This window comes from Cucumis melo, chromosome 5 (genome assembly GCF_025177605.1).
Source record: "Cucumis melo cultivar AY chromosome 5, USDA_Cmelo_AY_1.0, whole genome shotgun sequence".
Lineage (NCBI taxonomy): Eukaryota > Viridiplantae > Streptophyta > Magnoliopsida > Cucurbitales > Cucurbitaceae > Cucumis > Cucumis melo.
The window spans coordinates 18,463,423-18,535,511 of NC_066861.1; the positions used below are offsets into that span (position 1 = coordinate 18,463,423).

General features: G+C 34.4%; 4 protein-coding genes across 7 annotated transcripts; all 4 read right to left on the reverse strand.

Annotated features, from left to right (window-relative positions):
- Positions 1–915: 915 nt before the first annotated feature.
- On the reverse strand, positions 916–10,223 carry LOC103485870 (uncharacterized). Its single transcript, XM_008443596.3, has 19 exons — positions 9,766–10,223; positions 9,339–9,616; positions 8,334–8,453; positions 8,084–8,206; positions 7,921–7,983; positions 7,676–7,783; positions 7,151–7,228; positions 6,901–6,993; positions 6,688–6,774; positions 6,405–6,506; positions 6,182–6,301; positions 6,038–6,100; positions 5,414–5,550; positions 2,260–2,341; positions 2,096–2,154; positions 1,951–1,996; positions 1,751–1,842; positions 1,593–1,662; positions 916–1,451 (listed from the first exon to the last, which is right to left on the reverse strand). The coding sequence occupies exons 2-19, from the start codon at positions 9,564–9,566 to the stop codon at positions 1,380–1,382; spliced, it is 1,743 nt and encodes a 580-aa protein (XP_008441818.1). The 5' UTR covers positions 9,567–9,616; positions 9,766–10,223; the 3' UTR covers positions 916–1,379.
- Positions 10,224–19,221: 8,998 nt separating this feature from the next.
- Positions 19,222–35,495, reverse strand: LOC103485871 (probable disease resistance protein At4g27220). 4 transcript variants are annotated; one of them, XM_051084403.1, is made up of 5 exons: positions 35,165–35,495; positions 29,807–32,660; positions 28,473–28,757; positions 27,060–27,776; positions 19,222–19,302 (listed from the first exon to the last, which is right to left on the reverse strand). In XM_051084403.1, the coding sequence occupies exons 2-5, from the start codon at positions 32,636–32,638 to the stop codon at positions 19,252–19,254; spliced, it is 3,885 nt and encodes a 1,294-aa protein (XP_050940360.1). In that variant the 5' UTR covers positions 32,639–32,660; positions 35,165–35,495; the 3' UTR covers positions 19,222–19,251. The 4 variants fall into 4 exon arrangements, with proteins under 4 accessions (XP_050940360.1, XP_050940358.1, XP_050940359.1 ...); XM_051084401.1 differs by lacking the exon at positions 19,222–19,302 and adding an exon at positions 22,359–22,927; XM_051084402.1 differs by lacking the exon at positions 19,222–19,302 and adding an exon at positions 25,141–25,767.
- Positions 35,496–42,259: 6,764 nt separating this feature from the next.
- On the reverse strand, positions 42,260–56,396 carry LOC103485872 (peroxisome biogenesis protein 12). Its single transcript, XM_008443600.3, has 10 exons — positions 56,120–56,396; positions 55,281–55,386; positions 54,982–55,130; positions 54,253–54,502; positions 52,627–52,736; positions 52,158–52,232; positions 44,586–44,672; positions 43,928–44,014; positions 43,621–43,758; positions 42,260–42,673 (listed from the first exon to the last, which is right to left on the reverse strand). Exons 1-10 carry the CDS (start codon positions 56,225–56,227, stop codon positions 42,602–42,604), a joined length of 1,182 nt encoding a protein of 393 aa, XP_008441822.2. The 5' UTR covers positions 56,228–56,396; the 3' UTR covers positions 42,260–42,601.
- A 10,677-nt stretch (positions 56,397–67,073) lies between these two features.
- Positions 67,074–69,587, reverse strand: LOC103485873 (uncharacterized). The gene is made up of 4 exons (XM_008443601.3): positions 69,275–69,587; positions 69,086–69,177; positions 67,419–68,451; positions 67,074–67,343 (listed from the first exon to the last, which is right to left on the reverse strand). The coding sequence occupies exons 1-4, from the start codon at positions 69,362–69,364 to the stop codon at positions 67,263–67,265; spliced, it is 1,296 nt and encodes a 431-aa protein (XP_008441823.2). The 5' UTR covers positions 69,365–69,587; the 3' UTR covers positions 67,074–67,262.
- Positions 69,588–72,089: the final 2,502 nt, after the last annotated feature.

Consider the following 72,089-nt stretch of genomic DNA (forward strand, 5'->3'; position numbering starts at 1 on the left):
AACACAAAAAATGTCTCATCAACCATGCTGTCAACAACGCTCGTAATATGTTTGGTACACAATCGTTTAGATTTGGCTATGCAAATTAAACGATTTATTTTTTCAATTCTATCGTTTAATTTGGTTACACGACCATTTAATTTGGTTACATGATCGTTTAGATTTGGGTAGTCAAATCTAAACAATTTTATTTTCAAAATTTGGTACATGATTGTTTAAATTTGGCTGAACGAATTTTTTCAAGATTCTTTTGATACACGTTCGTTTAGATTTGACTAATTGATTTTTTTTAATTCTTTTGGTACACGATTGTTTATATTTATCTACATGATCATTTATTTTTTTTACACGATAACTTATATTTGTTTACACGATCGTTTATTTTTTTTACAGAAACGTTTTTTTTACACGATCGTTTACTTTTTTTACACAATCGTTTATATTTTGCTACTTCAATCTAAACGACTTTTTTTAAGATTCTTTTTGCACGATCTTTTATATTTTACTATTATTTATATACGATCGTTTAAACAACGTAAAAAAAAAAGAGGAAAAGAAGAAAGACGATGGGAAAAAATCACAGAGGAAAAAAAAAAGAAGAGGAAAAGAAGAAAGATTAAAAGACGTAAAGAAAAGAAAAAGAAGAAAGACGATGGAAAGAAATCGTAGCAGAAAAAAAAAAAGAAGAAAAAGAAAAATATGAAAAGAAATCACAGGGTAAAAAAAAAGAAGAAGAAGAATGACGATAAAAAGACATAAATACAACTGCTACCAAACACATTTCTAAAAACATAAATACAACTCAATTTTTACTTAATCTTTTGTTTTCCAATTTGACTCCCTTGTAAACCAACTTATATTTGAATGGCATTTCAAAAGAATTCAAGAAACTATATATGCAAGTGTAGCCATAAGTCAGCACCAACACCATTTTATGCTTTTTCATGTAGTTGATTGGTGTTTAAAGTACAACAGGCAGAGTGGCCATGACAAAACAGCATAAACTCATTGTGGAAGACCCATCTCTTCTTCCACCGCACCTACTGTTCAAATAAGTCGGTCACACCACAGCAGCCAATTCTAAGCTCGGGAATTGAAAAGAGTGAATACAGTACCTACTAAATATGGCAAACTACATCACGTAGTAAAGTCGTAGGCAAACTAACTACAATGTAGATTATCCTACAAAGAGGATCTGGTTTTAGAAAGAACTACACAATCCTGAAGTTTATATAGGATTGCACATACTTTGATACTACACAAGATTAGAACATCTCCACCAAAAGCAAAAGCAGCTTCTTCAAGTAAAATCACGATGGGCATGGCAGTCAGAATTCGATAGAGAAGAGTGGTTTTTGATTATCATAACAAAAGATTGTCTAGAACTTGAAATCCTTCTTCTTAGACTTCCCTTCCTTCTCTTGCATCTTACGTTTTCTTTTCTTCTCATTCTGCAAGAAGGTTTTCCAGATCAAAATATGTTCGACAAAAGAATTTCTAATTTACCACAAAAAAACAAAGAATAAAGAACTGATAGGTTAATTCGTTAGCTTAAAAAAGAAAAAGGAAAAAGGAAAAAGGAAAAATTGAACCTCGGCAACCATGTCGCTGAAGTCCTCCCTCTGACTCCGTAACTTCTCCTCTTCCCTAGCTTCCTCATACCTGTTAAAAAAGAACATAGAGAATTAGGAGCTGGCACCTGCAGCATGACATGAATGCTAAAACTATACATCTAGGTGAAATTACATACTTCGCAGGTAGAACGTTTTCCATAGCTTCCAATTCTTCAGGTCGTAAAGTAACATCCACCTTATCAGACTTTTGACCTCTAAGCAAATCAACCTACAAGATAAATAACCACAAAAAGATGGATTAACTTATCATCGAATAATCAGTGACACCCTTTCCATGTCCAACATGCAAAATCAAAAAGTTCCAAAAGTTCCTTACCCTTTTAGCTCCTGTCTTATCTTGAGTACCACCACTAATAACATAGCTGAAGAGTGGAAAACATATCAAAGTGTCAATTTAAGCACAAAAAGAAAGAAAAGTTAGATGGCTACCATAAAAAGATAAAAGCAAATAAATTTCATACGTATGAGTAGTTCCAAGCAAAGTCCCAGGAGCAACTCTTTCTTCCTTTTCTTCAAGGACCTTCAAAAACCAAACAGATATAAGAGTAAATTATATTTCAGTTTGAAAAAGAAAAATAGAAAGAAGGCAAGTGGATAAAGTAACATTCACAGGATGTTTGCTTACTTGGTAAAGGGGCCTGTCTGGTTCCTTCCTCTGTTGTTTCCGAAGGTCAATAACATCGGGTGTCTCCACACCAGTGGGAGTGCTGCGTGAAACAGAAATTTCAGTTACTGAACAGCTTTAAATAATAAGCACAAAGGTTAAGAATTTGGATAGGCAATAATCAATCTGGAGAATAGAATGAACAGAGAAGCATAAAGAAACTCCGAAGTTCGTGTTTTAATATCCAAAACATCTGGGATGCAGTCATGAAGGCATGCAAACGAAAATGCATATTAGACAAGGCTAAGTAAGCATTCCATCTATTAGTTATTCATTTTAAACATGCAGTTGGATTGGACTTGGACATGACTGGGACAGAAAATAACAGTTTTGGGTAGTATACTGATTTTAATTATGTAATTCAGTCTATTCTAGCTAAAGATAAGGCTTTTACGGAAAAAGAAAGAACCTCAAACCGTGCTACCAACTCTTTTGGCAGGATTACCCCAGTAAATAAACCCATTCAAATATATTCAAAGTATTCATATTAACTTTAAGTGTCTTAATCAAACTATGTCGATGATGTTGAAATAGGCTAATAGCATGACGTATCCTTAACTTTTCTTCGTTCTGTTATGTTTCGAAGTTTTAACATTCTTTTATTTATCTTTAATTTTTTTTCAGATAAGAACGTTCAAGATGGTTAAACCAAGAAAAAGATTTCAAAACTAGAGCTTGACATAAGTTGGCAACAATTTTCTCTCTTTGAATAAACAACCGAGAATAAATGAAAGAATACACACACAAAAATAATAATAATATTGTAAAAAGAGCCCCCAGGAAAGCCGAACAGCAACTTGTTAGGATACTTCCCAAGAAGAACAAGATCTGAATATAATGAAATATAACCAGAAAGAAACCCAAGTATAAGCCACTTGGAACTTCCCTCTTGAGTACTCTCACCCAAGCCCTTCATCCCTCCACAAAATAATTTTACTCTCACTTACCCTTCCTCTATTTATAACAAGTAGTAACCCCAGTAACCACCCTTACACAATAACTACTAGTAGCTTCCTATCTAATTACCCTTATATGTAACGCCCCAAGATTTGGAATTTAATTTATTATCTTAAGTGTAGTCATTTTAATTTTGGATGTTTTGAATTAAGTGATTTATGAACATTTGATTTTATTAGACATCAAGAAAATATCTAATGGTGATATTTATTTGGTTAAAGATAATGGTGATGTTTTATTTGGAAAGGAAAATAATAATAAAGGGATTGTTGTGATTGGTTGATTTTGAAATTTAAAAGGAGATTTGGTGGGATTTAGTGAAGAGAGAGAAAATTGGTTTTGGTTAGGTTAAAATAAGGAAAAGGAAAGGGAAAAATAATTTTGGCCAATTAATGGTGTTTAAAAGTCCATTGGGACCCGTGCACCATAAAACTCATCTTCTTCTTTGGAAAAAAAAACGGGAAAAAGCAAACCTAACCCTAGTAGAAGAACCCTAGCCGCCGCCGCCGCCACCGCCACTCCACCGCCGTCGTCGGTCGCCGCAAACCCGCAACAAGCCGCGTCAGCCACTCTCTCCGAAAAAGTCTTCCCCGCACCATCGAGGTTTCCGTCAGCCGCAGGCCTTTCCGTCACCGCCGCCCGTTTTTCTCTTCCTCCGTCCGATCTCCTCCGCCTGGCAGTTGTCGTCGGCCGTCTGCTCTCCGTCACAGTCCGCCGCTCGTCGTTGCAGGTCAAGCGGTTGGTAGCGCCGGTCGCCGTCGAAGCCAACCGCGTCAGGTCGTCGCCCCTATCCAAACCCGGAGACCCGAGCCACGTTGCCCCAGCTGTTGTTCCGCGCCTCCTGCGTGAAGCCGAGCCGCCAACTGCCAGCCGCGACGAGGAAGCCAAGCCCCCCCAGTCGAGCGCCGCGCGCGAGTCGTGCGCGATCCCCCGAGCCGTGCGCGTCTGCCTGAGCCGAATTCTCTACTCCCAGCCGAGCCGCCAACCATTTTTGAGCTGCCAAGCCTATTTTTGGCTCTTTTCTCACCTATTTTTGGTAAGTTGATTGGTTTATTTGGCATACCCAGCAAAGACTCAATTTTTTAACTTAAATAATTTAATTTGGATTAAATTAAATTATTTTCCTTAAGGAACATCTTGGACCAAGTGATTTTGCAGCGTGGGATTTCTTTGTTAAGGGCACAAGCGTTGCGACCTCGACCTAGGGTAAGTTATTTCAACTGAATTTTTGGGTCTTTGGTCGTTTGGTGATTTAGTTATGAAAGTTGGCGTTTTCTAAACATTTAGGACCTCGTTGCTTGGAAAGCGTGACTTTTCGGTTAGAACTCATTGAGCTAATCTTCAGGTAAGAGATTCTCCTACTAGACCTTCGAATTACATTAAAGAGACCACATGTTTGAATTTATGGTTACGTATGAATGGTAGCTAAGTACCTAACTCAAGGTTGTTGAGAGAGAGAGACTGATATTGAAATTGTGTCTGCTGATTGACTTTATGGTTAGCGTGAATAGTATGTCGATGCTACCGCCTTCATTCTAACGACATAGTTTTGTAGTTGAGGATGACGTGATATGATATGCTAGGGTTGGTACGTTATGGTTTGATATGTTATAGCATGATTTGACGTAATTATGACATGTATGATAAGTTATGATGTGATTGATGAGATGTAGTGTACATGCTATGAGCAGGGTGTATGTTAGCTTCTTATTAGAGTCGTACCCACATGAGTGTCCTTCGGGATCACCACTATTATGACACAGACATGATGGAGAGACCCGACGGGGTCGCTCACACTTATGACTGCGTAGTCTGACGGGATTACCAATCTGACATTGACATTGACATAGACATGACGTGAGTGATCTGACGAGACCACTCATAGCCCGATCGTCTTAGGTGTTCCCTAGGAAATCACCAAAGACCAGCTTGTTCCTACGGGGCACAGATTGCACGTGTTCGGGGACGCACCATTTCAGGGGTACCAGTTGGATCGTTACATTATATCCCTTAACTAACATCATACCAAATATCTAGTACCTAACAAAACTATGCCAAAAGGGGATCAATTTAAACAAAATGAGAACTATGGGATAATTACCAAAGTCTTTATAAACAGAAACCCAAGGAATAAAACGGCAATGAATTGATACCATACCTTGATTGACTATCCACAGATTCAATGCCATCTTCCATTTCTTCTTCTTCAAGTTCCTCCTCATCTTCTTCCTCCACCTCTTCCTCTTCCTCCTCCTCCAAATCACCCCAATGCTTGGTCTTATCAACAGGTTCCTCCTAAATGAGGCATCAGACAATCAAATAAAGACATATACACAGACCTCACAAAAGGGTGGACAAGAGAATGGCAATATTATCAAATGCTTCTTCCTAAACGAAGCTTAGTATAAAGGAATGTCTTAAAATCTGAGTGCTCCACAGAAAGAAATTGGCATAAACTAAAAGATAAACCATGTTGGAGTCAAAAAGGGAATCAGCAATGAAGTATCAGACATAAGAGATTAAGAGCAAATATTGAATTTGATAAATTCACATCTCCAAATTGCTGTTCACCATTAATATCTGAAATTTTACCCCATCTCTATAGATCTAGCTTGAACACATTTTATATCGTTCCAATTTTATTTTATGTCCTCGAAGGGACAGTTTAGCAAGTCTTATAAGAACCTAAATTTTGGATATTTAGTTCTGCTTTTCATGAATCCTATCCATCCTTCACTAAATTTCAATAAAAAAACCTTTTGATACAAAATAAATAAGATACCTCGTAGTTAGCTTGCTCCTGTTGCTGAACACCGAACACATCTCCATACAATGGACGGCCGTACTATCCATGAAAACAGAAAGAAGAATGATAAGATTTAGCAGATTAAAATGAAGAAAAAAATATGACAAGTCAAATACTCACTTCATCCACAGGAGGCTTGCCCCAGCCACCAGGATGGTAACCAAAGCTAGCTCCAGGTGGAATGGGAGCATTGAGTCCTGGAATCTTGAGATCTGGATAGGATGGTGGAGGACCATATCTCTATGGGAAAAAAACACAAAGATAAGTGAAAGATCACAAATACAAACAGCTTCAAGAAAACACGATCAGATTTCAGTTTGACATATAAGTTTAGTCATCCAACCTGCATGTTGATGAGCCATGGAGGAGGAGCGCCTTCTGGCATACCAAGCGCTTCTTTCAGTTCTTGTGACAGCATGCCTGGTTTCATCTCCCTCAACTTAACCTGTATGCCAATGAACAAACAAGTAAGGAAGCTAAATTCCCACAGATTAACTACTCAATACCTGTACACAAGCAGCAGCAACAATGTTAAAATAGTTACTTCTATACCAGCTCCTTATTTATGAACTTGAAATGCACATTGACCAAAGAACACTGGATAAATAATAGCAATAGCCTAATACCTCGAATTCTTTCCCTTCGTAGTACAGATCTCCAAGAGTTGTCAGCTTTGGCTTCGTTTGGTACTTGAAAAATGCATCATGAAGAACCTAATGCATAATAACCAATTTAATTAGTAAGAATGTACACATTCTTGACAACAAGGACATCTAGAAGCAGACATAAAACTAGATATTATCAATCAAATACATATCCAATCTAAAGGTAGTAAATACCTGATAATCAATATCCATCTTTCCCATCTTTGGCTGCATTCGTTCTCTTTGCTTTTGCTTCAATTTTTTACTATCCTCTTTTTCTATGTATGCCTGCATAACAAATATAATAAAGAATTGGATATTACTTTTTCTGGATAAGAATTGACAATTCCAGGCATCACATTGAGCCTAGCATGTGCATTGAAATACATTTAGACAGAACATGGTTTCACGAGCGTAATATGAACTAAAGTTGTTTAAGAGCTACCTGTCGAATTTTCTCAATTCCTGTTGCTGCAATAAAATCTGGAAGTTGGAATGGTTGCTTCTCGATACCACGCTTCCCCTGCAAATAAATCCAACCATATCTAAGTTCCAATCAAACTAAGATATTAATTCATCAACAGAATCATAAAATGGCAGTGTCATTATTAACAGAAAGGCAGCTAAGATTTTAAAACAGAATGATTATCATATTGATGTAGTATACAACAAAAAATATCATGCAGTACAAATTTGCCCATGCGACATAAAATTGTTCACATCCCAGCCCACACCACAAAATATACTAAAATAGAAATAATCCATGGGTGCTCTTAGCAAACACCTACAAGTTCCAGCTCCAACAGTGTCACAGCCACACCCCTGCAAGAATCAGATATGTACATATAAGAGAAACCTTATCAACATGATCTTCCCTCAGTCAACTCTCTCATTTCCTCATGTTGAATATACCCATCAATTGTGCATAGATGTATGCAGACGTAGACTTAATACCAGCAGAATTACTGACCTGTAAAAATTTCCTTTTCTGACACCAATGCCTTGGCACAGGAACTGTATTTCGATAAGATTTTAGATAAACAAGTAACTTGGGATCAGCAGCAGTTGCATCCCAGATCTGAAAAGTACATAGATAAGCACACAAGAATATCATAAACAGAAAATGCAACCTGGCACTCCCTGGTGTCAGGTTTTTATGATGATTTTGTAAGGTAAAAGATACATGCAATACAGTACAAAGTGCTCTATATCTACCTCAACAACATCTGGTCTCGAACAAATCTGCTTCAACTCCGCAATTTTCATACGTCGTTGCAGCTGAAAGTAGCAAGAACCATTACTTTCAGATCATTACGACAAGAAATAACCAAGGCCATCCTTCATGCATAAATGGTACGATAATAGCAAGGCTCTATACCTTCTTTTTCTTGTTTGACAACCCTTTTTCCTTTTGTTGGTTATCAAGTTCTTCATCATCAGAATCTGAGTCTGACTTCTTAGACGTTGCATTTTGGGCAGACTCATCTTTATTTTCATTCTCCTACGTATAAATAAAAAGCAGAGATTTCAGAGGATTGCATCATGACTGAAGAAACTGAACTGATGTTGCATCATGACTGAAGGAACTGAACTGATAAGCAAAATTACATGAGTAGGTTTAAACTTACCTCAGCACCAGCAACCTCACTAAAAGTGAATTTCTCAAAAACTTTTCTAAAATCTTCATCCAAGCTATCATCTAGTTCAGCCTTCTCAGGTACATATTCAATTTCTACTTTCTCAACAACCTATAAATTCAAAAACAAATAAATGCAATTTGAATGGCTCATTAACATCAAGAAATTTATTTAACCATATGGCACACACAGTGAAAAAGAAGAGGAAAATGACTCATGCAAGTTCTTGCTGTCCAACAATCAAGATTCTAAGTTCTTTGTTGTTTAAATAAGAAACAATAGGCACATGTACATTCCTCAAAAGAAGGAATACGAACAACGTAGGAGTCAAGGTAGAGAAAACCCTGCACAAGGCTAAAGGAATATCACAATGGGAAACATTAATAATCATTAGCTAGCTAAAGTTACAAAACCCTAAGTCCTACTAACCTTATTAACCAAATTCCAGGAAGAAATATCAGAGATAAATTAGCAGCACCGTGCCCTTCAACAAAGAGACTAAACTTCAGCTCAATGGAAGGGTTAAAATAAGAAAAGACTCTAATGACTCATAGCCGTATCATGACACCTATGGTCTATATACCAAGAAAGATACTGGAATTACTAAAGATTGGTTTCTCAATGTATTATTCTCTACGAACTTGCGAAAGATAATGGAAACTTAAACAAATGAGCTAGCTTTACCTGGTACGGGTAGGGCTCGGTGCTACGTACTCACTTTCTAAACTCACATACTCACTTTCTAAACTCACATACAGCATCATCTATATCTCAACTTTAATCGGCTTTTTATGGTAAAAAGAATGATAGATGTCCTAGTCTCGTAGATGGATCTCTCCTTCCTACAACAACCGAAATTCTACCTATCTAGTTCAACCTTCATTCCAAAAACCAGTATTTCCCAAGAAAACTCGAAACACTTGGAGAACATAACCCTAAAACCACAAGCCGACAAACATTTCCTTAGCATAAAATAAAGAACTTAAGAAAACAAACCTGCAGTGGATCATCGTTCTCCTTCGTGTCGTCGCCGGAAGCGTCACTATCGTCTCCACCAGCAGCCTCCTTCACCTTAGAGGCCTTCTGGTTTTTCTTCTGCTTTCGTCGACGACGACGTCGTTCACTTTCTCGTGACTTCTTGACGGCGCCAGATTTAGGGTTAGAATTGAGGTCCAAGTCACCATTCGAGACAACTCCATTTGGCTGAGAAACCTCCACAGTCATGCTCGGATTCAGTCTTCACAAAAATCGACCAAGAAACAAACCGCGTGCAGCTGTGAGAATGGGGAGAAGAACGAAACATAACAATCAAAATGGAAATGTACGGAAATCAGCAGATGATGAACAGAAAAACAAACAAAACCGAGTAAGATGCAGAAAAATAACAGAAAAAAAAAACCATAGGGTAAAGAAGAATACGAACCTGTTTCCTGCAAGGCCACGGCGGTGGAGGATAACAAGGGTAGGACGATAAGCAGGTTATTCGTCGATTCTCCGGCGAGGGCAGAAAACGAGAGACAAGGCGGAGTTAGCAGCACAAAATCATAGAAATATATTGGGAAAGAATTTGTGGAAAGGGCAGCTTGCGACGTGAGGTTGCAGAAGAGAGTGAATGAAAAAGAAAATCGATGAAAAGATGCGCCCACGACCGTAAATAGCAATGGTGGAGGTTGAGGGAAAAAGAAATTAATTAATGAAAGTTAGGAGTGAGGTTGAAGTGGCGGTGTGTGGCGCTACAAGGAACGATGGAGAAGAAAAAAACCTGGGTGGAGGTCGATAGGAGAGAGGAGAAACTGAGAAAAAGAGAAAGGGGTGAAGAACGAAGAATCCCAAGGCCCTAAGGATTATTTCGGTAAATTGTCCAAAATAACCGTTTTCACCCTTCTAAAATAGCACACATTCATTCTCAAGTGGTGGATGTGTTTTCTCCATCCTCCTTGGCCAAGTTTGAGACTAAGCTTTTCAATTAAATGTTTTAAATTCAAAAGAAACTAGGGGTTAAATCCAACCTCAATAACCCGAGTCAAACTACCCAATTTATATTATATGAGTTGAGTTAGATAGTAGATTGGAGTTAAAAAAATTTGTTCAATCCAACCTAACTAGAATTAATAAATATATATTAGTAATTATCATTTTGTTTTCATTAAGTATTAAAAGAGTATTTTGTTAAACGACTTTGTAGGAAGTTAAACGACCGCATGAAAAGTTAGATAATCGTGTAAAAAGTAAATGATTGTTTGAAGGTCGGAAGCTAAATAGTCCCGTAAAAGGGTAAACAATCGTATAGACAGCTAAATGATCGCATAAGAAGGTCAGTGATCGTATAGAAAGCTAAACGATTGTGTTAGAGGTTGAACAATCGTATAGAAAGTTGTGATCTTGTAAGAGGTTGAAAGCTAAACGATCTTGTAAGAGGCTAAACGATGGTGTAGAAAGCTAAACAATCGTATCAGAAATTGAACGATCGTATAGAAAGCTAAACGATTGTGTAGGAGGTTGTAGGGTAAACAATGAAGATTATTATATGGTGCAAAAATCTGATAGTATAATAGCATCTTCATTAAACTTTACAAACTTTAGGAAAGAAAAAAAAATCAATACAACCCAATAACCCAACCCAAAATTTACGAGTTAGGTTGGAAAATTAATTCGAGTTATTCGGGTTGCCAACCTAACTAACCCGAAAATATGGGGTAGATTGAAAATGTCTCCCAACCTAACTCAACCCGTTTACAGCCCTAAAATAAAATATGTTACACAATTACTAAAATATCCTTGAGTTAAAAGAACCCTTTATCTTTTAGGTTATGAGACAAGACAAGCTACCCATGTTGTTTAAGTTTTCACTTTCTTTGCTCTCAAACTCGCTAAAGTTCACAATTTTTCGTGTGCTAAAATAGGTTTAATGCATCTTCAAGCTTCAATTTGTAAAGGTATTTCACTTTTAATGAATCTCATCTTTTATTCTGCCCTTAAGATATATTCAATTAGAGTTTTTCTGCAAAATCTAAGAAACTAGGCATATACTATTGGATTTTTTTACATATTTTGTGTTGTTATTTTATGTGAAGGGATAAAAGCCCTACACAGCAGAAAAATAATAGAGACCTTAACTCAATTTAATTAGGAACCTAAAAAAAATATTTCAGTACATTGGCAAAACCTTATTTATGGCTAAACATGCTTTCAAGAAATAAATAACAGAGAAATAGTAAACACGTTGACATCTCTGAATGTGCACAACTCCAAATTAGGCACCACCACTTGGAAACCTTCCTATTCTCTAATTGAGATTAGGTTTGTGGGAACCAATTGGAAGGGAATTTTTACAAAGAAAATTTTTCTCTTCAAAGAGAATTTAAGAGAATTCGCATTCCCAGAACTGTTCTATGTATTGCTTATAACTCTCCCTTCTTCATACTAAAGAATATGAAGAAGAGGGAAGTTGGAAAGAATAAAGGAACGTGGAACTCATGTTCCCTGTTAATTTAATTTATTAAATGAATAATATTATTAAATTAATTAATTAATTAAATCATATTTAATTAATATTTTTCATTTAAATCATATTTAAATGAATATCTCTCACATAACCTATATTTTTAATTTAATTAATTTAATTAAATAAAATCAAACTAAATTATTAATTAATTCTTTAATTAGCTAATTATTAAATTAAATATCTTTTAATTAATTTAATCCAAATTTGAATCATACTCAAATAAAAATTTCTCTAGTTTTAATATGTATCATATACCCATTAAATTTTAACCTATAATTTTAATATGAATCTAATTCACATTTAAATTAATATTTGAACTCATTCAAATATTTTATTCTCTCATAAATTTAATTTTGGATAAATTAATTTTGAATCATATCCAAAATTAAATTTATATAATAAAGTCTAATTAAAATATAAACTTTATGTTATCATGTATCATCATACATTATATTAATTCCCAAAATAGATTCAAAAATTTTAAATTACAACCAATATAAATAAATCTCATTACTGTTTATGAGTTAGGAAGGGAACCTAATGGACCTATAGATTAGAAGTTACAACGATATGAGATTAATTGGCTAAACTCATTAACCAGATTAATCAATATTCATTAACTATGTATACACTTCACTAAAGACTTACAGCTGAATTCTTCTCATTGTAAATATATTTTTGTGTCCATGGATACAGACCAATACTAGTAAGTTGTCCTTCACAAGTGTTCATAACACCAGTTGGGTCAAAATTAGCGTTTTTACCCCTCGGTTACTTTTAGTCCTTAAATACCAGTGCTTCTCTAATAAACAACTTGTTTATGGTCCAACCACTAAACAGAAACCTCTCTCGTGCCATAAAAAAAGTAGGACCCTTTGTTCAAGTCCTAGAGACACCATTTAAGGGAACACTTATCTACTTACCTTAAAGTTGGGAATGAGTGAATTCCATATTGTGTGATTATGTTCCCAGCTCCCCACTCGGTCTTTGTAACGATCCAAACTTTTAAACTAAGTTATGGTCATTAATCAAAAGATAAACATCAAAAGACACTTTTTTTGAAAAGAGGATAACTAAAATCTTTATAAAATTAATATCAAGACGTTCACAAAAACATAAGATTATCAAAATTAACAAAAATAATTTGAAAATGTGACCCGCGGGTTCTAACAATTTTAAAGAAACAAAAACAAATAAATAGGACAAAATCTTATGTAAAATGGTTAAAATTAAAAAACAAATACTGAAAGACTTATAAAAAAGTGTGGAAGTTGAACTGTGTCCCCATATGGCATGCACAGATCCCTCGTTGTCGCTCGCCAGCTTCTTAGGTTCTTTACCTTAACCTGAAACATTAAACATAGAAAAGAGTGAGTATATAAATATACTCAGTAAGGGACTCACTACTAGTCCCACTAGGTGATTTGCTAACTTCTCAATAGAAACATAAATGTAGTATCGTGTGTCCAACGGAGCACACCTGAGTGAGTGAAACCGTACGAACACCCCTAAATCGTACGAGCGATCCCATGAGGACACCTCTAGTCGTGCGAGAGATCGCAGGTTCACACTCCATCATATATACGTAATACGTAAGTACACCCCTAATCGTGCGAGTGATCCCATTGAAACACCCCTAGTTGTGCGAACGACCCCATATACATAATATAACAGCCCACTAACCGTGTACATTATCTGTAGGTACAAGCCTAAATCGTGCGAGTGATCTCGTAGGAACACCCCTAGTCGTGCGAGCGACCCTATAGATAGGATCACGATACAAGTAGAGTGAGAAACTTATCATATAAAGTTAACAGACATATCATAACCCAAAAGCATGTGACATCATCATAAGCATCATAACATAACATGCATATTAATTGTAACGTCCTTAAGCATGTGATTAACATATCATGTATCATAACAATCATAGACATAACAGTCATCATTAACAACATATCATCTGTCATCACCATCAACTTAACCTCAATCATAATCCATAGCATCGTCTTATGCATTTTAGCTACCATCAATTGCATAATCGTAAATACATGCAGCCTCTTAAATTTAGTTCGAAGTTCCAGTAGTAGAGTCTCTTACCTGGAGATTAGCTTAATCGAATTCTAACAGCAAAAAAAATCACGTTTTCCAAGCAGCAAAGTTCTGAATAGTTAGAAAACACCAAATTTAATAACTTAACCCTCAAAGAATTAAAGGTCCAAAAATCCTTTCGAAGTAACTTACCCAAGATCAAGGTTGAGATCAACTTAGCCTTAACTAGGAGAATTCCTCAGTTCCACTTCTAAACGATCCAAACGGCCCTTTGAGAAAAATAATTTAATTTAATCCAAAATTAAATTATTTAAGGTCCAAAATTAAATCTTTGTTGGGTATGCCAAAACCCAATCAAAACTTACAAAAAAACAGGTGGAAATGGCCAAAAATAACTAGATGGCTTAAAAAAGGCTTGGCGGCTCAAGGTTGAAGAGAAGCGCAGCTCGCGGCTGGGGGCAGGCGCGCACAAGGAGGCTTGGCGCGGCTCGGGTAGGCTACGGCTCGTAACGCGGAATGGTTGGAGGCGCGACTCAGATTCATGCGGTGGCTGGTGCAGCTCAGATTCATTTTGTTCGGGTTGGACTCACTCGATGACGGTACGGCTGGCTTCGACGTCTATTTTCGTTGGGCTTCGAAGACAGCTCGACAAAATCGATGGCCTTCAGGCGGCCGACGACGAAAACAATCGGAGACGTGGTGGCTGACGATGCGTGGAGGAGGCTTCGACGGCTCGACCGGAAGCGACGATGGAGGAGATGCGACGAAAGGCAGACTGACGATGAAGAGCAGACGGACGGCGCGATCGTTAGCGGTGTGCGTCGATCGGCCGGTGACCTGTGCGTGAGAAGGAGTCGAACGAAGAATGTAGTCGGCAATGGTGGTTGGAGCGACGACTATGGTTTGGAGAAGAGAAAAAAATGAAGAAGATGGAGACACGTAGATCAAAGGACTCATATATAATAATAATAATAATAATAATAATAATAATAATAATAATAATAATATCATTATTATTGTTCTTTCTCTCTCCTTTTTCAAATACAAACAAATCTTATCTCTCTTCATTTAAAACTCCCATCCAATCAAACTTTTTCTCTCTCCCCCTAATTATCTCTTATTAAATAATAATTATATTTTCCATTATATAATTTTTACTTTAAACTTCTTTCAACAATACAATATATATCCTAAAATAATTTTATCTCAACAATTATCTTAATCTTCTTCTTTCTAAAATGCCATATCTTTTCCTTAACAAATATAATTATCCTTTTCATTTTCCATACTTTCCATATCTAAAAAAAACACTTCCCAAAATTCATTAAATAAGCACCCAAGATTATTTAATTAAACTCCAATTTCTAACAATTAATTAATAAATCGATAAGCAACGTCCATTCTTTTGAACTTAATTACACAAAATTAAGATAATGATTTCCAAAAATTATCTAAATTTTTTGGGTGTTACAGTCTTGTACCCAAAATGATAAGCATATTAAGTCGACAATCTGGCCACTCTCACCCATATAAATCAAAGAACAATCCCTCACGAACAGGAGTTCATAATACACTCAAGATTAAGACTAAGTTACCTAGGTTATCGTAATGAAATATAAACTCAACTAGTTAACGGAGTTACATCTAGTGATTACTATTTCGTAGTTCGGTCTTATGCAAACTCATTGCGTAAGATACCCTCACTCGCATGTCGTCTACATGAACGCGTTGGATCAATGTGTTTGTATCAAATACAATGTGAGCCATATCCATAGTTTTACCAGGATAAGGTACCCAGTCTTAACCTTATGCTATAGACCCTTTAAGCTGATCTTGAATATTGATCCTGGTATGTCTCTACATACTGTTCAAAGACTCATCAAACAACTTTAGGATGTTAGTTTATTGGATTTAGGTTATTAAGACAAAATTAATAATATAATCAATCACTTATTGAAATTATAATAATAATAAAACACTTTATTAATAACGATCAATGAATTATATTTACTATCTACGACTTTTAGGACATAAAATCCAACATTATGTAGGTTGGCTTCTTTCGATGAATTTGGGTAACTTCAACCTTCTATGCAAAATAAGACATGAATCTTGATCGGGATTTTGTTGAAGTTGGCCAAGATTCATGGAATTAGTCCCCCATATTTGGATGTTTTTAATGTATTTTGTGAGATCGCAGGGTATTTGTGTCCCGAGAATTGCTCGAAATGTTTTTTAAAATTCATTTGAAACTTTAATCTCGTGGCACACCTGTATAAATGTCCCAAGTTCTTTATTAAATTTTTTCAATCTCAATCAAATTTGTCTCGAGATAGCCCCAAGATTTTTGATAGATTCTTTAGAGATGTGTGTTGTTTTGTCTATTTTTTGTTCTAATTGATCTTCCACATGCTTATTTTTTGTTTTATTTTATTTTATTTTATTTTTTGGTTTGGCAGACGTCCTTGGCTACTAAAATTTGCACTTTTAATTTCTCTCTAACTTGACATGTTGTTCTCATCTATCTAAGACTATCAAGAACATAAAAAATAAGTTGACACTTAGGCAGATGTATATGTTTAAGCACAAATTATTTGAATTTTTTTACATTAAACTAGTGTTTAATATACCTGTATGTCATTATATTTTGTTGTGGAAGGTGGAGGATAATGAGCAGGAAGTGATTAGTTGTAAGTTGTTGGGTAAGAAGGTCTCTTTTGGGAGAGATAAATTTGACACGGTTAGAAGTTAAGGTATATGTCGTGAGGTGTTGTTCAGCTTGAACAAGAAAAAGCTATTAGGGTTAGACAATTATACTTAGGTGATAAGACGAACATGAATGGGTCCGAGCTAGACAAAGATTTCCCTAATCTTCAATTTTAGAGTGACAAGGATATAGTGAAGATGACTAAATATTATATTTTATTGAGTTAGTGATAATGGAGAGGGAAGGGAGACAACACATTGACTGGACCATGTTGCACCTCACAAATGATTTGGAGGAGTTCTGTAGCTATGATTGGGGGGTAACTTGATCTTTGTTAAAACCCTAAGCAGCTTGAAAGGTACACTGAATAGGAAGGTTGTAATGTATAAAAAAAAAGCATGCTAGTAATAAAAAATACATGAATCCTATAGTTTATATAGATTTTCGTTCACCATCTAAGTTCATACATGTTGTTTTATTATATAATTGTAATTGTTGATACTACTTATAACTAACTACACTTAATGGATTTGTAAAATTGGTCGTAGGTTTGGGAAAATAGTTTCGTCACTTAGCGGATGAGTTGCGAGTAAAGTTTCCACTTATGCAATACCACGCATTATCTACATGGCATTGCACGTATTCACCTTAATTGAAGGTGATCAAGACCCAGGTCTTTGGGTTGCAAGTGGTAAATTTGTTTACCTTAAGTAGGGTTTACTATTTAGTATTTCAGTTGTTTTTTACCTAATTTTATAAATTTCTAGTTATATGCAGGCATGTATAACTGATTTTGAGCCTCTAGATGAGGAACACCTTCAGATGAGGAACATGCATACTTAAGTTGAACGTTGGATATTTCGATCATTGAACGTTGAATATTCACCTGGATTAAAGGTGATCAAGACACAAGTCTTCAGGTCACAAGTGGTGAGTTTGTTTACCTTAAGTAAGATTTATTGTTTAGTATTTCAGTTGTTTTTTTACTTAATTTTATTAATTTCTGGTTATATGCAGGCATGTATAACCAATTTTGAGCTTTAGATGAGGAACGTGCATACTTAAGTCGAATGTTGGATATTTCGATCATTGAAGGGTACATAAATCATCCCTATAGCCTAATTATGTGGATGATCGTGAAGGACGACATAAAGGATGACATGAAGAACTAGTAGGTGAGGCCCATATTTGTCCTGATGATGGCTGATTATGCCACAATCACTGTATGTAATGTGATTGATCCATTAGTAGCTTCTAAGCCTTTTAATGGCACAATTGAGACGAGTCGACCAGCTCTTTAATAGTCTAGTGGTACCAGTAATACCTGTGAGTGCAGTCAACAATTACAACGCCTTGAGGTGAAGATGGATTACATGGAGGCATCATTCTTTGCTGAGTTGAAGGTCATAAAGGACATGTTGGTGATGTTGCTAAAGGTAAGCCAATTTGTCATTTGTGTCGTTAATGGTTCATGGGGTATGTTATTTGCTCATACTATTAATATTATTTATAGGGTAAGTTGATTGAGTAGTAACAAATATTACGCAATGGTGAATGGTGAAGATCTATCGTTTGTCGTGCCGCTTGTTGATCCAGATGTCGATGATGAAGTGCCTCAATGCGTACATGTTATAAATCCTCCTTGTTGGCGTTGATGTCCTAAATCTTGTGGTCTTGGAGTTTGTAATTGTATTATACAAGCGTTTTATTTATCTAATAAAATCAAGTATTTTATTTTATTTGACCTTTAGTTGTATTAACCTGAAAACCAATAAACTAATATTCAAGGTTATCTTCTGTAACCTAAAAGTGTATGTGGAGACATACAATTGAATCGTGTTTAAGTGAAAGCCTGAATGGCCTGTAGTAGATGGATAAGGTTGGATACCTTATCCTTATGACATTACGAATACGACCTGCTTTGTAGTTGTTACAATTGTTCTAAAGTGCTAGAGATGATTTGATATCTTGATCATTCATGTCGAGACATTAGAGTGGAGATATTCTATATAGAGAGTTTATATAAGATTGGACTATTGAAATAAATAGTCTCCCTTATTAACACTATTACTAATTGAAACCACATTTCACCAGGATGACCATAGGTGACTTGGCCTGAATCCTGAGTAAGTTATGAACTCCTGCCTATAAAGGTGATCCTTTGATCTACATGAGTGAGAATGACCTATATTACTGACTCAATATACCTACCAATTTGAGGATTCGTCTGATTGGAGAGTTGGGAACACAACTACACAAGAAGAAATTTACTCCTCTATAGATAGAGTAGGTAGAAAAATTACTCTCTTAAAGGTTGATTCCTGGGCTTAAACAATGTAACGACCAAACTTCTTAAACTAAGTTGAGGTCATTACTTTAAGTTGAGGTCATTACTTTAACCAAAAGACACTCTAAAGTTCAACCCAAAACAAATTGTTTAATCCCAAAAGATTGTAAAAAACTGTTTCAAAAATGAACATTAAAGAAAAGTTTAATCCAGCCTTATTTCAACAAAATAAAGTGCAAAAATATTTGTGTTTTAAGTAACAACGAAACATATAGTTGTTTTAAACATAAATCTCAATGCATTCATTAAACTTTAAAAACAGTAAAATGTTAAGCGGAAGCATTTTCCCATATGGCATTCACGGATTCTTCTTGTCCCTCGTTGGTATGCCTCTCATATATACCTTTACCTAAAAAAGTTAAGCATGAAAATAGTGAGTATAAAAGTATACCCAATAAGAGACCTATTATTGGTCCCATTAGGGATAAAAAATGTTAACTTCCTATTATGAGGTACCTACAATATAATAGTCTTGTGATCCTATAGGATACATGTAAATCAGTCTAGTGATCCTGTAGGTTTCACCTAAGCAATCTAGTGATCTCGTAGGATACATATAATCGGTCTAGTGTTCCCGTAAGAACACAATATGTGGTGATCCCATAGGATACCATGCCTGCAAAGTACACTATCCCATAGCTAAAGTTAACAGCTTTTCGTTAGTCCAGATAAGTTCATTCCAGTCTAAATAGTCTAAGATAGTCAAATCAATATATACTCAAAACTATCGACAATATTTCGGTTGAACACATGACAAGTCAAAATAAGCATGCTAGTACACATCTCAGTTCAATTATCAGTGTAGCAAGTTATCAATACATCCAAACTCATGCATAACCAATCAAAATATGAAAATTCACACATGTCTATTTTAGACATTCCACTATATAATTCAGTTGAAAGCTCTCAACTCTACGCATTTAACTTTACACGTAAATAGTCAGACCATTCATATGGTACAGTTCAACTTCAATTTATCTGGTTGTAGAAATCCCTTACCTTAAATTTAGCTAAGTTCCTTAGTCAAACTAAAAATCCAACGAACCAATCCTAAACATAAAGATAAGAAAATTAATAATTTTATTTAATAAAATTATCTATGATCATCACCTAAAAATTTGCAACTCAATATAGCTAGGAAGCAGAACAACAAAACCCACAATTTACACCCTTACCACAAACCACTACGATTTACGGCAAGGCAAAGGCGGTGACTCAGATCTGGGTGTGCCTTGGAGTAGAGATGGAGCGACGACAACAAAATCAGAGGAACGAAAATAGAGAAATTGGATTGACGAAGAGCAATGCTTCGGCTTGGCTAACGAAGATGCTAGATGGGGAGATGGTTGTTCGGCTTGGGTGGTAGGCGACATAGAGTTGATCAAAAAAGAAGAAAAAAAATACAGGCGACAGTCGGTTGGTGAAGTACGAAGAAGAAGAAAGTGAAAGAGGACAATAGGGTGCACCCAACACGAGAAAGGTTAAAATAATAATAAACAAATAATAGTAAGGTGTCTTTGCAAAAATATAACAAAGCGGCAAAATATTTACAGAACGATTTCAAAAACGAAAAAAAGCCCACATGTACACAATGAAAAATACAAAAAAAAAAAATGCACCATCAACAACGCGCGTAATATATTTGGTACACAATCGTTTAGATTTAGCTATTGTTTGATACACGATCGTTTAGATTTGGGTAGGTAAATCTAAACGATTTTTTTCATGATTGTTTGTAGCCAATTGTTTAATTTAGTTTTTTAGATTTGATACACGATCGTTTGGATTTGATCATTTAGAACAACAACAACAGATAACTAATATTTATTTTAGAGACGACTATAATTTTGACTATAATAATCTGTACCAAAACACAAATTATAATAATGCATACTATAATATTCTGCATCCAAACATAGACTATAATAACACATTGTGTATTATAACTCACAGATTATAATAACTCACTCTTCACCCCAATCACTCCCTAAGAATTTTGAGAATATAGATAACCAAAATTTGTAGATTACCCAAAACTATAGATGTGTAAAATTACAAATATCTGTTACTTTTTGTATGAATATTTTTAGGAGTCTTTTAAAAAATATAACAAAGCGGCAAAATATTTACGCTGTATAGAACAATTTCAAAAATGAAAAAAGCCCACAGACCCACAATGAAAAATACCAAAAATGTCCCGTCAACCACGTCATCAACAACACGCGAAATATATTTGGTACACGATCGTTCAAATTTAGCTATTGTTTGATATGTGATCTTTTAGATTTAGATAGCCAAATCTAAATGATTTATTTTTTCAATTCTATCGTTTAATTTGGTTACACGATCGTTTATATTTGGTCATCTAGATTGACTAGACGACCGTTCTAAACGATTTTTTTTTTCAAAATTTGATACATGATTGTTTGGATTAATTTTTTCAATATTCTTTTGGTACAAATTCGTTTAAATTTATTTACGCGATTGTTTATTTTTTCAAGATTCTCTGGTACACGATCCTTTAGATTTGGCTAAACGATTTTTTTTTATAATTCTTTTGATAACAATCGTTTAGATTTGTCTACACGGTTGTTTATTTTTTTTACATGATCGTTCATATTTGGTTACTCCAATCTAAACTAATTTTTTCAAGATTCTTTGTACACGATCTTTTAGATTTAGTTACCCTAATCTAAATGACGTAAAAAAAGAGAAGGAAAAAAAAAAGACAATGGAAAGAAATCGCAACGAAAAAAAAAGAGAAAAAGAAGAAAGACGATAGAAAGAAATCATATTTACCAAATCTAAGCGATGTAAAAAAGAAGGGGAAAAAAGAAAGACGATGGAAAGAAATCGTAGTGGAAAAAAAAGAAGAAAGAAAGAAGAAAAATGATAGAAAGAAATCGCAGCGAATAGGAGAAGAAAGACATAATGACAAACCTAAAATATTTAAAAAATGACTAACTTCATGTGCTTTGTTACACAAACCGTAAATATTTTAGTAGATTGTTATATTTATGAAAATTTTCCATATTTTGATGGATACACAAGAATTTGGATAATTGCTTTTGTTTACTACTAAAAAAAATCTTAAATTTACTTAAAATTTGAAGAGTACTCTGATTGTTATTTATTATTTTAATAGAATTTGAACTTGTAAAATGCATTTTTTTAATTAACTTTATAATATATATGTATGTATTACTTAAATATTTTAAGAAATAAATATTAATCAAGTTTAAATTTGAATGTGTTTAAAAAAGACAACTATGATATAACAAAAGGTGATATATATGGTTAGTTATATTTATTGTAATTGTAAAATAAAAATAATAAAGAGTGATATATTAAACAAAAAAGGAAAGGTAAATAAGTAAAATGAAATGTTCTTTAATACAGAAAGAATTTGAAAAAATCATGCTTCAAGATGACATCCAAAACTCTCTAGATATCATCTTAATAGCATCTCAAGATGTGTCATCTTGTATTATTACAAAATAAATGCATTATTGCAAATGATGCCCATTACATAGACTTGAATGCCTATGAAATAAATGACCCCTTGGTTGGAGTAGAAGGAGTGAAGTTGTGAACTCCACCTAGTTTTTTGTTAAGTTCAAGAAGTTTATAAGCTCCACGACTAAAAAATATATCAATATTAAACTTTATTAACTTCTAAATTTCATGACTTCATAGCTCTACTACTTTGTTTGACTCCCACATTAACAAACGATCCTTACAAATCACTTTGAGAGAGGTTCATGAGAAATTGTTGTAAGTTGGGCTAAGCGTTCCATCAGTTGATTTTGACCTACCACAAGAGCTTGTAATTGAGCTCTTAATTCACTTAACTCAGCTTCAACTACATCTTGCACAATGGTTGTTATTTCTTCTTTCCTTGTGGATGTCTCCTTTAACACATTTGATTCTCTTCTTTCTAACTCCCCTCTCAGTGAAGATTGCTCATCTCCTACCTATTTTTATAACCATAATAAATCAAAACCAATCAACGTTGTTTCACAAAAGATGTCACACACGCATGTATGTTTTCTAAAGAGCACAAACCACTTTCAACAACAGTAACTATTACAATTATATCTACAAACTTAGTAGAGTAAAAATTAAATCCTTAAAAGACGCATTTTTGTATCTATGTGGTTTAAGTTTTTTATTTTATGAAATTAAGCTTATTTTGTTTCAATTTCTTATAATTTTTTTTTACTTCTCAGAGTTCAATTCTTAATCAAATTTCATAAAAAAAAAATAAGTTAGCTGAATTTTATTTATAAAAAAGGTTTAAAACTATCTTTTTCTTTTTTTATTTCCAAAACTAGATTTGGCTTTTGAAAACATTGATACAAGGTATATAACTAAACAAGAAATTTAGAGGTGAAAAAAAAGGGTTTATATAGTTATTTTCAAGACAAAAGAGAATGATTATAAGTTAACGATGAGGACATAAATGTTATTTAAAATCTGATGGATATCAAATGAAGCCCAAAATAACATATGATATCAATTAATGCATGAGACTTAACATATTATAAAAAGCACATTAAAGTACATAGCCATTATCTACACTATATATCTATATCTTTTACTATATATAAAAAGATAGAAGTAGATAAATTTGTATCTTCATTTTATCCTTTCATTATAACTTTCTTTTTGTCTTATTTTATGACAATTTTGTCATCACATAGTCTTATTTTATGACAATTTTGTCATCACATAGTTTTAATGATTATGGCCATTTTCACATTCTACAAGATAAAAATTACATTTCCTTAATTTTTCATTTTCTTATTATAACTTTTCTCAAAATTCTAAAATTTTCTCTCCAATTAATTATGTCATTTAAATTTATTCAAATTCATTTGCATTCCTCTCTATCCTTTAATCTTCTATCTTCCAACTATTCATATTCCCTTAACTCTTTTGTATTTCTTTCAACCTTTCAAATTCTTCTTTTTCAAATTTTTGGGTATAAATATCTCATTCTTTTTTTTTTCCACTCATGTTCACAAATCACTACAAAATGCTAGGAGTGAAGAAGAAAAACAAATCAAATTATGTTTTTTATTTTTATTTTTTAATTTTGTCTATTTTATATTTAGAAGTATGTTTGTGTATATATATTCCTTCATTCATTTGTTTCTTTTTAATACACAACAGAAGTTGGAGAAACTTGAACCACCAACGTGGTTGACATGTAGATATATCTATACTCTTTTTGTATAAACTATGTAATATTGAGAATCTTTTTTTAAAGACTTGAAAGTTGATAAGTTTTTGTAACATTTTTTCTACTATATAAAAAGGTTTTCTTGATTTTTTTTCTACCAACGTTGTTATTGAGAAATTTGGACCCATCAAATGGATTGTGTTGTGGGACAAGATTGGTATGTTAATCATTTAGTAAAAATATTATATATGTTGAAATAGCAATGGATAATCATGCAGAAAAACAAGTTTTTTCTTCCACGAATACCATTAAGCCTACCAAATGACAATAAATATTCAATTTCAAGAGAAAACAATTAACAATTTCCCATTCATTTATGCTTTGCAATGAAAATTAACAAAGCACAAGGACAAACAATTCCTAAAGTTGGAATATATCTTTCCTAAAATATGTGTTTTATCATAGATAACTTTATGTTGCACTATTTAGAGAAATTTACAACAAAAGTTTGGATCAAGCTCAAAGGTAACAATAAGTTACCTTCAAATTGTACCAAAAAAAAAAAATATATATTTATAAAGAAATCATTTTTTTGACATATGCAAGTCTTACATTTAAATTCTTATATTTTAATCTAATTATTATAACTTCTTCTCATGTGTAACGCTCCAAATTAAAGTAATTTATTTTAATTATTTTAAGTTTAATTATGAAATTTTTTTGGTGTAATGTTCATTCAATTGTTGAAATATTTGATTTGTGGATATTGAAATTTATTAGATATTTTGGAAAATGTCTAATTGTTTAAATTTGAAATTTTGATTAAAGTTGTTTGTCGTAAGAGATTTGTATTTGGGAGAAATTTGATTGATTATATATGTGATTATATAATTAATTGAATTTGAAGTTGAAATAATTACATTATGTAAATAATATAATTATGTAAGGATATTTATGTTAGGAAAGATAAAGGTAATTTGATTGGAGAGAGAGAAATTTGAGTTTAAAAAAAAGATTTAGTGGGTTTTTAATGAAGAGAGAGTATAAGATTTTTGGGGAAAAGAATAAAGGAAAAAGAAAAGAAAATAATAATAATCTTATATTATTATTAATTTTCTTTAATTAGGGCCTCGGGATGCGTGGTAACTATTCATCATCTTCCTCACAAACCCTAAAGAAACCCTAATCTCAAACCCCATTCAACTCGCCGCTGCCAACCTCCTCTGTTCGACAGTCACCGTGAATCGTCGTGTTCCGCCGTTTGTTCGCATCAGCCGTCTCCTCCTTCGCAAGTCGTTCGTCCCAAGTGTCTCTATCTCCATCGACATCTCTGTCGTGCAGTCGCTGACCATCCGCGTAAATCGAGCCGACAGTCGTCCTCATTGCCACGTTTTTATAAGCTAGCTACTTGTCTCAATCGTTCTGCACATCGAGCCGTCTGCAAGTCGCTACGTTTTCGTTGTCCATCAGTCGATCGTCCGCGTTCGCCCGAGCCGCGTAAGTCATCCGCAGCAACCGCGTCCTTGAGTTAGTGGAGTCGCACGCGTGTTCTTCAGCCGAGTCGCGCTTTGAGCCTACCCCTGCCCGAGCCGATTTCCTCTTCCAGCCGTGAGTCGTGCCCGAGCCATCCTGTCTTCCAAGCCGAGCCGCCAGTCTTAATTTTTGGTCTTTTTTCCCATCTATTTTGGTAAGTCTTTGATAAATTTGATTGGGTTTTGACATGTCCAACAAATATTGTTTTTGGACCCTAAATAATTTAATTTTGTGTTAAATTGAATTATTTTTTCTTAAAGGACTGGTTAGATCAATTGGAAGTTGAATTGTGAAATTTTTCAGCTAAGGGTAAATTGAATTCAACCTCAACTTTGGGTAAGTTGAATCAATTGGATTTTTTACCCTTAAGCATTGGTTAATTAAATTATTAAGCTTAGTATTTTACCCTTAATGTTTAGGATTTTCTTGGGAAATTTGACTTTGCAGGAGTGTATTTCTATAAATTAAGCTAATTTTCAGGTAAGAGATTCTCCTACTAGACCTTTAGATTGAAGCAAGAGCTTGCATGCAATTTTTCGTTATGCGTTGATATAGCTAAGATGCATAATGAGTTTATGTTATGATAACTGATAATCAGGGCAAAGTTTATGTTTATGTTGACGGTTAATTATGACATGGTAGTGTGATGATGATCATGTTTGATGATGTTGATGTTTATGCATGAATTATTAATCTCATCATTAAAACTGCTACGATTAATATCCATACCACGCTTATGATGCTATGTTATGCTACATGCTATGAATAAGGTGTATTGTTAGTTTTTTCTATTAGAGTCGTACCCACATGGGTATTCATTTGGATCATCACCTTTTTATGACTGTGTAGTCCGACAGGATCACTGAGATGATATGTTTATGAGTGGCTCGACGGAGTCACTCACAGCCCAATTATCTTAGTGTTTCTTCCGAGATTCACTAAAGACCAATTTGTCCTAGGCGTGTCTTGTGTTCACCGAAAACCAGAGATGTTCCTACGGGATCACGGATTGCATGTGTTCGGAAACGTGCCAGTTAGGGGTATCACTTTACAGAACTCAGAAAGTTAACAGTCACCTAGCGAGACTAGTAATGATCATTTGTTTTATGAACATTTGTTTTATTTTCCAATTTACTTTAAGAAATTTTATTTTCCTTTGAGTAATAATGATCTCAGCTTAGTATAAGAAGTTGGGTCGTTACACCATGTACATCTAATTCTATTACATTTTGTATTTCGTACCTTTAAATTTAGCACAACTTAAACATATACATGCAATGTTTACTATAATCTAAAGCTACGCATTATACGTGTCAAGCACGTATCTTTTACTAGTATTATAAAAAGGACGCTAAATAGCATATAAGAATTAGAGAAAATGTAAATACCTTTTCAACCGCGGATGAGATTGATGATGAATTTTCCAAAGTTCCTTCCATCAACTTGAATGATTTGCAGTGGCGTACATCTAGCGCTGTCAATGATGGACATTCTAAAGTATATCTCCCTGGATAAAACCTCTTGAACTCGAACAAATTCCAAAGAGTCAATGATGTCAACCCACTCAACACAAACGACGCATCATCATCTCCATCTCCATCATCTCCTCGTTTAGCAACAATTTCCTCAACTCCACAGAACTGTATTTTAAGCACTTCAAGTCGTACAAGATCCTTAGCTATGGATACAGGGAAGAGATTCAAAAGGCTTTGACAATGAATTGTATGAACAAGTTGGAGAGATGGATAGCTTAAGAATTTGTGTGGATCCGAGCTCCATATGTGCTTTAGCTTAGGTAGACGAAGCAGCTTCAACTCTTTCAAATGGTTAGCTCCAACGGCTGTTACTTGGTTGGCATTGATAACTGGGATTTTCTTCACTTGAAATATCTCCACTAGGGAACTGCAATCTGTAACGTTTAATCTCTCGAGATTTGTCACTCTGTTCAGCATGTAATTTGGAAAGATTGTCTCTAGTTTTTTGCAATGTCTGATGTCCACTTTTTTCAGCTTTGTGAAGGATCCTGAAGCAGCTTCATTGACCCATAATGTCTCCAAAGCATCCATGCGAGAGATTAAGAGGGACTCCAGGTTCGGAAAAACATCCTGCATTATATTCATCATTTCAATTTAATTATAACTTTTGCTCAAAAATCAAACTAGTACGGTAAGTTTAAATATATGAACAAGTTGAAGGCCTTGAGTTTTGAATATTCTGGAAGCCTCTGAACCTTTTTTTAGAAAATTATAATAATATATATACCTCTTTTTTGGATATGACATGATTATAAACATATTACATGATTTACCATATCTTGGCAAAAGCTGACATATAAAAATATTAACTTAACCCATCTATATTGACCTATCTCTAATCCGGTCATTTGCATTTATCACTTCTTCGCTGTATAACCAATCAGTTTTTATCTCATAAGAATGTTATATTCTCATAAGAATGTTATATTTGCATTCTAAACATAGTTAGGGAATGGGAAATGGTCATGAGTACATAAGTGAAGGCAATTATCTCCTTTGGTATGAAACATTTTTGTTGATTTCAAAAGCAAAACCATAAGAGCTTATACCAGCAAAAATGGACAATACCACATTATTATAGAGATATTTGAGGAGTAGGTTGTAATGACCATATCACCTTGGTTATGTTAAGCATAGACACTAAATAGATTGTCCATAATTTAAAGTTAATGGACATAAATGAAAATTTGTAAGACAGACATTTTAAGCTTAAAGTTTATAAACAAAACATAGAAGGAAGAAATATGGATGAGGTTAATAGTGTACCTTGCTCTGCAAGATAGATTTGGAAGGGTAATTGTTGTCCAGATCTTGATCTTCTGAAATGATTATAGCTTTCATCAACTTACAGTCGTTTAGTTCGAGGCGTTCAAGATTCACAAGGCTTTTAGCCACAGTGATTGTCATTAAATATTTTACTGAAGCACAACCCTCCAGACTCAAAGAAGTTAGATTCTTAACGCCATAAAAGCTAGAAGGAAGTTGATCCTGCCATATCTTTCCCGATTCCAAAGCATGTAATTTTAATGTCTCCAATTTGGGGAAGGAAACCTACAAAACATTACGAAAATAACAATTTGTTTATCAATAGTCAAAGACTCAATACATAATTGTGAGAATGAAGACGAGAAACATTCTAACCAGAAAGCAAACAAAACCCATTATCGTTCATGGCTAATTGTATTATTTCACAATGTTGGATTTGTAAATTTAAAGGCCATAGAAAGATAAAGGCCAAATATACGATTCAATCCTCAATGGTTGGGGGTTTCTTTAATTTAGTCTCTAAATTCTGAAAAGTTTCAACTCAATTCCTTAAGTTTCCAACAATTATCAACTATAATTAGGCTAAATACATTTTGGTTTCTAATATTTAAAAATGTTCAGTTTAGTCCTTTTTGTTTTAATATGTTCCGATCATACCCTTCGTTAGAAAATTTCAAATTGTCTTATGACCATAAGAAATTTGGAAGATCAGTTACGTTTCCTAAAGAATCTTTTTTTTTTTTTTTGGATAGCCTTGGTAATCACGTTTGTTCATCACAAGCCTGTTTATCACACGCAAATTTCATATTTTCTAACAATGAAGGTACATTACACAATGTTAAAACATAATAGGACTAAATTGAAACTTCTAACCAAATTGAAAAGACACCCAAACAATAAACCAAAACGTATATATTTACCTATTATTTATACTCTTTTTGATGGTGAGTGTTAAAATTGATTGATGATAAGACATGATACAAAGTGAATTGGAACGAACATAAAGGAGAAATTAAGCCAACTAAAATAAATTCTAATTCATAGCTAACCTTCTAAGAAATTGGCAAAAAATCTATTCAGAAAACTTTACTTTTCAATAATCCAAGTTCCTCCTTCGAATTTTTGTCCGACTCTCCAAATACGTAAGATTATCACCAATCAATACGACCGACAAAGATGTAATAATTTGGACAATGTCAAAACATAAGAGATGAAAGTTAGAGCTTTTAAACTACATGAACTAATTTTTAAAAACCTTGGACACTATAACATATATTTAGTCTATATTTAGCTCAAAGATAACAATGGAAGAAGTACAATTATAGATAACATACCTGTTGACTGAGAAGTGGAAGAAAACTAGGTTCAATAGTAAAAATTGTTTGACGTGAATCCACTTTAGTTGAAGGCACCGTTATGCAATCATGACAATAGAAACCCATAAGCGCTGGGAGATGTTGAAGTACCAGAGAACGCAATTCAGGAAACTCAATCATGTTCTTATCCCACTTATCACCATTGATTTGCATTTCTGTTTCTTTGCTTTTCGAAACTATAGTTTCTATGATGCCACATTCACTAATCTCGAGGCTTTGAAGATGTATAAGGCCTCTGACCATGAAAGATGGGAAAACAAATTTTAATCTGTCACAACTTTCAACTTTTACTCTTTTCAAGTTACGGAAGGACATTTGTGGAAGCTTTCCACGACAAATGCTTCCAAGTTCAGCTAAATTTTTCAGAAATAAGGACTCCAACAATGGAAAGGCACTGTGTGGATGATGCATGGTATCCGAGTTGACAACCGTCACAATTTCACCATTGTTTTTGACACGTAAACATTTCAATTTCGGAAAGCCTTTATAGCCTAGACTGAATAGAATATTCTTGACACTTTCTAATTCATCTAGATACAGATCTTCAATATTCTCTAGAAGTGCTTGAATTGCATCCTCTCTCTGAATGCTACTATCAAGCTTGAGTTTCAAGGTCCTTGAAGTTTCATAATTGCCAGACCAATCCCATCCATCTCCAATTAGTATTCTGTAACCACTCAATTTTCTAAAGACAGAGGCATTTGGTAGAATGGTGGGATTTGGAATATGCACATGTAGAGTGGTCAGCCGTGGCAGGTTGTCTAATTCAGAAATCCTTGCATTAACATAACCTTCCACCTGTCCTACATTCCAATGTTTAAAACTATTGTCCATGTATAGCTCAGACAACCCTGTCAACCTAGATAACAGGTTACCAGGGATCACCTTGAGTTTAGAACAATCAGACAAATTCAACATCTTCAAATTGGTAAGTTCCCCAATTACTCTAGGAAGTGCAATAATATCAGATGCTCTCAAGCTAAGAATTTCAAGCTTTTTCAATTCACCAACTATAGACATGTCTGGCAAAACACAGTCATCTAAACACAGTGTTTGAAGATTTACCAGTTGGTCGATTGATGGTGGAAGCCGCTGAATACATAAGCCAGTGAGATCTAAAACTCTTAGTTCCTGCATACCTGCAAAAAACTTTTCAGGTAATCGCAAAGATGTTCTTTTTCCTACCAGTAATAAGAATCTAAGCTGTGGACATATAAATTCTGGGAGTTCCGAGTGATCACTGCAATCTAATGAGATTGCAGTGTAATCTTTGAACTCATCCATTGGGGGCCACAAACTCTCTCCAGCACCATGTCTAACCAAATATTTGGACTTCATTTTCGACGCAATCAAAATTGCTGTGTCTCGAACTATATCGTGCATTTTCACAAAATCGCTATCAGCCCCATCAAGCAACAAGTGAGAAGTTTTGAGCTCATCAACCAAAGAAAGTATTCTCCATTTTGCCATTGCTAGAGAACTCATGGCGTTTAATAACCCCAAACCCATGGCATACATCAACAAGTATTTGATGTTAATTTGATAATCTTCTGGAAACAAGCTACATAGTAAGAATAATGATCTGGCTTCATCTGTGTTTAGAGATTTATAACTCACTTTCAGAGACAAATATGCCACTTTATTCACCCCATAGTTACTGGGTTCACCAGGAAACTTCATTCCTTGCAAGGCATCATTCCAACTTGGAAGCCCTTTACCTTTTAAGGCTTGTCCAACAGTTGCAAGAGAAAGTGGCAATCCTCCACATTCATCTGCCAATTCAGTAGCAACAGCTTCCATTTCAGGATCAGTATCATCAGAAGATTCAACAGAATCACATGCCACCTTGTTGAAAAAATCCCTTGCTTCTTTTTTTGACAGAATATTGATATATATATTTTTCTGATTACCAAAATCATTGAAAAACACGTCATCCTTTCTAGAAGTTGCAAGTATCTTACATCCCTTGTGATGACTAGAAATTCCAACAGCTTCCAAATCAAGCTTACTCCAAACATCATCCAAAACCAGTAACACCTTCTTCTCCATCTCTAACCTTCGACGTAGTCGATCAGCCCTAATTCGATCCTTTTCCTCTTCAAATTTCAACCCTAACTGATCAGCAATCTCCCCCTGTATTTTCTTAATGTTTGGAGTCTGCTTTACAGTCACCATTGCTATAGCATCAAAAAGCTTTCCCTCCTTAGCCAATCTTGCAATTTCTTCAACTAGGGTGGTTTTCCCAACTCCCGCCATCCCATGTACCACAATCACCCTCGCATTAGCATCGCCAAGCGCTTCAATTATCTCCTTCAGAATCAAAACCCTAGATTCAAAGGCTTCGAACTTGTTCCTTAGCGTCATAATTTCTTGTGGAGGTTTGCGGAACCCAACTCTCTCGAAACTCCCACCTTGAATGGCTTCATCAACTACCCCAGCCAATTTCGTAGCTCTTCTACTAAATCGATGGCGTGATAACATATTCCACCATCGAAGACTTCGGCCGTTGGCTTCGATGAAAAACCTATCGACATCTTGACTAAATTGATCAGCTATGGTCAACCATTCAGTGACCGTAACTTCGATCTCATCTCCATTGGTTTTGGCGGAGTCGACAGAATGTTGAACAAAATCTCTGGTTTCCACCAGCTTCTTGCCTTGATCTTTGAGACGATTCACATTGGTTTTAAAGTGGAACAAATAATCTAGTTGCCGGAAAACGGGATCCACCGTGCAGTTGGCGATTTTTTCTCCGATTGGATTAAGAATGGCGCCGGCAGACATGTCCATTTTTGTTTCGTCTTCGTGGTTGCTGTAGAGAGAGAAAAATGGAGTTCATCTTCGTATTCATGTTAATGTTAATCATTTGAAGCGCGGAAAATTTGAATCTCACTGTTTAAATATCACAACAAGCTAACGTGTCTCCTTCTTCCTATAACGTAAATAAATAAATAAATGAAAATACCCGACTCCTTTTTCACTTCACTTCACTTCAGCTAACTTATCAAAAATATTTATAAAATATAGTAAAATTTTATATTCTATCAATAATAGATATTGATATACTATTATATGCTTTTATTGGTGATATATACACAGTGATAAAAGTATTTTTAATTTCTATCATTGATATAATTCAAAATTTTACTATATTTTTTTAAATATTTTAGATTATTCTAATACATGATGAATTATAATAAATGCTTAGATATAGAAAATTTGGTACCATAAAGAAATACCACTATAATATTTTTCATAATTATTATGAGTATCATCCTTAGTTAACTAAATAACAATATTTCAAACAAAAATTGTTCTCTATTATTAGTGGTAGATTCTATTGCTCAACTTCTACTACACAACTCAACACTCTATATATATAATACACACACATACATGCATATATAAAAATATTCAATGGTTGGCTTTGAAACTCGATCTAATATTGAGGGTTGAACCACAAGCCTAGCTATTGGAGGTTGAGGTTGATCTAATATTCATTTTCAAATGGTGACTAATGTTAGTTGAATTTAAGTCAAGCTAAAAGTTGTATTTAAAAGAGTTCAAATCACTTGCCCTCGAAATGAAGTTAATATCACTAGTAATTCAATTATGAGTGAATCTTATATTATTGATTGGTAATTTGATTAATTAGTTGGTTTGTTTTAGTATAATAATTTTCGGCCGATTACGAAGGGTTGTTTTGTAAAAAAAGAAAAAAAAAAAAGAAAAAAAATGGTACAATTGAAATTATTTAGATAAAATGGTTGTTTCTTAACAGATGCATTAATTAAGTAAAACTCAACCACACTTTTTGTCAAAAACCAATGTAGTACAAATTAAATGACATAAAGTTCAAAAGTGGTTGATGTGTTTCTTACCTTAAACAAACTTTTTTTAACTCAAATTATAATTTCAAGTGTACCCTTTTTATTTTATGTTTTTTTGGAAAATTAAACAACCCCTTTTGTTCCAATTAACTCATAATCTCCTCTCACAATTCATGTTAAAATAAAAAAACTATATCTATAAAAACTCAAAGTTGCCTTTAGTATCTTCCAAAAGAATTTGATAATGATTGGTGACAGTATAGGTGGAATGGCTTAAATGATGAAGAAAGACAGCTAAACTAGTTGACTTGTATCTTCCCAATTATCATAGGCCACTTGAAATTAATCAAAGACAAGTTGTTGCATTTTTGTTGAAAAATCTACTACAATTTAGAAATTTGAGTCAATAAAAAATTCATGTTGGATATTTATTTTATCTGTGGTTCCTATGGATCATAGACTCACCAACCAAACATATAGCTCTAATACAAATTATATAACTTATTTATTCTTTTAACATAAATAAATTAATTTAACTCAACTCAAGATGTGTATTAATAATTATAAAATATATAGTTTGAATCTCTCCTCTAGAAAATACATTTAACTTAGAACTTTCAATTTTTAATCTTAGACTCTATCGATCAATATTTATTTTTAAATGTTATTTTTTGTGAAATTTTCTCTTGATTTAATGTTTATTGCTTTATTTTTAATATCTTCTAATATAAATAACTTAAGTGGGAATTTTTAAATTTTAAAGTTAAAAGACGTATGTTGGGTTTTCTTTTTGAAAATTCAAGAACCACGATTATCTTATTAAAAATACATAGGACTAAAAAGATATTTTCTCCATAAAATTACAATAAATTAATTATAACATTTTAAAAGAGGTGAAACCATTTATTTATATTTAAAAGTTGACATAAATCATGAATATAACACAAATAATATGATAAAGTTATACTATGAGTTCCGAATTTGAGACTTGATCCCGACTTTTATATATATATATATATATATATATATATATATCAAGTGAATTATATATATGGATTAGTTTTAAAGAGAAACATAAATCAACAGAAAAAAAAATAAAGAAACTAAAGATAAATGAACTGAAAAAAATAAAGAAAGAAAAAAGTTTTAGAGGATTTGAGTTCTCTAAAACTAAGAAAGTAGTTAATTTATGTGTTTGAAATGAGAGTTTTGATTATTATAATGACATAGATTTTAAATAGAAAAGTTGAGATTTAACTGCTCTGAATGCCATATTATAGGTCATTCAAATATACTGCATCTACAAGCACAAATAATTATTGCAATTTTTGAAAACGCTTAATCTACGAAACCACTTTGCCTTACAACAATTGATCAAAACCCAATATGTTTTTCGTTTTCAATACAATAATATCATCATAAATTATTTATAATTCAATTGAAAAACAAAATATAAATATTAGACAAAGTTAGGGTTTGGGCATACCTTAATTTTCAGATGTATATATATATATATATATATATAACACAGCTTTCTTCTCTCTCCTTTCTTCGATCTTTCTTTCTTTCTTTTTATATTTCTTTGGGGACTCTCTTTCTCTTTCTCTCTTCAATTTCTCTTTCTCTTAATAAAAGTTATGGAAATGAAAAGCTCCTTCTCTCTTTATGGAATTAGGAAATTTTGGGAGAAGGAAAAAGAATAGAATATATAGATCAGATAAAGTAATCACAATTCAATACACAAAAATTATATTTATCAAACCCTTTAGTTTTTTTTGTATTTATAGAGAGAGAAAATAGTTTGTAAAGAGAAGAAAAGTCACAAAAGGAGTGTTCAATGAAACTAATAAATATATACTCCTTGTTCTTCAAGAAAATAGAATATAGTGTGCTTGGAACTTGTCAAAATTATATTGAACCATTCTTCACAGGAAGAAATTAGATTTTTAGTACACACATTATGATATAATTTAAAATATGTGGTTTATGTACTTAATCAAAGTAATCAATATATCAGCTCTTAGCTATTTTGCTAGAGTCAATCTCGTCTTTTTTTTTTTTTTTCCGAAAAGATACTAGTGAAGGGAGCTAGAGAAGAGCTGCCCTATCACAAATTTTATTACCAAAAGGAAGTACAAAGGGTTTCCTTTTACATAGGTAGATTACAGAAAGCATTTATGTTTAATGCAATTGAGGCTTGACTGTAGTTTTTGAAAATTTTGCTTTTTGAGGACCAGCTTTCAATGAGGGAGCAAATATCTTCCCAAGAGTTCTGGTAGGTTGAATCTTTCTCTGTGAAGATAAGTTTGTTTCTCCCTATCCATATTGTCCATAAGGTAGCTATGGCCGCATTGAAACTGATGATGTTCTTTGCACTACTGCCTGTTAACCTGCATAAGCTCAGACAGATGTCTTTTACATTTGTACTAGTCACATGAATGCCTGTTTCAGAACTCCATAGTTGCCAAAGCTTGTGGGCTTTAGGACAGTGAATGAATAAATGATTCATGTCTACAGGAGATGCACCAGTTTGGGTTGAGGCACATGCTTGGGTTCCTTTTTTGGATATTATCCATTGTATTGAGCTTCTAGTGAATCATGGTCCAAATGAAGAATTTACATTTTTGTGGGATGTGTGACCTCCAGAGGTGTTTGAATTCATTTTTCCAGTTTGTCTTCCTTGAGTTTGAGGTTTCCTTGAAAGCCAGATCTTTTGCTGATGCCACCGTGTATAAGTTGTTGTCGCTTGGTCTCCAAGAAGGTTTGCTTTTTCCTCTGTTGCTGTAAATCTGAGGCAAACTAATTTTGATGGATTGCCAAATTTGGTTTTCCCTATCGTTTAATGGTCTTCTTGGATTTATGTTCCATCCATCTGTACTTTGGTCCCAGACTTCCTTAACAGTGGTTGTTTGTAGTTTTGAAAGAGCATATAGTCTAGGAACTTGGTGAGAAAGAGGGATATTGTTTCGCCGATTGCTGTGCCAAAAGGATAGGGAGGAGCCATCGTTGGGAATCCAATTGATTTTTTATTCAAACCAGTCCTTCCATTTTTTAATGGCATTCCAAGGTGACTTTGCACTACAATTTCTACCTTCTACTGGAATGTCGCCTTGATGGTCTTTTTGCGTATTTTGCATCTATGCAATTTTTCCATAGAGAGTTTGGCTTATCATGATACCTCCACAACCATTTGCAAAGGAGGGCTTGATTTGTGTCTTTTAGCTTGCTAATTCCCAAGCCTCCCAGTTCTTTTGGGGAAGTGCAAATACTCCAATTGATCAAGTGAGCGTTTTGTTTGTCTTCACTACCTCCCCATAAAAAATCCCCTCCAATGTTTTTCAATTTCTTTGTATACAGAGACAGGAGCTTTGAAAGTAGAAAGCTGATACGTGGGGAGGCTCGATAGTGAAGATTTTAAAAGGGTAAGTCTTCCTCCTTCGAAAATTTGTGAGTATTTCCATTCGTTTAGTTTTTTGTGGATACTTTCAATGGTTTGTCCCCAAAAAGATCTGAAATTTGGGTTTCCTCCCAACGGTACTCCTAAGTAGTTGACTGGTAGGAATTTAGTTTGAAATCCAAAATTTATAGCTATCTGCTCTGTTCTATCAGCAGATATGTTTATAGGGCTTATAGTAGACTTTGAGTGGTTGAATCTCAGGCCAGAAGCTTTTTCAAAGAGGGAGAGCGCGATCTGTAGATTGTTTAAGTACTTGTCATTGTCTTCGACAAAGATGAGTACATCATCTGCAAATAGAAGGTGAGATATGTTGCAATTGTTGCTAAGAGATACCCCTTTGATAGCTCCTCTTGTTTCCAAGTGGGACAACAATCTGCTTAAGTAATCCATGGCCAAAACGAAGATGAAAGGAGAAATAGGATCACCCTGCCTTATGTTGGGTTTTATGTCCTAAAACTCGTAGATAGTAAATATAATCAATTGACCGTCATTAATAAAGTATTTTATTATTTAATTTCAATAAGTGTTATTGATTATTTTATTAGTTTTGTCTTAATAACCCAAATCCAATAAACTAACATCCTAAGCTGTTTGATGAGTCTTGAACAGTATGTAGAGACATACAGGGATTAATGTTCAAGATCAGCTTAAAGAGTCTATAGTATAGGGTTAAGGTTGGGTACCTTATCCTGTTAACACTATGGATACGGCTCACTTTGTATTTGATACAGACACATTGATCAAATGCGTTCATGTATTTGACATGCGAGTGAGGGTATCCTATGCAATGAGTTTGCATAAGACTGGAACACGAAATAGTAATCACTAGATGTAACTCCGTTAACTAGTTGGATTGCTATTTCATTAGGATGACCTAGGTAACTTAGTCTTAATCCTGAGTGTATTATGAACTCCTGTTTGCGAGGGATTGTCCTTTGATTTATACGAGTGAGAGTGTCCAGATTGCCGACTCAATATTCTTATCATTTTGGGGACAAGACCGAGTGGAGAGCTGGGAACATAATCACACAAGATGGAATTCACTCCTTCCCACCTTTAGGGTAAGTAGATAAGTGTTCTCTTAAATGGTGTCTCCGAGACTTGAACAAAGGGCCCTACCCTCTCAATGGCACGAGAGGGGTTTCTGTTTAGTGGTTTGGATCATAAACAGGTTGTTCATTAGAGGAGCACTGGTATTTAAGGACTAGAGGTAACCCAGGGGTAAAACGATAATTTGACCCAGCTGGAGTTACGAACACTTGTGAAGGACTAACTTACTGGTATTGGTCTATATCCGTGGACACAGAAATATATCTACAGTGAGAAGAGTTCAGCTGTTAGTCTTTAGTGGAGTGTACACACAGTTAACGAATATTGATTAATGTGGTTAATGAGTTTAGCCAATTAATCTCATATCGTTGTAGCTTCTGATCTGTAGGTCCATTAGGTCCCCTTCCTAGCTCATAAAGAGTAATGAGATTTATTTATATTGGTTGTAATTTGAAATGTTCAAATTTACTTTGGGAATTAATATAATGTATATTGATACATTATAATATAAAGTTTATATTTAATTAGACTTTATTATATAAATTTAATTTTGGATATGATTCAAAATTAAATTATGAGAGAATAAAATATTTGAATAAGTTCAAATATTAGTTTAATGTGAATTAGATTCATATTAAAATTATAAGTTAAAATTTAATGTGTATATGATACATATTAAAACTATAAGTTATGAGAGAAATTTATATTTGAATATGATTCAAATTATGGATTAAATTAAATATAAGATATTTAATTTAGAAATTAATTAATTGGAGAATTAATTAATAGTTTTGTTTAATTTGATTTAATTAAATTTGATTTAATTAAATTAATTAAATTAAAACTATAGGTTATGTGAGAGATATTCATTTAAATATGATTTAAATGAAATATTAATTAAATATGATTTAATTAATTATTTAATTAATATAATTAATTAATTTAATTTATTTTAATTTAATATTAATTTATTAAATTAATAAGGAACGTGGGTGGTTTTCCCACGTTCCCAATTATTCTCTCTAACTTCCCTCTTCTTCCAACTGAAGAAGAGGGAATTTTTTGCGTAACAAAATTTTTTGAACGGGAGAGAGTTCTGCGAAGAAGTCTATCCATTCTCTCTGAAAAAAAAAAATTCTCTCCATTCCCTTATTCCAATTTTGGTTCCCACAAACCATCTCAATCAGAGAATATGAAGGTTTTCAAGTGGTGGTGCCCCAAAATTTGGTGATCGGCAGATTCAGAGTCGTCAACGAGCGTAAGTTTTCTTCTCTGTAATTTCTTAAAGCATGTTTAACCAATATTTTTTTGTCAATGTATTGGTATTTTTAAGGTTCTAATTAAAATTGAGTTTCTGTATATTTTCCGCTGTAAAGGGTTTTCATCCCTTCACCTTATACCTCTTTCCGCCTTGATTCTTCCTTTTGGAGTTCTATTTAAAAGGATAGAGTATTGGACATTGCTGATATAGGCGTTTATCCATTTTCTCCATTTAATTGGAAAGTTTTTCTTTGCAAGCATGAAGTCGATGAAACTCCAGCTGATTTTATCAAAAGCCTTTTCTATGTCAAGCTTTAGGACAAAACCTTTTGTTTTCCTTTGCTTCCATGTGTCAATTGCTTCATTTGCGATGAGGATTGCATCGGTGATTTGTCTCTCTTTAATGAATGCCATTTGATTTTCTGCAACAGTATCAGGTAGAGTGGTTTTGAGTCTGTTTGCTAAGGCTTTTGCCATAATCTTGTAGAGGGAGGTTGTTAGGCTAATGGGTCTATAGTCTGAAGGCATGCTGCAGTTGTCTTTCTTGCTGATGAGGGCTATAAATGTGTTGTTGACGTTGTTGTTTACAATGCCTTTCTTGTGGAAATCCTTGAAAACATTCAGCAAGTCTCCCTTGAGATTATTCCAGTGTTTTTTTGTAGAAGAGCATGGTGTAACCATCTGGTCTGGGGGCCTTTTCATTGCTAATGGACATGATTGTGCTTTTGATTTCTTTTTCATCGAAAGGTTTGCAAAGCTCAGTTTGGTGAGAGCAGGAGATTGGCTTCCAGTTCAAATTGTCGATAAGGATTTCTTCATAGTCCTCTTTTGAAAAGAGATTCTGGTAGTGAGAAATGAAGATCCTTGAGATATCATCAATTGAGTCTTGATAATTACCATTTAGATCACAGATGGTTTTGATTAGATTTTTCTTTTGATTTATAGTGCATACTCTGTGAAAGTAAGCATTGTTTTCATCCCCCAAAAGGTTCCATTTTTGTCTAGATCTTTGATGCCAAATTTGTGCTTGTTTATTTTCAATGCTCAGCAAATCCGATTTGAGGGAGATTCTTTTTAGGTGGTGAGAAATTCGATATCTCTCCTTGGAGCTCTAACTTGTCGATTGAGTCAATCTCTTCCAAGAGGACTTTTTTGTTTGCATCATAATGATTGACTTTGTTGTGCTGCCACTCTTTGATAAACTTGGATAAAGTTTTTAGTCTCTGAATGAAGGCATAGCCAGGGAAGCCAACATGTTTGGAATTGTTCCACCAATCTTGGAAATTTTTCTTGAAGTCTTTATCCTTTAGGGAGGAGTTATTGAGTCTGAAGGGGCAGGGACCCCATTTGGTATGAGGAGATTCCAAGATGATGGGGAAGTTATTAAGTCAATCTCGTCCTTATCTTGGCTAAGCACATAATTTTGGGGTTTAACCCTAACTAACCCTCTCCATGTGTTCGAGCCCAAAACGTTGGCCAATTTGAACTCAAGCCTTGATCTTTACATATGAGTGTTTTCATCATTTACCATCTTTTTTAAAAAATGTTTAAAAAATGCATATATTAGGCATTTCAAGCATGTTTAGGGTTTAGGGTTATGATTTTTAAAACTTGGATAAAAATTTGTTATGATTTTCGAGGTGGAAACATGCAAGAAAATTATAAAAATCTAAACTATATACATGCATCAAATGACCTCTTTACAAGTGCTTTTAACTCACGGATGGAACTTGAAATGTAACATTCTTCTTACATCATACACCACTAATTTCCACATTTTTGTAGGGATGACCATCTCTCAGATAGCTCTAATGTAATCGTCATCCGTATCACTATATTTACCATAAATAAAGGCAAAAGGTATTCATGGAAAACTTCCATGAATCTTTATAACGTATCACGTTAAGGTGATCATCTCTATCTTGACTTTCATGGATCTTTATAAAGTCATCTCTATCATTATTTATCGTTGTTTATTATGAATTTTTCCATGAATATATAGAATGAACAATTTCTATAGTTGCAATTATATATATTAAGGGTTATCATAGTTATGGTCATCCTAACAAACAATAAGTTAAAAATGAGACAATAGATTGAGTATATGATGCAAACAGGAGATTAAATTTCATACGTTTTTAAGGAACAAGTCATTGATCATAAATATATATGTAAAAGCACCGAAAGGATCGCTCATGAAACAAAAGAACTAACATATAATTATTATTGGTATCAAAAGTTTTAAAATATTTATGATAGAAATAATAGATAGATTAGCAATGCTAAAAGAAAATATCCATTTCAAACATAGATAACAATAACAAGATTTAAAAACATAATACACATTCCGTCCATAAGAAATGAAGGTGACAGTTGAAAAGTTATTCGAAATGATCATTAACATATTATTTTAACTTTGATGAGGTAATTAATTCCATTAATTGGACTGTCTGATGTGGCATGGAAAGGCAATTTAATTATGAAAGGTACTTTGTACACAACTCTAAATCATTAAAAAATTATAAACATAATATCTTTTACATATGGGTCAAAGCAAACAATCTCTAAAAATATAAAAGAATGACGATAGTAAGACTTAAAAACATTCGCAAAAGCAACTCTTCAATATATTCATTAATATATATATATATATATATATATATATATATATATATATATATATATATATATATATATATATATATTAATTTGGTCAGAGACAGTTAATGCAAGAAATTTCCAAGCAAATAAAATACCACGTGACGCGTGTAGCATGTTTTCTAAATTTCAAATTAGATGGAAGAAAAATAGAAATACAAGAATAATGATCAATTCATTTACATATATAGTAAAATGAATTTCTGTTTCTCTTTTTCATATATGAAAAATATTTCCAATGATTTGGCTACTTATAATAATCTCTATTTAGAATATCCATCTATCATTGATATTTCTAAAAATATTTGAAACCTTAGACATTATAATCCTAAACAGCATAATATTACTAATAACTATGACTACTGATTTTATAACCTATATTCTATAGATAGTTTCAACAACAAGAATTATTATAAATTACATAATGAACAATCGTAAGTCCACTAAATCCTAGTAGATGGCAGCCATTAATAAGCATGATTGTGTCCCTCAAGTTCATCACATATCATGAAAGAGCCTCCTAACGTGATCAACATTTGCAGGCATTAATGTGATTGGGCAGCGCTTGTACTGGTTCAATGCAAACATAAACACATGATTATAACTTCCTCAAAAGACCAATAATCAATAATGTTTGCATACATTTCAACCTCACTTTCTTAAATCTCATTCGATACAGTTTTATTCTGTGTAATTTTTGAAACTAAACTTATATAACTTTTTCTCTTTTTTGGCTTAGTGCATGTCTAACTGAAATTTAGACTTCCCTACTTTCTTTTTAGTTTTCAAATTTTGAATAGAATATCAAAAATGTATTTGAATGGGAACAGAACAGATCACATGATAAAGACGATGAATCATTATTATTGTTTAGCTTTTAGCACACTGTAGTCGATATAAAAAATTCTAGATAGTATCATTTTCCCTTGTGAATAACCTCATATACTTAGCCAACTAATTCCTCGGGCAGTGGATTGAAGTATTAGACCAAATCCATGACCAACAAAAGGAAATTCATCTCTTTCTAAAGGGAACTCTCTCAAAGAACAAAGTTCTATGTTCAAAATATAATCAAAAGCTCCCATTAGAACCCTAAATTTAACTATTTATAGCCTTATAAGGAAATTACTTAATTAACTAATTAATTATAATTAAACAGTAATTAATCTAGATTAAGAATACAACCAAGTATTAACTAAAATATACTAAATCATACTAATTATCTTCATCAATTTCCACAACCAAAACCTCCTATAAGAACTCATAATTGTTATAGGTGATACAACCTCATTGGTATGCTCTCTTGTTAAGGGTGGGGTAACCTAGCTAGTACCTCAAATCCACAGAAGAATTCAAGTAAATATGGATAAACTCCTAAAGAACTCTATTTCCTACCTCACACAGCAGTCAAATCACTCCTCAAACAAGATTCCAATATGGAAAGGAAAAAGTACAGGGAAAAGAGAATGAAGGAAGTTAAATAGATGTTTAGAGTTGATAAATTAATAAGGGCTTACTTGTGAAATATACTTGAAGATGCAAGTGTAACAAAAGACAAAGCCAGAGACAGTAACAACTGATGGATTGGCTCGTTTATCTGAGCACAAAGGGCAAATTGTTCTGTTGGGTGGCAGAGGAATCCCTTCCTTGGCTACCTGTTTATACCAACACTTTAGAGCTTGTATTTGAATGGGTAATACGACTTCATGTACAAAATATAGACATATACATACACTACAACCTCACACAAAAACAAATATATATTATCATAAAAGGGCACAAAACCCTGTTATATAGTGTTCATTCAAGGAAAGAGTATTTCACCTTTGGAGGGGGAGGAGGAGGTGGTGGGGGGTATACAGTTGGTGCAGACATTCGTTCCTCAGCAGATTGGTACCACCACTCCATCATCTAATCAGATTACAGATTACGTCATAAAGTCATTATGCAATGTAAAAATTATCCAAATAAAAAGATCCAAAGTCACTTTTGTATAATGTATGTAATTAGATAAAAAACGCAAATGATAAAATAAAAGCAAACTGGAAAAATTACCTCTAAAGTATCATGGTGGTGGTTGCAACTATTACACTCTTAAACTTTCAATAATATTGGCTCTTAAACTTCTAAAAGTGTTAAAATTGGACCCTTGAGCTTACAACAATTGTAAAAATTAGACCCACAAATGATAAAAGTTGAATTTCAATTTATATAATTATGTAAGTTTGAGGGTTCGATTTTAGAATTTAGATAAGTTTGAGAGCTCAATTTTTAATTTTGAAAGTTTAAATATATAATTGTAACTAGCACCTATATTTTAGGGTTGGTTTTTGCAATTTGCTCTAAATTAACTGTGTTGTTGTATTAATAAAAATTCAAGGTTGCACATTATTTTTATATAAGTAAGGCGTTTTCATTACTATACTTTAAAGCAGATATTTAAAAGCAACAGATGCGATATTGGATTTGGTCAAGGACTCACTTTGAAGAAAAATACGGCTGCAATTAATCCGGTCTGTGCATAATCTAGCATCGTGTACAAACAAGTAAGGAGGCCTCCTTGTATTGCCTGTGTTGACATGAATAAGGTATACTTTAAGATATATTGAATGAGAGTAGAAAATGAAAGTAGCTCTAAAACTCGAAAAGGACCACTGTTAAACTAACAATGACAAAATCCAGAGTTAAATAAATGCAGCTGAAAGTTTTATGTATTAACAAGTTGCCAAGTAGCTAACAAAACAAAGTAACTCCCTCATCAGATCAGCCATCAAAACGAGTCAACCAATCTGCCAAGATTCAGAAGACAATATAGAAGAGCTAGTTTGAATCACAATATTCTTCTTTCGGCCTGTAAAGTCTTAAACAGTTACACATAGCCAAGATCCTGAAGATTTTATGAGGTTCCCAAAATTGTAAGTATGGAGTAAGTCCTTGAATCTTGGATAAGTACTCTCAGTCCAGGAGTCTCAATATCCAGTCCATGGCAACACTTGGGATTGCTTGTTAGACCCTCAACTCATGAAGATCTTGAGTAACTCCATGAAGGGATCAGGTCAGATCAAAAGACCAGAAATGAACGGAAGACTAAGATTGACGCTAGCCAAGTCTAGAAGGGATCGCTGACGACACAAGAGGGGCAATTCACAATTACAATGGTTGGAAGAAGGCCAACCTCTAGAGCGAGATGCTGTATCCTCCATAATTTCCAAAGGTCTTGCTCAAAGAAACCTCTCAAGAAGATGGAAGCAACAGATGCACAGTCAGCCACCCACAGCTGGGACGCCCACCCAGTGAACCAAGTGCATGCAAATCAGCGGCAGAGTGTGATGAGGTGGGCTAAGTTCCATCAAATTCGCATCCCACCCATCTCCGGTGAAGGGCAATCCTGACTTTGCTCATGGGTGGTCGTCGCTACGCACACGACTGTGCGTGCCATGTGCACTTATGCTATCTGCACACTGTCTAGAAAATGAAATAGAAATATGCAGTAAGACCAAGTAAGGAGTGTCAGCTGGCCACTGTCGGAAGGTTAGAATTCCTACACTAAACCCACTCTCAGTCTCACAAAACTAAGTATGTCTCCACTTCTTTGACTGCACTGCTGGAATGTGGAAATAGGGCAATATGGAGTTTGACCAACCTAGCTGATAAGTAATATGGACCTGAACAACTCCATAAATCACCCCTGCAAGTCCTTCAGACTTCTTTATAACCTATAGAGAAATACTCGAAAGACACCTTCAAAGCATTTGGAGATAGAATATTCCTTCAAAAGTTATATTATTAAACCATCTATGTAAGAAACCTATATGTACATACATGAGAAAATATGATTCCTTTTTTACGGAGGTTGTCAAATGTAGTCGACCCTTTCTTTTCCAGGCCATCCCTCTTCCCACTGCTTAGTCAGTGACTGGAATCATCTACTGATATATTTTGATTTATATTGATATTCTAGTGTACACTCATCTATGTATTGTTAAACTTATCAACAAAGTGACCATGGAAGATAACTATAAACCAACTTTTGGCAGGGTATGAATTTCCTTTCTCTCTTTAGGAAAGATCAAGGTTTAAAATATTGATGTCAATAGAGATATCGAGGTATTAATTTTGATGGAAATGTCAATAAAATATTGATTTCAATGGATATTTTTGGAAAAATTTTAAAAATAAATTTAGTGTTAGAATTAGTGGGCTTAGCCCATTGGGAAGATTTACCTTAAATATTCTTTCCTTTTTTTATCTCTTTGTACTTTTCTATTTATTCCCTCTTGTACCTATTGTATGATTATCAGAAAATAATAAAACTAAAAACATCATGGTTTTTCTCCCGGTTCTCGAGTTTCCACGTAAGCCGGTTTTGTATTTATTGCTTTCAATATGGTATCAGAGAGAAGCAACAGCGAAACCCTAAAAAAAAGTTTAGGAAACACCCAGTCCAAAACAGAAGTTGTCGCCGCCGACGTGGACACCACCATGGAAAAACTACTCCAACGGATTCAGACGCCGCCGATCTATCCAATGGGCCAACCCTCGCCGTCATCCGTGCAACCTTCCAACCAGAAACCACTTCATGCGCCACCCCTGTCAGGCGCATGGGCCCACGCGCTGCCGTCCGTTAGTCTCATCGCCCATCCCATCCGCTCCTACGCGTTGTCGCCTGTCCAACTGTCTCACCTTTTCGGTCATCCACCGCCACACGCGTCGCCCATCACCGTCGGACAACAACCTTCAAAACTGTCAAATCTGTCCGTCGACCCTTCACAACAACCTTTCTTCTATAAGAACGGGGCTGACCAATGTCATAACAGATCGGGGATTGAAGCGGGCGAGTCATCGGCACCCTCCGGTTATGGACAGCCATATGTTTGTGGTCTCAGGACTAACCAAACCTACCGGAGAACTGCTTTTGAAGTTGGTGCATCCTTGGCATAAACCGATCTACCGATGTATTCCAAGAACCCAGTAATTTCGCTTCCTAATGTGCCTTCAAATTATATAACTAACTCTACTAGTGTTCGATCCTTGACCCATGATAATGAAAAGAATAATAGGAAACCAATTCTCATTTGTGAGCACTGCAAGAAACGACAACATATCAAGGATCAGTGTTGGAAACTCCACGGTCGGCCCCCAAGAGGTAACATAGACTCCTGCAAAGAGCAACAGAACTCAAGGCGTACCGATGTTAGGGAGACTGCCAGCACCTCTTAGCCAATTGGCCCTACTGCTAGCCAGACCAGCTTTCCTACTCTAAGCTCCATGCTTGGTCAGGTCTGTCTCAGTCCTTGGCGTTATTAGTATTGATGGGAAGAATCCCTAGATTTTAGACTCGAGGGCCACAGATCATTTGACAAGTTTCTTGGAGCACTTTATCTTTTATACCCCCTGTGTCAGTAATGAAAAAATCCGGATAGCCGATGGCTCTTTAGCCCCGATTGCTGGAAAAGGACAAATAATCCTCCTTGACGGTTTCTCCCTTCATAATGTTTTGCATGTGCCTAAACTTTCTTACAATTTGTTATATATCAGTAAGATCATCCGTGAGCTACACTGTAAAGCTACTTTCTTACCTAAATCTGTTTGCTTTCAGGACTTGAGTTTGGGGAGGACAATTGGCACTGCCCGGTATAGCTGGGGATTTTACATCCTTAATGATGATACCTCCGGTAGTAGTATCTCTACGACTAGTTTATTGTCTTCCTATTTTAGCACCTCTAAACATAACTTTATGTTGAGACATTTCCGATTAGGTCACCCGAACTTTACGTATATGAAATATTTGTTTCCCCATCTCTTTTCTAAAATAGACATCTCCTTGTTATCTTGTGATGTGTGCATTCGAGCAAAACAACATCGGGTTTCTTTTCCTTCACAACCATATAAACCCACACAACCATTTACACTTATCCATAGTGACGTTTGGGGTCCCTCCAAGGTCACCACCTCATCCGGGAAAAGGTGGTTTGTAACTTTCATTGATGATCATATCCGTCTTACCTGACTCTACCTTATCATTGATAAATCTGAGGTTTCTGCTATTTTCCAAAACTTCTATCACACCATTGAAGCACAATTCCATAATAAAAAAATTGCTATTCTTCGGAGTGATAATGGTTGAGAATTCCAAAACCATAACCTTAGTGAATTTCTAGCCTTCAAGGGGATTGTTCACCAAAACTCGTGCGCCTACACTCCTCAACAAAATGGAGTGGCCGACTGAAAAAATCGTCACCTTCTGGAAGTAGCCCGTTCGCTTATGCTTTCCACTTCCCTTCCTCATACCTATTGGAGGATGCTATTCTTACAACAACTCATTTAATCAATAGAATGTCTTCTCGTATCCTCCACCTTCAGACTCCCTTAGAATGTCTTAAGGAGTCCTACCCCTCTACTCGTCTTATTTCAAAGGTTCCTCTTCGGGCGTTTGGGTGTACCGCTTATGTCCATAATTTTGGCCCTAATCAGACCAAATTTACCCCTCGGGCTCAGGCTTATGTGTTTGTTGGGTATCCCCTTCACCAGTGCGGTTATAAGTGTTTTCACCCACCGTCCAGGAAATACTTTGTCACTATGGATGTTACTTTCTATGAGAATCAACCCTATTTTCCCATTAGCCATTTTCAAGGGGAGAGTGTGAGTGAAGAGTCTAACAGCACCTTTGAATTTATTGAACCTACTCTCCTAGTACCATGTCTGACATTGATCCTTACCCTATAATCCTACCCACAAACCAAGTTCCTTGGAAAACATATTACAGGAGGAATCTCAGAAAGGAAGTCGGGTCCCCTACTCGTCAGCCGCTGGCTCCAATCCAAGACTTCGAACCTTCTCGAGATCAAGGTATGGAAAACCCTACCGAACCTTGTACTAATAACACAATGAGGGAGAATGAAAAGTCTAATGTTGATGTTCTTGAAAATGTGGAAGAAAAGAACAGTAGTGATGAGACTAAGGTCAGAACAGAAACCAGTAACAATGAAGCTGAACAGGGTCATACAGGGAAACTTGACAAGTATGATCCTTCTCTTGATCTTCCTATTGCACTGAGGAAAGGTACTAGGTCCTGTACAAAGCACTCCATATCTAATTATATGTCATACGAGAATCTCTCAACACAGTTCATTGTATTTACTGGCAGCTTTGACTCTACCACAAAACCGAAAAAATATTCACATTGCTTAGAGTGCCCAGAATGGAAGAATGCTGTCATGGAATAGATGAAAGCTCTTGAAAAGAATAACACTTGGGAGATTTGTGCTCTACCCAAGGGACACAAGTCTGTGGGATGCAAATGGGTGTTCACTCTCAAATACAAAGCAAATAGAACACTTGACAGATACAAGGCAAGGTTAGTTGCAAAAGGATTTACACAGACCTATGGTGTTGATTATTCAAAAACTTTTTCTCCTGTTGCTAAGTTGAATACTGTCAGAGTCCTTTCTGTTGCTGTAAACAAATATTGGCCTCTATATCAGCTGGATGTTAAAAATGCTTTTCTGAATGGAGATCTAGTAAAGGAGGTCTACATGAGCCCCTGCCTGACTTTGAAGCCCAGTTTGGTCGGCATGTTTGTAAACTCCAGAAATCCTTATATGGTCTAAAACAGTCACCAAAAGCATGGTTTGACAGATTCACCACTTCTGTCAAGTCCCAAGAATACAGTCAAAGACACTCTGATCATACTTTATTTATAAAAGTTTCCAAAACAAGAAAGATTACAATTCTGATAGTTTATGTGGATGACATCGTTTTGTCTGGAGATGAACAAGCATATATCAGTCAACTTAAGCAGAGAATGGGTAATGAATTTGAAATCAAGGATTTGGGAATCTAAAATATTTCCTTGGAATGGAGGTAGCCAGATCTAAAGAAGGCATCTCCGTGTTTCAGAGAAAATACACCCTTGATTTGCTAATCGAGAGAAGTATGTTGGGATGTTGTCCTGCTAACACTCCTATTGAAGTCAACTGTGAACTAGGAAACTCTGATGATCAAGTTCTAGTTGATAAAGAACAATATCAGCGCCTTGTGGGTAAATTGATTTACTTATCTCATACTCATCCTGATATTTCCTTTGTTGTGAGTGATGTCAGCCAGTTTATGCAGGCTCCTTATGAGAAACACATGGAAGCTGTCAAAAGAATTCTGAGATACTTAAAAACGACACCTATTAAAGGGTTGATGTTTAGAAAGATAGACAGAAAGACCATTGAGGCATATACTGACTCAGACTGAGTAGGATCTGTTGTTGACAGAAAGTCTATCTTCGGTTATTGTACCTTTGTTTGGGGCAATCTTGTAACTTGGAGGAGTAAAAAGCAAAGTGTTGTGGCCAGGAGCAGTGTTGAGGCCGAATATAGAGCTATGAGTTTGGGAATATGTGAGGAAATTTGGCTCCAGAAAGTCCTGTCTAATCTTCATCAGGAATATGAGACTCCATTGAAGCTCTTTTGTGATAATAAAGCTGCTATTAGTATTGCTAACAACCCAGTTTAGCATGATAGAACTAAACATGTTGAGATTGATCGGCATTTCATCAAAGAAAGACTTGATAGTGGGAGCATATGCATTCCATACATCCCTTCGAGCCGACAGGTTGCTGATGTTCTCATCAAGGGGCTTCTCAGACCAAACTTCGACTTTTGTGTTAGCAAGTTGGGCCTCATTGATATTTACATCCCAACTTGAGGGGGAGTGTTAGAATTAGTGGGCTTAGCCCATTAGGAAGATTTACCCTAAATATTCTTTCCCTTTTTTATCTCTTTGTACTTTTCTATTTATTCCCTCTTGTACCTATTGTATGATTATCAAAAAATAATAAAACCAAAAACATCATGGTTTTTCCCACGGTTTTCGGGTTTCCACGTAAGCCGGTTTCGTGTTTATTGCTTTCAATATTTAGATTAGTAAATAAACATTTTATTATTTTCATTTTAGTGAGTATGTCTATTATTTATATTATGCTAGTATTAGTTGCAGTTTAATGCTTATCTTTGGTGTTTCAAGCATTTTTTTACAATATAATGGAAATATCGACACGTGAGCTTAATGTCTAATTCTTAAACTTGCCAACACCGATCACCCATCTCTGCTTGCCGTTAAAGATGTTCGATCTCCCTCTTCAGCGCTATCAAAGTTGTTGATAGGCTTGAGTTTCTTTTTTTTTTTTGTCTAGCATGTCCCATGGTGTGTCCATGTGTGTCGTCACGTGTCGACAATTAAAATAATAATAAATAAAAGGGGACACAGATTTTTGTGTCTAACATGTGTCTAGAACGTGACATTCGTATCTGTGTCCAATACATGTCCGACACTGACACTTTAACATTTTTCACATATCTGTGCTTCATTGCCAAATTGAAACAAAACTCAAATTTCAATGTTAAAGTGCAACATTTATAAACCTAGTTACTAAAATGAAGTCCACCCAAAGTTTAAGGACTAGAAATATAACATTTTGAAACCTAGGAACCAAATGAAAACTAAACCCAAAACCTAAGAACCAAAAAGGTACATTTTTCTATTTACTATTTATATTTTTTGTTGAAAATAATTGTACTAAGGGTATTTGTGTAATCTTAATATCCTTGTTTATTTCCTTTTTTTTTTTTTTTTGTCAAGGTTCGTGGTTTTTTCTCCCTGATGTGAGGTTTTCCACATACACAAGTGTTATTATTTCTTCTTCTCCTTTTATTAATTTTTATATTTGTAATATTTCTTTTCTTACTCGGTTGATGGTTTTCTTTCTATATTGGAGGACCTTGTATTTATTTTAGATGAGAAAGAATTATTCTTCCTCCCTTAATTCAAGTCTCAACCCCTTAGCTGAATGTCTAATTCTGAGGGGCCATCTTGACGAGAGCCCAGTAACTTCTCAAAGGTTTATTTTCTCTTCTAATTAATCTCTTTTAGTTTTTCCTTAACCAATATACTCCACTTTCAACCTGAATCTAATCAATAAATTTTCTGTAAGCTCCTAAGAGTTGGGCGATTCCAAAAATAAAAATGATATGAGATGCCCAAATAATTATTATAGAAGTTATACCTTCAACCAAGGAGGGCCACGTAGTCGCTCACGCTCATGGCTTCGTATCTTTGAAATTCTAGATGATGTGTCCATCTACCTTGATGCCACAAAAGATTAACAAAACAATGAATACCAAGAAGAATGGGAAAAAAATAATCTTTAATTTTATTGATATAGTAGAACCAAGAAGTGAAAAGGATAGCGGTGTGTGCTACATGTAATCTAATAACAGAACAAACATTTGAAATGCAACAACTATTGTGCTCAAAGTTTACATAAATTATAAAAGTCAAATTCCAGTAGTTGACAAAGTTCAATAAAAGACAGCAGTATCAAATAATCGAACTATAAAGCATCTCTTATTGTGCTGTGTACAGCTCTCTAGAGAAGGGTATCGAAGATTTATAATAAATAAAGTAGAATATTCTATCAATAATAAAAGGAGTTACCACCTTAAAGCATTTCACTGAAGAATTAAAAAAATTACCAGCTCTTGTCCTGTAGCCCGACAGACATGAACTCCAATGACCTGCAGTCCCAGTGAATAGAATCCAGTAGCATCCAACAAATATAACAGTTGGTAAGCAAATGATAGACCTGCATCATCATAAAGACAGTCCTTAAACAATGACGTTCTGTATAGTTTATAAAACAATGACTAAGAAATATAGATAATCGTAGTAATATTTGACTCCAAATAAAACTTCAAGAATTGTCATCACAGAACTAAATACCAAATACAAGCCACTCTTTTTCTCTGATATGAAACAAAGTACTTCCATAATAGATTTGACATTATTCAAGGGATTGGAAAGATCAACCAAAAGTTTAACACGCATTTGTTTACATCTCATTCATGGTAGTATGAAGAAATTTCCCCATCTGGTTTCCTTCGTTCCAAATACCTTCAATGACAAACTAATGACAGGAATGAGAGAGGAGAGGGGGGATGCGCAGGAGCGGTTTCACTAAAAAAAAAAAAGAAAAGTGGAAGAAGAAGAAAGGAAGGAGACAGATAAGAATATTATTAAATAGATAAAAAGGCCAACTCAACAAAAAAAATGATTGAATTAATAAATTTATCAAGAACTTAAGTGCCACTTCATTCTTTGTGAGTCAACTAATGGTCCAACAAACCTACAAAACCATTCCTGGAATCTCAAAGACTAAAATGTTCCTTTTGGAACCTCATAGATAATAAATACAAACTTCAGTGACAAAAATGTATTTTGCCCAAATGGTTACTTCTGGTTGATTAACTGCATGTTTTTTCAAATTACTTCTAGGAACTTAAACACATTAGCCAGTTCTTCTTCCTCACCTCGCTTAGAAAGAGAGAGAATTAAAAGCCCAAGAAGACAAGAAATCATATCATACCAAGGTTTTTTATGTAAGAAACATTTCATTGGTTGGATGAAGTATCCAAAGGAAATCTTATCAAACCAAAGTCGATCTTTAGTTTTCTCATTATTTTAATAAACTCTTTCCATTCCTTTATGACCTAACCAATCCATCCAGTATCCACAATGTGTTTTCTTCAAGTAATGGGAATCCTAACCCTTGAAAATTTTTAAAACACAAAAACTGTGAACCCAACTCATATCGAACACTTCCAGAAGACTGAACCCAAGGGGAAAACAAATAGGCAACAGCAAAGCAAATGATTCAAACGCCTTCTTATTGCATCTGCAAAAAGATCACCAATTTGGATCATGAAGCGATTGTGTTTCTAGACTTTCTTATTCTGATCAGACCTCCAGGATAGCAGGCTGCAAGAAAACCTTAGGCATCTTGAGCTTCCAAAGGGGCTTTGAAAACTAGGTGAAGGGAGAACAGATGAATCTTCTAAAAGGGCAGCAAAAAGAGACTTAATAAAGAATAGTTGACAACAAAACAAGGTTCCACATCTTTGAGAGTTTGTCTTCCACCCCATAGATTAACCAAAATAATAATAAATCCATACATCTTTTGCAAATCAAACCACTTAATTATTTACCAGATTTAAAACTTATAACTGGCCTATAATCATCCATGGGATCACAAACCTCCAAATATTTATTTGTTCAAAATAAAAATATACAATAAAAACTCGATGATCCAGTGTATTTATTACCTTCACTACTTGCATGAAGCCATGGGTAACAAGAACCAACAATTTTCTGAAATTTCTTCATCACCCGTGCTCTTAACAATGTTTCAACTCCTAAAGTTCTAGTAGGAACAACATGGTCACCTCTTACTTCATAAATTTCAGCATCATTAAACCCCTCATTATCATCACCCCATAAACTTGCTTGAAGCCTGGCTTCCCTTTCTTTATTGTAAATTGAGTGCAACTTTGATTTGAAATAAGGCAATACAACCTGAAAATTCAATTTGTTAATCATTGAAGGTGCAGAGTGTGTTGCAGGGAAGTCTGGGTTTGAATCCAAATGAAATACTGTTTTTTTTCTTGTATTGTACGTTCAAGAAAACTTATCATACAAAAATGGGGAAAAGAAAAGAAAAGAAAAAAACTATTCTGAACTTCTATGGAGCAATATGCTACCAAACTTCAATCTTTTGAATCTCATATTTAGTGTCAATGGTCTTGTTTAGAGAGAGAAGAAATACGCACAAAAGGATGAGATAAAATGGGTAATGAATAACATACTCATAAACCTTGTAGGTTATATACGAATATGCATGTCCATGTGTGTTTACATAGAGAGAGAGACTAGTGTACAAAACATAAAATTTTCTGAGATAAGCAAGGTGAACTAAATGTCAAAACCACCAAAAGAAATGGAATAATGGTTGAATCGTTAGAATCTTTTTCAAATGAACAAGAATAAGATCTTACCAAGAAAGCAACAGAAAGAACTTTTTGATGTTTTTCTAATCCTCTATGTTGAATACCATCCCCAGAGACTGAACGAGCATCTTCCTTCTTTACTTGTACATTTACAGCTCTTCTTCTTAAGCCATATAAGGATTCAGAAAAAGAAGCATCTGAAACATACAGAATAATATTTTTTTTTGTATCTGTAAGTGTAATGGTAATGTTCAAATTTAAAACATAGAAACAAAATTAAATACTAAAGACTGGAACAGTAATGTTCAAATTTAAACGTATGCTTTACGATAACAATTGTCATTTACCTGTAGTTCGCAAGCTATGCGTTTCAAGAACTAGCATTAGCAAAGAAAAGAACTCATCTTCATAGTCTAACACCTTATGAAAGAATGGTCTTCTTAGAGCTAAAACCTGAAAATTTTTCACCAATCCAAGAGAATTTCAAGCATTAGGACTGAACACACAAAAATGTAATACAGTGAGGAAACAGCGTACAGTCATATACGGATGCATAATATGCACAATATCAAAGTGCCTAGGTCAAGTTGTGCACTCCTCTACTATTCTCACAGATCAAGCACCCGATCCTACTATATTTGGCACTAGGTAACTCAAAGGATAGTATATCTTAGGTAGGTGGCTTCTCCTTAAAAGGACTTGTTCGAAACATAACTTAGTATGAGCTTTCCTCCTCTCCTTTCCATATGTCCATACTTTCTAGAAAATAGTTTCTTATCTAACATAATTAATGGTAAAAAAACGGTTGAAATAGTTGAAGAAACAAGATATCCTCGATCAAAAATCACTTTTGACACAAGACATACGTCCTTCGCCAAGAGCCTAAAGCACATGAATTACAATGAAATTTCCAAACCTACACCATATTCCGAAGTCATATTTTTTAAAAAAATGCCATCAATAAATTCAATGACCCATTTAGCAACAAATAGAACCCACCATTTCGCGAACCTATAGAACCAAACAACAATACAAAAGCGCAGATAACTAATAACTATGAAAAAAGGAGTCCCAATTCGCCAAGAATAGAGCACAACAAGGAAATTGGCACAGCAATGGCGGGTCAGTGTTCAAGGAGAGAAGTAAAAGGTATTGAAGACATGGTTTGAAAGAGAGAGATTGTTACGCCGATAGAGTAAGTGAGAGCGGCACGAAGACTGGCAGGGAGCTGCTGAGCAGCGGCCATTTCGAAGAAAGTGGGACGAGTCCCTTGACCTCCAACCTGGAACAACATCGTTCTCAAATTGGAAGCTCTGCCTTGGGAAGGGAATGCTTCCGATCAAATTAGCAGAGCTCTTCTACCGAAAATCCCACTCTGTTCTCACAAACCATCGAATGGGAATCAAAATTTTTGTAACTTAAAAAATTTAATCATAAAGACTTTATCCGCTTAGGTTTTTTGTGTTTTTTATTTTTCCGATGATTTCTCTTTCTAAACATTTTTTATTTCCTAAATTTCTTAGAATATATGAATATATATATATGTGTGTGTGTGTGTGTGTGTTTGGTCAGTAATCTTTTAAGTTGATGATTATTGGTTAAAATTCTTTTTTTTTTCTATTTTGTTTTAGTTTGGTTCTTAAACTTCTAAAAACATCTATTTTTTATCCTTGAACTTAAAAAAAACTTCCATATACTATAGAATGCCTAATGGAAAAGATAATATTGTTTTTATATTTGGATGATTAGACTCTAAATTATTCTCTTGAGCAAGAAATTTCGGCCAACTAAATCCCGCCACGTCATCACAATAAACGTTGTGATAATTATAAATCGATTGAGTTTGGATAATTAAGTTTTCTTATACTCAATCCAGTTAAGTCTTAAATATAAAAAAAAATTAGGCCAAGAAATAATGGACCCGAGCCTGTCAAACAAGTGGGTCCGAGTCCGAATCTACCAAGGAAATGGGCCCAGCCCAAGCCGCCAGGAAATGTGCCCAAGCCCAAGCCCTACAAGCAAATCGGCCTAAGCCCACCAAAAGCCCATAAAATTTCTCTATAAATAGAGACATCTACCATTCATTTAAGAACCTTTGGTTGAAAAGAAGAATCGAAGCTCTAAAGAATTGAAGACAAAAACTTCTTAAGACTCTCAAGATGTGCAAGTTATCATCAACCTCGAAATCATCCTTCTGAAAGATGGAAGACTTGGAAGAACAAACTTTCTTTGAATTCCAAAAGATTGAAGCTCGAATTGACTTGCAACTACAACTTCTTGAAGATCGAAGACCACGAAGTTCTAAATTTTATTTTTTGTATTTGAGAGAAAGAATCATATGAGTAAATATTAGAGATTGTATCCACAACACCATATATCAATCAATATACAAATTTCAATTCCACGAATTAAATTTCTCCTGAAATCTCGTGTGAACATATTCATCATATCAATTAAATTGATAAATAATTAAGAAATCTTGCTAATTTATTTTATAAATCTTAAATCTTTCATGAGAAGCATAATCAATACTTGAATCAAATGACCCAAATTAAAAACTAATTTTATTATTCTTTTAAATTTAAATCTCTCACATTCCCTCCGGCTCTCCATCCTTTACTTATTTTTACTTCAAATTGAAAACTTAAAGCAAATTATTTGAAAATTTGAGTAAAATAAAATAAAACAAAATTGACTAATTGATGTTAACCTCCATGGCAAGGTACAATAAACTAGCTAGGAAAATAAAACGAGTAAAATACATGTATAAAATAAACTCTCCAAAATTACAGATAAATATTCCAAAATGAATGACAAACCCTCCAAAAAAAAAAATTGGGAGGAAGAGAGGAAAAAACACCTCAATGAAATCAAAATCTTGAACACAATTACTTATTGAGTTTCCAGTAAAATCTCAATCTATCATATAACCTTTAATTTAAAATTAAAACAATGACAATGCGTCAAAATGGTGATGATCAAAATATGAAATACTATTACTTTTTGAATTCTCCAATAAAACATCCATTTATCAAATATCCTTTAATTAAAAATTAAGACCTTAAATTATTGGGAACAATTATCGTATTTGGTAACCTAGTCATCTAAATATAAAAGTTACATCATCATTTCGTTAGAGAGCTAACGGAATCTTAATGGTAAGGACCAAAATGTTCGCTTTTTAAAAGTTCATGGACTAAAATAGATGTTTTTAAAAGTTCAAAAACTAAAATAAAACAATATACAAAGTTTAAGAGCCAAAATAAGAGGTTTTAAAGATCCTTCGATTCATAATTTATTAAACTTAAACATAAAATTGAGTGAATATGTGATATGGGATATTTGTCACCTTCATCTTCTCCAAATTAGTCCTCCTCCTTGCTCCATCTCACTTCTTTTGTTCTCTCTCATCTCTTCCAACTTCTCTTCTCTAGTTCTCCCAAGGTTTTTGTTGTTTTTTAATTTGAATAGTTTAAATGAAAATGTCTAAGATATTAAATATGGGTTTCAAAATTTTCATTTCTCCCATTCTTTTCTGATTTTCTGGTTATATCATACACGTTATTGATTACTCTCCTAAATGATTCTATGTTAGACTTCAAACTTTTTTAAACAAACTATTTTGCATTATTTTAATTTTCTGGTCCAAACATCGTAGCTGTGAAAATTCACCATATATCTTCTTCTTCAAGGAAATTACAACCATATAAACAAAGTAATTGCTGATAATGATCATGTTAGAACTTGTCCCCTGCAATAAAAGAATCCTAACAACAATGCGGAAATAGAGACGATACTCTATGGATATTTATATATATATCAACAAGAAAGTGTTCACAAGGAAAGATCAAAATAAGAAATACAATAACAACAAGATGAGCAATATGAAAATAGTAGTAAGAAAACCCCCAACAATTCGAGAAGCTGGCTCTCTCTGTAAAAGTCTTCACAGCAACTTTTCACAAAATAAAGGCTACCTCACCAATCAGTAAAAATATTCCTTAAATATGTACATTCCCTTGGTGGGCACCTCCCCAATATTCCTTTCATTTATTTCTATTGGTTGAGCTGTCTTCTTAGGCATTCCCTTTTTTACACTTGCACCTGTAGGTATATATGATAAGAAGTCTAATATACCGTGGGGCTCGAAGCTCACCTTGTCCTCAAGCTGAAATGAAGGATATTGTTAGTTCATAGCATATAAACAAACTCCCTTGTTTGCTTCACTATCATATAGTACCTTCCATTTCACTAACCAATAGTTAGCTCCTATTTCATTGTTCAAACGGACACCCAAGACAGCCTCAGGTTCAACTTGCAGCTCAAACTCTTCAGTCAATGCAGGTGGCAAGTGTTGTATATGTTTTGTCCAATTTCAGTTTTAGCTATGAAATATGAAACATGTTATGGATCATTGCCTCGAGTGGGAGGTCCAAACGATAAGCTACTTCCCTAATCTCTTTTATTATGCGATAAGGCCCATAAAACTTTGGAGCTAGCTTCTCACAACATTTTCTAGCTAAGGATTGTTGTCGGTACGGTTGTAATTTCAAATAAACTTCGTCTTCCACTTTGAACTTCATTTCACGACGGTGAAGATCCACTTGCTTCTTCATATTATTCTGGGCCGTCAATAGATTCTCCTTGAAGGCGCTAATAACCAAATCTCTTTCCTTCAACAATTTTTCTACACTGTTGTTATCAATCTTCCTATCACCATACAAAACTAATGGAGGTGGTGGGCGACCATAAACTATTTGGAACGGGGTTGTTCTTGCCAATGAGTGAAAGGTGGTGTTATACCATAATTCAGCCCATGGTATGCACTTGTGCCACTTCGTTGGTTGTTAGTTACAAAAACAACATAAATGAGTTTCGAGGCAACGGTTCACCCGCTCGGTATGCCCATTCGTTTGAGGATGAAAAGTGGTATTCCTCTTCAATGATGTTCCCATGGCTTCAAATAATTCTTTCCAGAAGTGACTTAAGAATATCTTGTCACAGTCAGTGACAATGGAGTTTAGGATTCCTTATTTGCTAATGATCTCTTCGACAAACTTTTTAGCAACCTGTTTCACGGTGAATGGGTGTTTCAAGGTAATGGAGTGAGTCATTTTACTTAATCGGTTAACTACAACTATGATACTATCAAAACCTCCAGCCTTGGATAATCCTTCTATGAAGTCCATAGTCCAATCTTCAAGAATTAAATTGGGTAAAGGTAGGGGCTGTTATAATACAGCAGGGGAGAGTGTTTCTGTTTTATTTCTTTGGCATACTTTACATTGTTCAACATATTTTTTTTCCATTATTCTTCATGCACACCTAATGTATTTCTCCATTCATACGCTTGTAGGTTCTACGAAATCCCGAATGGTCCCCTAACACCGAATCATAGAACGTATGGAGTAAAGTTGGAATTAAAGAAGTTTTCTAAAACACTAACCTTCCTTTGTAAAGCAATCTGTCTGACACCCACTGGTAGTTTGGCTTTTCCTTCTAGGTTCTCCTTCAGAATTTTAATTATTTCTAATTCGTCATCCATTTCTACCTCTTTCATCACCATTTCAACATCTAGAAGCCCGAGAGATATTAACGTATTTAATTCAATGGAATGGTTCATTCGAGATAAGGTGTCTGCGACTTTATTCTGCAAAGCAGGTTGGTACAAAATTTCAAAATCATAGCCCAATAATTTAGTCAACCATCTCTGAAATTGGGGTTGGACCTCTCTCTGTTCAATCAAAAACTTTAATGCCTTTTGATTTGAAAGCACTGTAAATTTCCTTCCCAACAAATAATGTCACCATTTTTTAACCTCCATCACAACTGCCATAAGTTCCCTTTCATAAATGGATTTTTCTTGTGCTTCGGGGGATAATTTTTGGCTGAAATACGCTATTGGTCTGCCGTTCTGAGACAAAAATGCTCTCAGACCTATTCCTAAAGCATTTGTTTCAATGGTGAACAGTAGAGAAAAATCGAGCAGTGCTAAGACTGGTAATGAGATCACTACTTGTTTTAGTGATTCAAAGGCTTCTGTGGCGTCTTCATTCCAATTGAAACCATTTTTCTACAATAACTTGGTCAATGGAGCTGCAATATTCTCATACCCCTTGACAAATCTTTGAGAATACCCCCGTAAGATCGAGAAATTTCCTTAATTCAGAAACATGTTTGGGTTGAGGACAATTTACCATTGCCTTTACTTTTTCACCATTAGCTTATACTACTTTTTTAGAGATCCAATGTCCTAAATAATTGACTTGGGAATGCCCAATTACGCATTTCTTCTCGTTGGCAAATATCTGGTTGCCTTTCATCACTTAAACACCACTCCCAAATGCTTCACATGTTTTGTGATATCACTGTTATAAACCAAGATGTCATCGAAGAAAACTAACACAAATTGTCTTAGAAAGGACCTGAAAATTTATTTCATGAGACATTGAAAAATTGTCGGAGCGTTGGTTAATTTGAAAGGTATAACCAGGAATTCGTAATGTCCTTCGTGGGTGTGAAACGCGGTTTTCTCAATGTCCTTCTTCATTCGAATTTGGTGGTAACCCAAGCGCAAATCCAATTTTGAAAAAACTTCAGTACCATGTAGCTCATCCAACAGTTCTTCGATTACGGGAATGGAGAATTTATCGAAAATAGTCACTTGATTTAATTTATGATAGTTTATGCAAAACCTCCACCCTTCGTCTCGTTTCTCTACTAGTAAAATTGGACTGGAATATGAACTTCGGCTTGACTTGATAATTCCCGTTTGAAGCATTCCAAAACTAACTTCTCTATTTCTTCCTTTTATATATACTTATACTTATTGGGGCAAACATTTATGGGCTTCTATTCATTACACTCAATATCTGATGATCCACGGTCCTTCTCAGAGGTAGCTCCTTCAACATCTCAAACAATCCTCGAACCTTTTTAATAGATTACGAATCATTGGTAAGTTCAACTCCTTCCCTTTTTCCTCTCTTTCGTTTTCCACCTTATTATTTTCATCTATTTCAACGTTCTAAAATTCCAACAAAACCCCTGATCCTCTATTTTCCATGTCTTAGAGATCATTTTCAATGAACATTCTGCCTTTGCAAGGGACGAGTCCCCTTTTAATATTACTTGAATTTTCCTTACCATGAACTTCATTATCATCCATGGCCAGTGAACCCCCATGAATCTGATGGTGCTAAGCCACTACATACACAGAACCACATCAAATTTGCCTAGTTTGATCACTAAGAAGTCTACCATGATCGTTAATTTAGGAAGTTTGACCTTGACTCTCTTGCATATCCCTTTTCCTTCTAGTGCAGTTCCATCGCAAATAGTTACTCCGAATTTAGTTTTCCCTTCCATCAGTAAGCTTAACTTCTTAGCTACTCCTTGATGAATGAAATTGTATGTTGCGTCGCTGTCAATGAGGATAATTATCTCTCTTTCCTTCACTATCCCTTGCAATTTCATTATGCCTTTCGACGTGAAACCCAAAATTGTCCGAAGCGTTATTTCGATCTCTCCATTGACTTCTAGGGTTTTGAGTTCCACCACTTTCGACTCGGCTGCCTCCTTTCCATCCACATCTTTCAAATCTTCTTCTTCATTCGTGATAAAGAACATAAGTTCGCGATTTGCTTTAACCTTGCACCGGTGCCCTGACGAATACTTGTCATTACATATGAAGCATAACCCCTTGTCTATCCTTGCTCAAAACTCGTTGTTTGATAAACGCTTCATTAACAGTTCACCCCTTACATAATTTTCTTTTATCGAAATTGAAATTTGCTTCATTGCGTAATCGCTATGTTTTCCCTCTTTTTTTCAGTATTTACCGTCACATTTTCCCTAATCTGGGTTTGGGCCTAAGATACCCCTTGCCCAAGACCCCCTCATTCATTTAGGGCTAATTTAATGGCCAAATCACAATCATTCACTGTTAGGGCTTCACACATACAATCTTCTAAGGTAACTGGGTGACGACTTTTTACTTCGACTTGTAAAGTAGTCTCCAACCCTGTGACGAACGCATTAATTAAGACGCACTCTTCCATCTTTGGCAACAAGGCATAATAGTTTAAAAACTTCTTCAAATATTTGGCGTATGATCCATCTTGCTTAATTCGTATGAGACGGGCACCCAAACTACCTTCATCGGGAGCCTTGAAGTGTTTGAACATCCTTCTCTTGAGATTTTTCCACGACGTAACCTTCTTTCAATTGTTACTCCAGGGAAACCAATCAACCTCATCTTGACCAAAGCTGACGATGGCTACCTTCACCTTCTCCTCGTCAGCCAACTCATTGATGTAAATAGTGTTCGACCCTATAGACCCATGATTCTGGGTTTACTCCAGTGTAGATAGGTATCTTTAACTTCTTATATTTACTTTTATCTGATGAACCTCCAATGAAAGCCGAAGTTATGTCTGTCTCTCCAACGTTTCCTTTCCTTTTTAGCCCAAACCCATTCGAGGCACACGATTCTTCCCTATGTTTAGCACGATTGCTCTCCTTCACTTCTTTCGTCAGATTCTCTATGCTCTCTTGTAGAATCATTTCCTTCAATTCCTGGATCTCTTTTTCATTCGTTTCCGATCTATCCTATGCCATAGCTCTTGTCTTCCCCAGGATGTTTGTGGCTCTAATACCACTTTGTTAGGACTCTTCCCCTGCATTAAGAAATTTGTAACAACAATGCATAAACAGAGATGGTACTATGTGAATATATATATATATATATATATATATATATATATATATATATATATATATATATATATATATATATATATATCCAGAAGAAAGTGTTCACAAGGAAAGATCAAAACAGGAAATACAATAACAACAAGATAAGCAATATGAAAATAGTAGTAAGAAAATCTCCAGCAATCTGAGAAGTTGACTCTCTCCCTAAAAGCCTTCGCAACATCTTTTCACAAAATAAAGACTACCACTACAAGAAATCGAATTTTTTAACGCTGAAAAATGTCGGGGGAAGTGAAAAATATGTCGGGAAAGGATCTTCCGACGCAGTCCTCGGCGTCAGGACAAACGTCGGGGGAAGTGAGTCGGGATAGGCTTTCCCGACGATGTGTTGGTCACGCGTCGGGAAAGCCTCTCCCGATGCCGTCTTTCCCGATGCAAACCACGACGTCGGGAAAGCCTCGTCTGCTTTCCCGACGCCATGTACTGCGTTGGGAAAGCCTCCCCCGATAGGCTTTACCGTGTAACTTTGTTAAGGAACCATTTTGCCGACACTATACTGAAAGCTCGAGAAAAGCACTTGAAAAGGTTCGTTAAACTTGAGATTTTTCTTCTTTGTCCAATTTTAGGCCAACCCTATGATGCACAGACGCACACATATTCATTCAATGAAAGTTGTTTCAATAAAAAAATAAATATTCATTTAAGATATATTTGTTTTGAAAGTCATTGACTGACTTAGCTACAGGGTGACAAACGGGATCCTGAAAAAGTGAGAATGGAGAGAGAAGAACTTGAAAGATAGAAAAGAGAAGGTTGGCAGCGAGCTATGGACGGAGGAAGGCTGAAGCTGAAGTTGCAGTCGCGACGACGGACGGCAGCGACAGACGGCAACGAAGATGGAAGGGATGGCGGCGAGCTACGGACAGCGACGGTTTCTCTCTTCTCCGAACCCTTTTCCTTTCGTTTTCAGTTCTGTGTAAAATAGAAACGAAATAAATAAGCAGGGGATCTCCCGATGCCGTAAGTAGTGCATCGGGAAAACCTAGACCTTTTCCCGATGCACTACTTACGGCGTCGGGAAAACCTAGGCCTTTCTCGATGCACTACTTGCCTTTCTCGACGCACACTTACGGCGTCGGAAAAACCTAGGCCTTGGCAATACCCCTTATTTCCCACGTGAGGCTTTTCTCGACGCACTCCTTATGGCATCGGGAAAACCTAGGCCTTTTCCGACGCCCTACTTACCTTTCCCGACGCACACTTACGGCGTCGAGAATACCCCTTATTTTTCGACGATCTTGTGCCCAACGCATGAATTGTGCGTCGGAAAAACCTCTTATTCCCGACGTCTTACTTTATGCATCGAGAATAGCTTTTTCTCCCGACGTCTTACTTTATACGTCAGAAGAACCTCTTATTCCCGACGTCTTTTATGCCGACGTCTTTTTTGACGTCGGAAAAAGTCCGATTTCTTGTAGTGTACCTCACCAACCATTAAAAACATTTCTTAAATACCCTCATTTCTTTGGTGGGACCACCCATAAAAAAAAAAATTCCTCTCATTTATTTCTATTGGTTGAGCTATCTTCTTGGACATACCCTTTTTTACCCTTGCACTTGTAAGTATGTATGATAGGAGGTCTAACAAATCACTCCCTAAATTGCTTTGACATTAAATGATGGTCGTTTCTTGTGTTTCACATTGACTAATACATTGATATGAATTGATGTTTGTTGTCTTTTGGTTTGAACTTTATTTTCTCACTAGTTTCTACTATCCCTTCTCGCCCAATGTCCTTTGATTTGATGAACCAATTATTCTTGTTTCATGTCCTTTAATTTGTAGAACTACTTGAGAGTTGTTTGAGGTAAGGACTATTTAAGACTATTAATAACAATCTTTTTGTTATGGTAAATACCATTTTGTAAACTATCCTCAATTGGCCTAGTTGTAAAAAAGTAGTATATAGTCTAAATAACAAATTGAAAGAGGTCATGAGTTCAATTCATAGAGGTATCAAATCTACTTTCATTTTTTAAAATTTTTTTTTTTTGCTATAATGTTTACTATTTTTTTTTATTAAACTAAAATAGTTTGCACCTCAAACATTTAACCAAAACTAAAATAATATACACTTGTTTAGGAAATGCGTTATTTAATTATTTAATTAGATATGATTTGTATTTTGGGCATTCTCATATACAGTGTTTTTGATAATGCTACTAAGTTGGTGGAATAAATTAATAATCTCGAAAGGCTAAAATAAGATGAATCGTACCCCACGATTACGAAGGAAAAAAAAAAACCTTAAAATAACATTCCACATTCCCCACAAGTGAAGTTGAGTACCATGGACAGTGCACAAACTAGAAAAACGTGGCGACATTTGATGTCATAATATCTGCTAGTAAATCCTCTAAAGGAACAAAAGAAACAAGCAATTGTTCTCGATGTACTTGTTCTCGTATGAGGTGATGGTCAATCTTAATATGCTTAGATTGATTATGCATAACAAGATTACAGTAAGAAAAGTAGCACTCACATTATTACAAAGAACAAAGGAATAAAAGTAGGAGAATTGCCAAGCTTAGAAATAAAAGGTTGTATGCAAATAAGTTCTGCAAACATCATTTTGTACTAGATCAAGAGGCAACTTTCTATAATTAAGTTATTGCCAAGAAAAACACATAAATCACACTTGTGCTACATCTATCCTCTCGACAATTAGCTCAATCAACATCAGTATATCAAGGTGAGGAGAATAAAGGGAGTGAGTAAATGTTATTCCAAGTGAATCGATAGTTAAGTTTCAAAAGATACACTTAACTATTGTAACCAATGAAATATTATTGGAGCACGAAGAAACTAACAAACTTCGTTAACACAAAAACTCAAATCACGACAAGCAAGTATATGATACTAAAGTAATTTAACAATACTACAATAATAATAATAAAAAAAGGATTAGGCATCAACTCACCATCTTGAATAGACAACATCTAGGACTATTCAAACGGTTATAATCAACCATATCAACATACCAAACATTTACTCACGGACAAAAACAAATAATTTGCATTTTGAAAACTTGAATACCCTATCCATTTAGTAAAAAATTCAAAGTTTTGAAAACTTGAATACCCTATCCATTTAGTAAAAAATTCAAAGTATATGTAATTTTGAAACGTATGTAGTTATAACGTATAAGTGAATCATATTCAAGTAATAACCAAAGGTCTATAGTATATAGGTAAAATTGGATGTTTTATCCTTGAAACAATATATTCTCAATACCCGGTTCATCAAATGATAAATCTATTAAAAATATTTACTATGATAACAAAGTGTGAAATTTATTGTATCAGTAACCAATAAGTTAGCTCATAAGAAATGTGAGAAATTATTGAAAGAAAAGATAGTATGTTTACCAGTGAAACCGGAAGATAGAATTTAGAATTTATACTGCTAAATTTTTTTTAATATTACTATTTACTTATTTTTCTAATTGCTTTTTACATCTAAAAAAAATGCCCCATTTCTCCAAGATAAAATGAATATGAGAAGACAAATTATAAAGCAAAACCATACACACAATGTTCTAATAAAAGACATACTAAACTTCAGCAGAATTTGATGCCAAAGCCATGTCCAATCTTTCTAGAAATGGGGTGGAATTCCAGTTGACTCTCTCTTCCTGAAATCACAATCCAAACAAGTTAATATCACTACTTAATTATCTCAAAGATATCGATATATTTGGATACAATACCTCTCGGTTTCTCCTAGTCGTTTTCGGTCCCCGGCAAGACGAGCCTGGATTGGAATCTGCATCCTGTCCTGTATGACTCCAATAACTCCCAACACTGCCTATGATGGGCATCTCCTGGGGACTCCGACTTATATTTCGTCTCGGAGTGGACGATGCAGAGAACTGTCTAAGCTCTTCTAGTGTCAATGCTCCTAAAATTGGCCTATCTTCATGGCTTTTGGCTGAATTTCTTGTCCACATAGGTGAGTTTCCAATGGAGCTAGAATTGCTCTTGGATTTTGGTGTGATTTCAGATTCAACTAACCAGTTTGAAAGGCTGGTATCTACTCCGATCTCATCTTCGACATGCTTTCTCATTGAACGAAAAGTAGGCTCGGGGCTGATCAGTACATCGCAATCTTGTTCTAAATTGATATTCTCCTTTTCTAGTTGATGAACTAGTGGTAGTGTTGCCACCTTTGCAGCATTCAAACAATGAGTAACATTCTCAATTGGTTTAAGAACAGAATCGATGTTCTCCTTCTGACATATTGATATTTTGTCCGACGAAGCCTTGCCGGGTTGAAGATCAAGAGAACGATGGCTTGGATCTGGACTATTGATCTCATTCTCATCAGCTTCAAATGTAAAAACTTGTTTCCTTGAACCTAATGACAAAGAAAAGAGAGACTCTGAAGATTCCTGCTTAATCAATAACTTATTTTCTCCATCCCCATCATCATTATCAGCATCATCTTTTCTTTCTTCTTCTTTTTCACCTAAATGGTCCATTTCTTCTACAAATTCTTCATCATCATCACTGTTTTGGCAAACTGCATACCTATGATTCAAAGGTATGGAGAATGCATTTGATAAATTTGAGCTTCCTCTTGATTCATCATCTTCCCTTCCACTCTTTTCCTCGATCTTAATGTCATCCAAATTCAAATTATGTTCAACTTCCTTAGTAGGAACCACTATTTTATCATCCTCAATAACTGGGCATGTTTTTTCAGTCGTGTCACACAACTTAATCCGCTCTTCAAGTTTCTCTCTGTGCATTAAGAACAGAAAATTTTACCAAAAGAAATCCAGTAAACAGCTAGAGTTTACATTAGAACCACACTCCAAAAACTGAAATCTAAGAATACTGGAGTTCACAAGGATGGTTGAGGTGAAAATCCTTATTGAAGTTGATCGGTTTTGTAGCTGATGTGATATTAGCAGAATTTATAGAATTTTGAAATAAACTACTTATTTAAAAACATCGTATCATAAATTTCAATAGATAAGTCAAAAAGTAAAAGCAAGAGTGTACTTTTTATTTAACCACAACAAAACTTAAATTCTCTATTAATAAATCAAAGTTTCAAAAGCGCAGAGCAAACTTTTAGTTTCCTTTAATTTAACTTTCACTCATTTGCAATCTCTTGCAACATAGAGAACTTAATATAATTCCTCAGATTTCCAATGGCAGAATTTAAAATCACTTCTTCAACTTCAGCAACACTCGAAGAACAACAAAACCACTCCAAGTTCGCACGAGTTATCAAACTTAAAACCCAATTTGAAACTAAACTCGGAAAACACACAAGTACAAAGGGCGATCAAACTGAACATCGACATCGAAACTAAACAGAGAGCCATAAAAAATCAATACACAGTAAAAGAATCCACAAAGATCTTACAGAGAACCGTTATTTAGGTCAACCAAAGACACGCCAACCACTTCCTTCTTCGCTTGCTCCAACGCACAAACACCTTCCGAAGCTTTAAGAATCTAAAAAAAAAAGACAAAAAGAATCATCGATCATTCAGAAACAGAAACAAAAACAAAACCCCATAAAAGAAAAGAGGAAGGAATGAAAAGGGATTACATGAATTGAAGAAGGGGGAATCCGAAGGGGGGACGACTTTGTGGGTTTTCGGCGCTTAGAATGGCCAAAACAAGGTAGAAAGCAGCCCATGATCAAGCGATTGAAGAGAGGGGAAAAAGGGGGGGAATCAAAGAGCAAAGTGAAGGAATGGAAGATGAGGATTTTTAAAATTTTTGGTTTTTGATTGAATGGGAGTGGGGTTTGGGTTTAAAGGAAGAGGAAAATTAAACGGGCATCGATGATTTTGATGAATATCTTTGAAGAAATATGACCGTTGGGAGAGTTGGAAAGAGCTTTTTTTGGGAGTTTTTTTGGCTTCATTCATTGGCTAAACTACTTTTCAAAGGAGCGTTACTACTTGGCATTTGGAACTAATAATAATAAAATAATAATAATAATAATAATAATAATAATAATAATAATAATAATAATAATAATAATAATATCTATAATAATAATATCTATAATAAGAATATCTATAATAAGAATATCTATAATAATAATATCTATAATAATAATATCTATATCCACAGTCTATATAAAAATATGGGAAATTGTTTTAAACGGAGAAATGGTTGAAAATTTTATATATTATCTATATCAATAGTCTAAATAAAAAATTATAAGTGGAAATTTTTTTACGTCATTTTTATCTTTTTATTAATACATTGTTCTATTATGATTTTGATGGCAACAATTTCTTTTTTACACTGTCCTCAAATAATAATAGCTCCTAACACATTTGATTTTATTCTCATCATTTCATTTGAAAAATAATAGAAAAGAACTTCAAATCCTCATTTTTCTAAAAAATTGAGAATAAGTTTATTTGATTTCTTTTTGTCTTAAATTAAACTAAAATAAAAGTCAACCCTCCCAATTAGATTCACTTCAATCTCATTTAATTAAAGAGTAGTTTCCACTTTGGAACAAGAAAATGTATAATTGTTCATTTAAAAATAGATTTGTTGAATTTGATTATTTGTAAAATTTTATTGTCAATCACTTTAATTTTGTTAAATTTCATTTAAAATATTGGAACATGAAAATTTTTTCTTTATCATTTAAGTGGTATTTAATTATAGAATATTAAAAGTTTTAGGGAGTTTGAACAATGAGTGGGTTATTAGTGATTACAGTAGTTTGTGAGTTATTATAGTATGTGTTTGAGGTGTAGGGTACTATAGCCTGTGTTCGGGGTGTAGAGTATTATAATCTGGGTTATTATAGTCTATGTTTGGAGTGTAAATTATTATAGTCCAATTCTTAGCCGTCTATAAATTGAACTTTATTATCTTATACCATATCTATTTTTTCACTATTATTTTATCATATATATTGGGTAAATGAAATACCATTTTTGGAAAACATAGTTCAAACTATACCTTCCATCAAATTTATACAAATTAGTTTATTACTACTTGGGATGCATGTACAGATTTATATTATAACATCTTTTATAGAACTTCATATGTGATTTTATTAAATCTTGTTAATTAGGTTGTTCATTTAATAATTAAATTATAATATCTACATATGACTATTAACACATTTTACAAATAGATAAAATCATTTTCACACTTGTTTTAATTTATGTAAGAGATACATTCCTACAAACTGTACACGAATTACTTTAAATAAGAAAACAACAACAAAGTGTGGGAATGTGGTTAGCGATGAAAATTAGAGAACATGCTAACAAAATTTAAACCAAAACCAAACCAACACAAGCACGTAAAGAAAATAGAAAACAATATTGTTTACTATCAAATAACAATCCAAATCACAAGTTGGTCAAACATTATCTTTCGAGAGGATGTTGCAATACTCTAATTTTAGGTATGTGGGAATGGACATGAATTCCTCTATATCATTCACACTGCGAAATATTATTTTCATAAGCTTACCCTTTATTGGCTCTATAATTCTAGGATAGCTTGTAGTTGATTCATGACTTTTCACGTAGTTCGACCTTTGTTCCATGCTTTTCTTTTAGCCATTCCACAATTGCCTTTAATTGGTCATTTGCAAATTCCATTTCATTCCTGAACACCTCTATCATTTCATAATGGTGTCCGCCTCATTTTCTTTTGCTTCCACTTGAAGCATTTCTTCCTTTAATGGTTCGACTTGTACGTGTTCTTAGCATCGCATCTGGTGACATGTCCACTACTTAACTAGACATCATGTAGATGTCTAAATCATGTGAATCACCATCATTAAAGTGGTTTGGCACATTAGACCCAAGTCAACAAATGTCTTTGAACATGCTCCCATAGCTTGACCTTTGTCGAAGACACAAACCATAAGAGAATGATTTGTGTAGAAGCCATTTTGTTGCAAGATGACTCTGTGTGAAAGTTAAATAGGTTTTATGATTATGTTAACAATAATCGTAAAATAGTGCACACAAAAATTTACCTTCACCTAGCTATCGAATGTCTCCCGTTCTGCACAAATGCATCGAAATTCTTCGTTCCATCTAAAGTCACAACGTGATGGTCCTCTCATTTTTATAATTACTTGGTACATTTTTTTTAGAGATTTGACTCGACAATCTATAGTCATAACAATCCTTGGATATCACAACTGGGAAACTTCTCCACTATCATACGTTGTAATTGAGTCAAGTACCCAGGTTGAAATGTCCCATTATCTGATCTCCATTCACCAGATGAGACCAATTCCACTAAACACTCAACCAATTTCGCTTCTTCCTCTTTAGTCTAAGTGTGCTTTGAGGCTCTGAAAAAACTTATCACTCTAGTGTATACATAAACAAATTTTAATAAAATTAAACAACAAATAACATTAT

Coding starts and splice junctions, on each gene's coding strand:
- LOC103485870 (XM_008443596.3), bottom strand. CDS start 9,566: ATGACTGTGGAGGTTTCTCAGCCAAATGGAGTTGTCTCGAATGGTGAC. Junction 7,229..7,675: donor AGAAAAGGAAATTTTTACAG/GTCAGTAATTCT, acceptor ATTTATTTGCAG/GGGAAGCGTGGTATCGAGAA. Junction 1,843..1,950: donor ATAAGACAGGAGCTAAAAGG/GTAAGGAACTTT, acceptor TTTATCTTGTAG/GTTGATTTGCTTAGAGGTCA.
- LOC103485871 (XM_051084401.1), bottom strand. CDS start 32,638: ATGGACATGTCTGCCGGCGCCATTCTTAATCCAATCGGAGAAAAAATC. Junction 28,758..29,806: donor TTCCACTTCTCAGTCAACAG/GTATGTTATCTA, acceptor AATGTTTTGTAG/GTTTCCTTCCCCAAATTGGA. Junction 27,777..28,472: donor AATCTATCTTGCAGAGCAAG/GTACACTATTAA, acceptor AATATAATGCAG/GATGTTTTTCCGAACCTGGA.
- LOC103485872 (XM_008443600.3), bottom strand. CDS start 56,227: ATGTTGTTCCAGGTTGGAGGTCAAGGGACTCGTCCCACTTTCTTCGAA. Junction 54,503..54,981: donor TTCTTTCTGTTGCTTTCTTG/GTAAGATCTTAT, acceptor TTGAATTTTCAG/GTTGTATTGCCTTATTTCAA. Junction 52,233..52,626: donor GGGCTACAGGACAAGAGCTG/GTAATTTTTTTA, acceptor GCATCAAGGTAG/ATGGACACATCATCTAGAAT.
- LOC103485873 (XM_008443601.3), bottom strand. CDS start 69,364: ATGGGCTGCTTTCTACCTTGTTTTGGCCATTCTAAGCGCCGAAAACCC. Junction 69,178..69,274: donor TTCCCCCTTCTTCAATTCAT/GTAATCCCTTTT, acceptor TTTTTTTTTTAG/ATTCTTAAAGCTTCGGAAGG. Junction 68,452..69,085: donor GACCTAAATAACGGTTCTCT/GTAAGATCTTTG, acceptor CTTAATGCACAG/AGAGAAACTTGAAGAGCGGA.